The sequence below is a fragment of the Lactuca serriola genome, chromosome 5 (genome assembly GCF_051521515.1).
Source record: "Lactuca serriola cultivar US96UC23 chromosome 5, Lser_US96UC23_V15, whole genome shotgun sequence".
Lineage (NCBI taxonomy): Eukaryota > Viridiplantae > Streptophyta > Magnoliopsida > Asterales > Asteraceae > Lactuca > Lactuca serriola.
The window spans coordinates 245,346,638-245,418,726 of NC_136412.1; the positions used below are offsets into that span (position 1 = coordinate 245,346,638).

General features: G+C 35.6%; 1 protein-coding gene and 3 pseudogenes across 1 annotated transcript; all 4 read right to left on the reverse strand.

Moving 5' to 3' along the window:
- Positions 1 to 4,176: 4,176 nt before the first annotated feature.
- On the reverse strand, positions 4,177 to 5,124 carry LOC145051532 (vacuolar iron transporter homolog 4 pseudogene; annotated as a pseudogene).
- Positions 5,125 to 17,141: 12,017 nt separating this feature from the next.
- Positions 17,142 to 17,979, reverse strand: LOC145053901 (vacuolar iron transporter homolog 4 pseudogene; annotated as a pseudogene).
- An 11,740-nt stretch (positions 17,980 to 29,719) lies between these two features.
- On the reverse strand, positions 29,720 to 32,422 carry LOC145053903 (vacuolar iron transporter homolog 4 pseudogene; annotated as a pseudogene).
- Positions 32,423 to 34,874: 2,452 nt separating this feature from the next.
- On the reverse strand, positions 34,875 to 36,616 carry LOC145053902 (uncharacterized). Its single transcript, XM_079002022.1, has 2 exons — positions 35,809 to 36,616; positions 34,875 to 35,658 (listed from the first exon to the last, which is right to left on the reverse strand). The coding sequence occupies exons 1-2, from the start codon at positions 36,455 to 36,457 to the stop codon at positions 35,054 to 35,056; spliced, it is 1,254 nt and encodes a 417-aa protein (XP_078858148.1). The 5' UTR covers positions 36,458 to 36,616; the 3' UTR covers positions 34,875 to 35,053.
- Between the last annotated feature and the right edge of the window lie 35,473 nt (positions 36,617 to 72,089).

A 72,089-nucleotide genomic window follows, 5' to 3' on the forward strand; every position in this document is an offset into this window, starting at 1 on the left:
AGAATATTGTTGTTTGAAGTATATGGTATTTGGATTGTGATACGTTTCAACTTATATACACTATATTGTAGTAGTAATGTTAGTGATTAGGGTTTAGGCCCAACCTTTCATAAATCAACCAAATGGAGTAGAACAGGATAATCGTTGCTCTGGTTTCCTATGTTTTTATTAAAGATAAAGCAATTAATGAGTGTTATGTTGAAACTTCAAGCCTTACCAAATATGGTCCTGCTTTTGACTAGATCCCTTTTCCAAGAATTGAAACTTCCTGGAACTGATCCAATCAAGATAAATGTTTGAGCAAAAGCAATCTGATCCAATCAAGATAAATGTTTGAGCAAAAGCAAGAAAGCAATAAGCACTCAAATGATATAATTTTAATAAAACATTAATTTTATAAACCTGGTCCTTTTAAACAGCTAATTTACTATTTGGTACAGATACCGAAATAGACAAGGATTCAGGAGTGTTTCCTTCTCACTACCCTCGTTTCCCAAAATGCCCTTAACTCTCTTCATATCTTCATCTGAACCACCTCCACACCTCATAATTAAATACAAATATAACATTTGCATCAGATATTTCGGTATGTTTATTTTATAAAAATAGAAAGAGCCAATACTACTACATACAAAACACGGGAAGCTTAATTATTAATTAAAAGATTTAAGGCTTGTGGAATCCACACGATTGCCACCATGCACTAGGCATCTAAATGAGAAAATATCAAAAGCCCTTCATAATATAAGCAAAAAGGTAATGAAATCCCAAGTGGTGGAAGACAAGTAAAATATATATAAAAAGAGAGTAGGGTCCTGTCCACACAAAAGTATATTGAAGAACCTAATAAAATGAGTAGGCTAGAGAGCATGTATATACAAGTAGAATGTTTAGGATATAATCAAAATTCAATGGTCCATGAAATCCAAATATAATAACTAGTGCTAGTTCCTCTTTGCTATTTTAAACATTCATTTTTTTATTAATTTTTATGATGCCAACATCCCCTAGACAGAATTACAGAAGCATTATATATAGGGCTATGACAATCAGGGGCGAAGCTAGAATTTTAGGATAAAGAGGGCTTACATCTTAATAAGATATTAAAAAAAAAATTTATCCAAAATATCAATAATAGAGACCGTAAAACTAAAAAAGAAATTCATAAAGAAAAAAATTGTCTATATAGGAACTACATTAATCTTTAGTCTTATCACTAACTAGATGCAATTTTAGGTCACACACATCTTCTATTTGTTTGAAAAAGGAATGGATGGTTCTTTTCCTATTCTTGGTTTACCTTGTGATTATAATAAACCAAAGTATCAACGATATTAAATTATTAATTACAAGTTACATAAAATGAAAATGCAAAAAGAATTAAAGTTTACCTTCTTTTGATTAGAGAATTGAAATCTTGTAGATATAGCTAGTAGTATAGTTAAAAACAATTTCTTAACTGAAATAGTAGAGGAATAAAATAGCTATCAGCAATATTGGCTAATCATCAATTACAACTATTTATAAATAAATGAGGATACAATCAAAATAGCCAGTGAATAATTGATAAAAAAAAATAGGGGTATAATCAATCGCCAATTAAAATAAAATAAATAGGAGTGAAGGCAGTGGGAGTTAAATCAAAAGTGGGCCTTAAATTGGTTACAATTCTCGTATTGTCATTGTTTTTATATATAATAATTACCTTTTTATTAAAAAAAAAAAAAAAAAAAAAAAAAAAAAAAAAAAAAAAGATTGGGAGGGGCTCAATATGAGTAATTCATCGATATGAGCTATAAATTTATTTGTAGGCTCATTTTATGTATAATTGTTGTGGTTTTAAACCCAATCTCACATTGGTAAAATAAGAAACTAGATGTTAGCATATAAGGCAATGGGTAATCTTTTGGTGATACCAACTGGTTTTGGAAAACAAAAACTCATTGTTCTTCTATGTTGGCATAGTTGGGCTTGTAGTGATCCTAACAAGTGGTTGTAGCCCGGAAGATGTGGTCGGTGCAGGTGGCGCAATCCCCGGTAATTCCCAGTCAAACGAAGTTGATCCTGAAGTCTTGTATCAAAAGTCTTCCTGATGGGCCAGGGCAGGTGAGCGTGTCCCCTATTATCTCCGCCTCTGAGAACCCCGGTCGAACGACGTTGATCCAGAAGTCTTGTATCGAAAGTCTTCCTGATGGCCAGGGCAGGTGAGCGTGTCCCGAGAGTATCGGCGGTATGAAAAAGTATTGGATTTGATGGCCACGGCAGGTGAGCGTGTCCCCTATTGTCTCTGCCTCTGAGAACATTTTGGTGAGCAGACTATTCATAATACAATGCATATTGTCTAATTCAAATTGCAGTAGTCCACTATCGTTTTTAGATTTTTGAGTGCTAACCACTAAAGCTTAAAGGCATCATCATATATAAAAGCATGTATAAAAAAAAAAAAAAAAAAAAAAAAAAAAAACTAAAGAAGATAACATCACGATGGCTAGGATAGATATATATATATATATATATATATATATATATATATATATATATATATATATATATATATATATATATATATATATATCATGGTTGCGGAAATCAGGATTAATCGTTTGGTGTTCTCCAAGCGTCGAGGATTAGGGTATTAATCGGAAATTTAAGATTAATCGGATTTGGCGGGATTAATCGGTCAACAAAAGTCAAAAAATTCGAAAAAAATCAAAAAAGGTAAAGAAAAAAAATTAATTTTAAAAAGAAATTCAAAAAATCAACTTTTTTTTACTTCAAAATCTTCAAATTTTCAAAATTTCAAATATTATACTAAACTGTTCATATTTTCATATTTACAAATTTCAAATTACAATTTTTCCTATTTTCTAATTTTTTATGTACTTGTTTTTCTTAAGATATATTATATTTGATTAATTTTAATATTTTATTAATAATCTATGGTCTCCGATTAATCTCCGCCAAGACCGATTAATCCCTTAACATCAGTCGTCGACCGTCGAGCTATTGTCGAGCGATTTTTACAACCTTGATATATATATATATATATATATATATATATATATATATATATATATATATATATATATATATATATATATATTATTTCTAAATAAGCAATTGCGGTAAATAGCAACATAGTTTGTTTCTTTTACCATTATGGATATATACAAATTAGATCAAACGTTTATTATAAATTGATCTCATTGTAACCCTAATGCAGAAAGTGTATTCAAGATTATCAAAAAAAATCTCTCTAGTTCATTTGTGGATGTGGCTTTATTACTCTGATCAATTAGTGACCCATGTTATATATTGTTCTTCGCATCTTTATTAATATGTTTGTGTTTGTCGAAGTCCTTGATCCTAATATCAGATGCCATGGATTAAAAAAATGACAGAGTGTGCGATCCACATAGTGGGAAAATAAATAAAATATACGGAAAAAATACTGGAATACATATAAAGGCACGCAAACCATATCATATAAACGGGCCTTGAGGAAAAAAAAAAACAAAAGCTCCTCATATAGAATAACTCGACTAACTTATCCATAAGAAAGGGTATTAATATTTAATACTACATATAGGTTGAATAAAAGCATCATACCTTTTGGCTTTTAGAAGGTATTTTTAGTCCTCAGCTTTCACCGTGTACCTCATCCGGGAGGGCACATATACAAGCAAATATATAGCACTTGCATCATCGAATTAAGTAATTCCTACTTTAAAATTTGGAAGGAGTGTGCCCTCCACACTAAAGATGGAAACCTATTAGTTTATTAAAATGATGTGGAATCCACACAACATTTGGCCTCCAATCATACTCCCCATCACAACAACACTTTTAACAAACAAAAGTTCAATTTTGCTAGTACTCCTGTTTCTATTATCTTCCCAACATCATCGGATGGATTTAATCTTAATCAATTATGACAATTGACTAAATATGTCAAAACATGTATTAAGATCTTAGAGACCACATACACAAATCCAATCTAGCATTATTCAAGTTTTGTGCCTCCAACTCTAACTTGCCATCTCTTTGGATTATCCTAGGACTAATTTTGTGAAAGCTAGACATATAGAGTCAAAATATAGTTTAAAGAGAGTGAAGATCGAAAAAAATTACAAGATATTAATCATCACATACCCTAAATCATTGCATGGTGTAAAAGATCACATCAAAACACCTTATGGATTGTCAATCACAACTCGGTAGGATTGGAACCAGCGACCTTACGGCTAACCTTATGGCTAGCTGGAATACACACAAAGTTCAAGTTTCAAACCATACTAAGCAGGAATGAAGTTATTAAAAAACACAACCTTTTGATCTTGAACGACAACATAAACAAGACAGATATCAGCAATTGTTGATGAACTTAGAAAGTGAAAATACAATGTAGTGCAAATTACAAGCCAGTAGAGCCTATCCATTTGGTAAGTCCAAAAGTAATAGCCATAGCCATCCAACCTCCAACCAGAATTCTAAAACAAGACTTCACCACCGGACTCCCCCCTAGAACACCTCCAATCCACCCAAAAATCACAAGCCCCAAGCTCACTGTGGCTACCACCACCCCCAACCTAACTTTATGGTCCACTATAAAAGCAGCAGCCAGCAAGGGCATGATAGCCCCCAACATAAATGCAAGAGCAGATGCTGCAGCTGCCTGAATGGGATTTGGCAGTGCTTCCTTCTCTATTTCCTCCTCATTTCCTGAAATTATCTTATCTCTCTTCATCTGAGCCACCTCTATATCTCGTTGGGAGTAGACTGAAACAAACTCGCCTATTGCCATACTACATGCACCTGCAACTAAGCCAGCAAAGCCTGTAAGAATCATGGCTCTCACATCTTGTTTGACAGCTCCAACACCCATCATCAGAGATGCAACAGAGACTAAACCATCAGTGGCTCCAAGAACAGCAGCACGCAGCCACTGTCCCCTTTGTGAGTAGTCAAATTCTTCGTCTTGTATATGGATTTGGCCATGTTCTTGTTCAGATTTGTCCTCAGAAACCCGAATGCATAGATCAATATTTCCAGCCATGATGTTGAAAGAAAGAATGAGAAAATTATGTCACAAAGAATGATGGATGATGTGTTACTTGTGGAAGATAGAATCTCCCCTATGTGTTATATATAGTACTATGTATTTCTGTATAATGATCAATGGTTAGGAAGTGAATAAAGTTAAAGATAGTGGGAAATCCACAATCCCTCAGATTTTGGTATGTTTATTATAATAAAGAAATAGAAAGAGCCAATAATACATACAAAACAAGGGAAGATTTGATGGTTAAAAAATTCAAGGCTTGTGGAATCCACACGATTGCCACCATGCACTTCACATCTGAATGAGAAAAGCATTAACAGTCTTTCCTACGTAAAAAGAAGGGAGGAGTAACCTCAAGTGGTGGAATTAAAGATAGTAAAATATATGAAAAGAGAATGGAAACCACACATACACTTACTGAAGAACCTAAGAGAATGAGTAGGCTCATTTTCGGATCTGTTAGTTGACTACTTTTACGATAACAAATAGCACCATGCATGCAACTTACATGTTAAATATAAGAGTGTGATCCTCCTGACAAAATTATGGGAGCAACAGGAGTAGGACAATATAATCGTTTCTCTGTTTTCCTCCATTATTATTAAGGATATTATCCACTTGAAATGATAAGAAAATTACTACCTATAAGGTTTTGTGTAAAACACCTTGATCGATTCATATTATTGATATGAGTATATATACATGAGATTACAATCAGATCCTATATAATAGGAATACAACAATATATTATAAAAGTATACAAGATATTATGATATCTTGTCTCTAATACACCCCCCCACCCCTCCCCCTCAAGCGAAGCGGTGGTGGAGCGACCCGAAGCTTGATACGAAACTCTTCAAAAAGCGGACGCGGAAGACTTTTAGTAAAGATGTCTGCAAGCTGCAAGGAAGGTGGGACAAATCGAGTACGTAATTTTCCAGAAGCAACCAACTCACGAACAAAGCGATAGTCAATGTCAATATGCTTGGCACATTTATGTGAAATCAGATTTTGACCGAGGAATAGGGCACTACGATTGTCACAGAGCAAAGTTGGCCGGTCTGGAGGAAGAGCATGTAATTCATGCAACAAATGGGTAATCCAAATAATTTCAGCAGCGGTGTTGGCCATAGCTCGATATTCAGATTCAGCGGGAGACAGTGGATTGTTTCTTTGCACTCCATGAAACTAGATTGTCACCAAGAAAAATAGAATAACCATAAGTAGAACGACATGTCTCAATACATCTAGCCCAATCAGCATCAGAGTACCCGATCAACGAGGATGCCGATGGAGTAGTAAAATGAAGCCCATAATTAAGAGTGCCTTTAACATAACGAAGGATCCTTTTGACAGCTTGGTAGTGAGCGATAGTAGGAGCATGCAGAAATCGACTCACTTGGTTGACAGCATAAGAAAGATCCGGGCGAGTGATGGTTAAGTACCGTAAAGCTCCAACAAGTGAAAGATACAAAGTGGGATCAGAATATGGAGATCCGTGAGACACAAGGTAATCATTGGTGGATAATGGAGTGGAAACAGGTTTAGCATCAAGCATTTTAGCACGATCAAGTATGTCATGAGCATATTTTGCTTGAGTAAGAAACAAGCCTTTGTCATCTTCCATGTAAGAAACTTCAAGACCCAAAAAATAACTCTGTTGCCCAAGATCTTTAATTGCAAATTCCGTATGTAATTTAGCAATGAAGTGACGAATAATAGAGGAATCACTGCCAGTAAGAATGATGTCATCAACATAAACTAGAAGATACAAGACTTGGGAGTTTTGTTTAAAAATAAACATATTATTGATATGAGTATATATACATGAGATTACAATTAGATCCTATATAATAGGAATACAACAATATATTATAAAAGTATACAAGATATTATGATATCTTGTCTCTAATACTACCTTAATTAAGGAATTTGGCACATTGATATCAAAGTTAAGAACCAAAAGCCAATAGATCACTATCAACATTTTCTTGAGTGGCTGATTATTTCTATGCCAGTTACTAATTACTGGTTTTGCACCTCTGCAAATTTGTTTATTTAATGTGATATGCAAATTATCACCATTCACCTGGTTTCTGACAAAGGATGGGATGGCCAGTTTATGTTATGTTATAATATATGTATAACACGTACAACTTAATTTGTTTTTATGTGTATGCTTATTATTAGTTTGTTTCTTTTATTTGTTTATCTTTACCAAACATTCCTGTCTCTAATGGATTCATGCTTGTTACCCTGGCATATATATATGTGCAAGATTTACTGTGTATCTATTTGGGTTAGACCTGAAAGATGAGCCTACCTTTGCGTTATGCCACTGAATATTCTTTTTTCTAGCAGAATAATTTTGTGTGCTGTGAAGTGTTCTACTTGAACAATATAATAAGGGAGAAGTTAAGTTTCTTATGATTAAAAAGGAAAGAGTGTGCACTCACAACTAAAGTTAGAGTAATCTTGTGGATTCCACACGACTGCAACAATCCACTCAATATAAAATGAAAGAGTATATCTCAAAACATATAAAACTGAACGAGTGAATGGTGTATGTGGTCCATAAGTGGTGGAAAGATAGATGAGTTTAAAAAATGGAAGGAGTGTGGAATCCATAAGACCCACAACATAAAGACAAATTGGAAAAGGAGAAGGCTCTTTCTTTGATGTATAATGTATTGACGTATTTTCCAGACAGTTGCTTTCAAGCAAAACAGTTAAGTAATGGCGTTACATATATAAAAGGGTATATTACTATATCACTTCATCGAAATTACAGAAATCGAAAGAAACAAGTAAATACAGAAGGTGAGATTGATGGAAAACCTTTCAGTGTATACATGGTAAAAAGAAATTGAAGATAACTAGCAACGCAGAATAAGTCCTTGACAATGATATTCAAATAAAGCATTCCAATAAATACTTTAAATAGTATCAGCACCCATGGCTACAAAATGCCCTTCACTCTCTTCATCTAGCCACCTCTACATCTAAAAATGAAATATAAATGTAAAACTTGTAGCAGAGATTCCGGTATTTGATCATACAAAATAGAAAAAGCCAATACTACTACATACAAAACACAGGAAGCTTAATGGTTAAAAAATTCAAGGCTCGTGGAATCCACACGATTGCCCCCATGCACTCGAGTGGACATCTAAATGAGAAAATATCAAAAGCCCTTCCTGAAATAAACAAAAAGGGAATGCAAGATGGAAGACAAGTAAAGAGAGTGGGATCCCGATCCACACAAAAGCATATTGATGAACCTAATAAAATGAGTAGTCCCCTAGAGAGCATGTATACACATGTTGAAAGTTTAGGATATAATTCAAATGTTACATGTGCTAATTCCTCTTTGCTATTTCTACTTTCACTTTGTATTGATTTTTATGATGCCATGCCACCATCCCCCTAAACAGAATTACAGAAGCATTATATATAGGACTATGACAATTATAAGTGTTTTCCTACTTTATGCCAATCTTATCATTCCTATAAGTAAAATATATATATGAAAGAAGACTGGAATACATATAGAATAACTTGACCAACTTATCCATAAAAAAGAGAATTAATTAATATTTAATACTACTTATTGGTTGAATAAAAGCATCATACCTTTGCCTTTCACTACTACAAAAAGAGCATTACCGACTGCCAAAACTGTCGGTATCCGTCGGTAATACTCTTTACCAACGGAATTGTAACAAACTAAAATCCGTCGAATATTCTTGTCGCTAATTGTTTTGTAACAGATTTCCGACGGCTACGACAAACTTTTAGCAACGGATTTTCCGTCGGTAATCAATAGCAGATAACCGACGGATTTGTGTTTGCAACGGAATACCAACGGAATGATTCAGTAACAGATTATCAACGGATTAGCTTAATAACGAATTACCGACTGTGATGAATTACCGACGGATTTTCTTGTAACAGATTATTACCGACGGATCCTAGCATTATAAAAAAAATTTCATGAAAAATCCAAAGTTTTTATATATTCAAAACAAAAGAATCTTAAAATATACATCAAATCTATACTTTAAAATCAATAAATATAAAAGTAAAAAGTTTCAATATTTGATCAACATTAAAACCATAAATTTCAAATACATATTGATAGTATAAAAATAATTTACATATTTATACAAAATAACAAAACTCATAAGGTGTTCCCAACATGATGTAGCCACCATCTTTCTCCATCACTACTAAATCCTTGATGACATCTTTTCCATTTCATGAGCTTCCATACACACACACCTGCAACCAAGTACACATTCAATCACATGTAACTTAGTGTGTGTGTGTGTGTGTGAGAGAGAGAGAGAGAGAGAGATAATTCTTACTGAAGGGGCCATTTTAAATGATTGATTTGATTTTCAATTTGATCTCGTTCATTCCTGAGAAATACAAGATGTTGCACAAGACAATACATGTCATTGATATGAAAATAAAAATAGACTTAATAAAATTATCTTTAAAAATTACCTTATGAGTGTCTTGTAAGAACCAAAGAAGTTTAACTTCCTTTTCAAGTTTAGGAACAACCAGTATTGTCATTACTAAAGGGTATTTATGTACTTCGGATATACTGACTACCTAAAACATTGTGTATACTTTATTTGGGATTTGTTGATCTGGTAGATCTACAAAAGAGACCTTGACCTAAAGAAAAAAATCAATTAAAACATATAAAAGACACATAGGGGTAAATTAGTAAAAACATTATATTATGTTAACATGACAAAAACAATTTGAACAATTTTGACCGCCAAGTGAGGGTAAGAATATATGAAGGCTCCCTCCTTTAATCCACCCATTAAGATGTATTGTATGTATTAAGTTAAAAAGAAACATGCATATTAAGTCTTGTTCTCATTAATTACATTAAGTCAAAAGAACAAGCATTTACTATGTAAAATACTAAATATGTGTCTGGTCACTGGTGTACCTATCTCTTGTATATCCATATTTTGGACTTTACTAGTTACATCAAGTTCATTAATAAAAACCAAATAACTATTTGTATTATGAACTCTGTCAAATGTATTGTAACATCCTAAAAATCCCGACCAAAAATTTCGTTTTAAATCATTAATAAAAACCATAATTATCAACTATTTCAATCATAAACAAAAATCGTTATATCAAATCAAAGTATCATCTCAAAACATATTCTTTTTATCAGAGTAAACATCTCAGGCTAAAAACTTCTTGGTATGTGTCATTCAGTCATTCCGAGCTCCTCCCTCCGCTACCGGAAGTACCTGAAACCAAAACTGAAAACTGTAAGCACGAAGCTTAGTGAGTTCCCCATATTACCATATACCATACACATAAACAAATATTGCAAACATTGGGACTAGCCCATTACATCGGGCCCTGCCCGGCATCGGACGAATCCGACATCGGGCCCCGCCTATCTCCGGGCCCCGCCCGCTACCCACATACAATTTATATAAACATGCTAATACATAACAAACAATCGTTATACTATAACTGCTAGTCTCAAGGCCCCGCCTATCTTGGGCACTTCCCCTACTCTGCTACTAATGAGATATGGAGCCCCATCCACACTCTGCTAGTGATGAGATACGGGCCCCCGCCCACACTTATCTCCCTACCAGGCACATACAAGTATCACAAAGACAAAAAAAGTATAACTGAACATACACTACTGCCTCGGGTACCACCCAGCATCGAACCGTAGCTCGGAAACATACCTATAATCCTTCCTTGGGCCTCAGATCTAAATCCGGTATACACTAACATACATAAACGGGCCGGCATTGGTGCCTTAGACCCGTTCCTATTGGAGAAAACTCACCTCATAAAATTGATTGTAGAATCCTGCGAATAACCCATCGCTGCTAGTTGGCAGATCCCCGAACTGCTGATCTCTCGACTCCCCGAACTATCAATGCCAAAATATCACTTAGTCCAAAACAATAATCCTTCTTAGGGTAAAATGACCATTTTACCCCCTAGTCCAACTTGGTCTATATCTTAGGCTCAAAGTCATAATATAAAAAGGCGTAACACTAGATGGGCTTCCCAAGCCCATTAGTGGCCCACTAATGGCCCAATTTTCTAAATTGGGCCCAATCCTCCTAATGGGCCTTACCTTATGCCCAAACATCTTCTTGGCCCACATTATCTGACTCCTGATGGCCCACTAAGGCCCAAAGGACCAAAATCCTCTGAATGGCCCAAACCAAGGCCCAAAGGACCAAAATCCCCTTAATGACTCCTGATGTACGCTAAGCGTACTAGCCAAATTGTGTGTACGTTGGGCATACCTGCATGTATGCTCAGCGTACTCCCCTGTTAAGTCACTTTCCCATTAAGTGCTTAATACTCTGATCCAGAAGCTAAAATCACAAATCCAAGTCCTTTTTAACGTCTTAATACATAATGTTACTGACTTGGTGACTTTGCATGCCCCAAACAAGTCCAAAATCCAAAAATGATATTCCATTCTCATAGAAATGCTCTTAACTCATGCATGAACCCAATAAGACATTCAAGATGACAACTTTCTGCCTTAGGGACTCATTTAGAACTGGGAGTAGCAACTCCAAGTCCTAGAAATTGGATTGAACCACAAAGCTTCAACCTTTGGACCAAAATGGTCCAAAAACTCAATCTAAGAGATATAAGAAGACAATCACCAAGTTTAGATCTTTATACCTTGAAAAGGTTAGAAATGAAGCAACAATCCTAGATTTGCAACCTCTCCTTTGAACCACCACATTTCCCATTTCCTTTCTTGTTTGGAAAATGGATCCACAACAACAAAATGCTTCTCTAGTGACCTTCTAAGCTCCAAGAGCACTCAAATATGGATTAGGGTTTTGTAGTAGCTCGTTTAGGGTGGAAATGGAGACTGGCCATCAAGACATAAGGTTCTTTATATAGGGCTCAACCCTAAAATTAGGGTTTGGGAACTCTAATCGTACGTTGGGCGTACGCCCCTCCGCACCCGCAATCACTTAACCCTTCTACTTTGGGTGTACCCCAGCTTACGTTGGGCGTACTCTTGCACTGGCCACCTTGCATGCATGGTCCTTTCTTGTCATCTTTCTCCATTAAGGACCAATATTTCCAATAACTTCAAAGTGTTATAATTCCTTCATTCTAAGTCTGTTCCCGACGAACTTTATACCCACGAAAAGGTGGCGAGAAGCCCTACGCTCCTAACTACACACTCAAGTCTTAAAACCTTTAGAATAAACCCTGGGACCCATAAAAGACCGAATCGCTTATACCCTGGGCCTCCGAAACCACAACCAAAGTACTTTTCAAAACGGGGTGTTACAACTCTCCCCCACTTAAACTAGACTTCGTCCTCGAAGTCTCTCCTCACTAACACCCAACTCCCAACAACTGATTTGAGGAACACAACCAATGATTCTACGCATGAAACAATATTCCCAAGACGACTGAAATCCAAATCGTTCTTCCATTCAGAAGGAAACGAATTTCAAACTCCGCAACCCACATCTGCCTTCCTAGAGTCTGAATCCCAAACTGGTATGTCTCCCTGACCGACTACTCATGCACAACCATCTGCCGGTCAATTATACTTGGCGGAAGGATCAGATAATCCTTCGAGTAGAAGATTCACCCCTGCAACGGTTTGACTCAGACGAGAGCTACACAACATGGTCAAATCCATTACTCTGAGATTATTTAATCTCGTTGCAAGTGGCTTATCACTTCCGATCCACAAGCTACTTCGCACACAAGAACCCTCATGATTGTCACTTCTGCCTGAACACCATGCTGCCTCTTGCCTTCCTTCCAAAAGAGCTGGGACCTCCCAGGTCCGAACCTATCTATCCACTATCTAGAATACCGGATTCCTTCCGGTTACTGAACCCAAGCTCAAACTCTCAGTCGCTCCCAACGACTTCCAAAGAAACTTCAGCTATCTAAAATTGCTCTATCTACCTTGCCACTCTGGCTCCCTAAGTCTTGGGATCCTCGATCCCCCTATCTTGACCTACGGTCCCTACCAGGTCCCACCTGTGCTGCTATAAGCACACGGGCCTTGCCCATGGGTCTCAGCCAAGCTATATCTCGGAGTGGCCTCCCTCACAGGTCCCAACTATCTAGGGCTATGCAGGACCCACTCCATCTTGAAACTTATTGAACTATCCTTTCTCAATATTAATCATGCTATTTATGATATACGGGCCTCACCCTCACTCCGCTAACTAGGAGATACGGGCCCTCGCCCACACTCCTCTAACTAGTTGCTAACGAAATGCTACGGTTATCTAGCAACCTTACTACTCTTCCCGCTCTGCCTAACTGCTGGGGAATGCTACGGAGATCCCATAGTCTTACATCTTGACTAACTTGCATCCTGCCGAGAAAATCTCCCACCTGGTTCCCAACCAGTTATCATCTACCATGAATACACGAACTCAATATTGGGAAGTTTCCCAAACTCCCAACCCGCGCGCTCCTATATCCAAAAAGCCACTTGGGCTACTTTCCTTCCCAACAAAGGTTCGAACTCATCCCAACTCTGCACTTACTTCTACTCCTAACCTCTGGGATAGTTCTCCCCCACTTCGATTCAACTAGATCCCTACAGCTCCCGTCTTGGAAAGGATTCCCAACCCTTCTCTCCATCTAAAGGGTCGATCTGCTGACAACCAACGCTTACCACTGCTAGAGCTCCAAAACTAACCAATACCAAATCTGAACCACTCTTGAAGACTAACAGAATACCTCCCGAGCCCCACTCACACTTGTTATAGTGACTGCATCCTGAGAACCTGCTCTTAAGGGAAACACCTTTGAACTACTACTCTAATATCCAAGGTATGCAGATGGCATATAATCTTAATCATAAGCAAGAACATAATTCCAAAGTTCATTAACTAACATCAATGCAGTACCATAACAAATAAATCACAAATAAAAGCTAATAGGAAAGTGAAAGATACGTACCTGCCACATCAGGGGCTGCTCGCGACTCCTCTGCAATCAACTGGAAAGCCCTGCTACCAGCCGCAGGCGCCCCTGCCCAACCCTTACGGCCATCGGTGATCCTCAAAGTCGTAGGGGCAGGTGCTATCACCTGTCCTGCTGAAAGCAAGCTCAGACACTGGGACTTCTTGTGGCCCCACTGACTGCAATGAAAGCATATCAGGTTTGATCCCTGGCTGGTGGTAGTTGTACAATCTTTGATAAAATGACCAGTCCGGCCGCACTTGAAGCAGCCAGAATCACCACCACTACTGCTCCTGCACACACCCTCTTGCGTCCTGCCACACTTTGCGCATCGGTTGCGGCTCTAATAGTCCCTCGACATCGAGTCCAACCCCTTGGGTCTCTTTCCTAAACATGTGGCTACATGAATCTCATCCGGCTTCCTCTTCCTGAGGTACTCTAGGTCGATCTCCTTCTCCCTGGCTCGAGCAACCATATCCTCCAACGTCTTGCAGCTGGACCTGCTCACAAACTCCTTGATGTCATCCCTCAACATCTTATGATATCGGGCCTTCTTCATCTCCTCGTCTGCGACATACTGCGGAACAAGAAGAGCCCTCTCCCTAAGCTTGGCGGTAATCTCCAAAAACATAAGTCAAAGAATCAAATCAGAGGATCTCATCAAAACTCATATCAACATATCAGAGTAAAAACATCTCATGCTAAACAAATGGTTTTTGGATTAATGTCTAAGCTCGTAACCATATTTGGTAAGTACTTGATCCGGTTGTGCATGGTCATTTTGGGTTGCCTTCACTTAAGCAACTTGACTGGAGAAATAATAGAGAAAAAGGTTATTATGATTTAATAATATATTATAAGAATAATATATTAAAAGAGAAATCATATTTGTTTATTTAACATTGGTCGAGAATTAATTAAGAATTAATTTTGTGATTAAAAGAAGTTAATTAAACTAGGGGGACTGAATTGTAATTATGTGATAGTTGCAAAGTAGGGCAAAGAATGCCCTATATGATAGGGTGGACGAATTCAAGGGGATAAGGCCTTAGAATTCATCCATGATAAGGTTTCTAGGGTTATCCTTTGGACTGCTTGGTGGGCAAGTAATCAGATAAGGATAAGGATTGAAACCCTAGTTCCTACACTTATATAAAAAAACCCCTTGGCATAAGAAAATAGGCCACTTGATCTTAGAGTTCCTAGAGCAAAATTTTACCTCTCCCCTCTCTCTCTCTCTCTCTCTCTCTTGCTTCTTCATTTGCTCTTGGTGTTTGTGAGCCATTAGAGGTACTACATTTGTGGTACTTGCTTTCAAAGACAAGAAGATTCAAGAAACAAGTTGTTATTACAACATAACAACAAGAGGTATGTATTCCATTCTTATTTATGATTTTAGAAATTATCTAGGAGCATGCTAGGTTTCTTTTGTGTTCATAGTGTTGTATAACTAATAGTGAAAACATAGATCTGTATCTAGGGTTGCATGCACACATAGGATTGTTTGTATAAAACCCATCAATGGTGTGTGCACTGCAATCATCCCGAGCTCTTCCCTTTGCTACCGGAAGTACCTGAAACCAAAACTGAAAACTGTAAGCACAAAGCTTAGTGAGTCTCCCCAAACTACCACATATCATACACATAATCATGCTACTAGGAGATATGGGCCCCGCCCATACTTGGCTAACTAGGAGATACGGGCCCTGCCCACACTCTTTTGACTATGAGATACGGGTACCGCCCACACTCGGCTAACTAGGAGATACTGGGCCCGCCCACACTCCGCTGACTACAAGATACGGGCGTTGCCCACACTCGGCTAACTATTAGATACGGGCCCCGCCCACACTCAGCTACTAAGCATACATACAAGTATCACACAGATAACAAGTATAATCAAATCTATCAATCAGTCCTATATCCATATCCAAATAATGCTATGAGATACAGGCCTCGCCCACACTCAGCTATCTATGAGATACGAGCCTCGCCCACACTCAACTACTAATCAATACACATAACATATACGGGCCAGCCTTGGTGCCTTCGACCCGTTCAAACCAGGAGGAAACTCACCTTACTTTCAGATAGTAGTTGAAACGTCTCTGCCCGGAATCAGCTCTACTCACTCCCTGAACCAAAACAACCCCTTAGATAACATTCCATACTCTTAACCCCTAAGGTCAACTATGGTCAAGTCAAAGTCAAAGTCAACGCTCCGAGTTAACTCAACTCGTCGAGTTCTCATGAATCACAGACTCGTGAAATTGCGATCTAACTTGTCAAGTTGTCCTCCAACTCGCCGAGTTCCTCCTTCTTAACAGAAACGGGACTTTCCTAGTACGACTCGTCGATCCCTTATGGACTCGCCGAGTTCCATTAACAGAATTGGGAAATTGCTATATATATAAGATAATACAAGAAATTTTCTTTCAAATATTGAGTGATTATAAAAACTTGATTACATTTATATATTTTAAAGATCCTATTTTTTTTTACCATGGGCCCAAAATATGTTTGGAACGGTCCTATAATTCCAACTTTAAAAGTTGGAAGGAGTGTGCTCTCCGCACTAAAAATAGAAAGTTGGAAACTTTAATATTAGTTTATTAAAAGGTTGTGGAATCCATACAACAGTTGACTTCCCAATTCCATCATAATAACACTTTAACAAGCAAAAGTTCATTTTTGCTTGTATTCATGTTTCTACTTTCTTCCCATCCATCATCATTGGATGGATTTATACTTGATTAATTATGACAACCGGCTGAAGATGCAAAAACATGTATTAGTTATGAGATAGAAAATTCTCTTCATTCCAACTTTCCGTATATTTATCCGGTCAATCCTAGAATCTCAAAAACATCCGGATAATTTCTCAATTAGATTAACTTTTAACGCTTTTAAGCTTATCCTAACAATCTTTAAATCTCATCATCCTTATCCATTGATAGTAAACATATTGGTATAACTAATACATACGGAATACCAGTTTTGGGGTTTCTTAAGATCCTACGGACCATATACATGAATCCAATCTCGCACTATTCATGATTAGGTTTTATGCCTAAAACTCGAAGTTACCATATTTCTACGAATTTTAGCTCCACTATTTTATATTAATCGTTGATTGGTGTTAAATATGACATGAAAACACCTGATGAATACAATATGAAAAAGAGAAAATACATTATTCTGATGCAACTACAAGCCAGTAGATCCTATCCACTTGGTAAGTCCAAAAGTAATAGCCATAGCCATCCACCCTCCAACCAGAATCCTAAAACAAGACTTCACCACCCGACTCCCCCCAAGAACAGCCCCAATCCACCCGAAAACCACAAGCCCCAAGCTCACTGTGGCTGCCACCACCCCCAGCCTAACTTTATGGTCCATTATGAAAGCAGCAGCAAGTAAAGGCATGATGGCCCCCAACATGAATGCTAAGGCTGATGCTGCAGCTGCTTGAATGGGATTCGGGAGTGCTTCCTTCTCACTTTCCTCCTCGTTTCCTGAAATTTTCTTATCTCTTTTCATCTGAGCAACCTCTATATCTCGTTGGGAATAGACTGAAACAAATTCACCTATTGCCATACTGCATGCACCTGCAACTAAGCCAGCAAAGCCTGTAAGAATCATGGCTCTCACATCTTCCTTCACAGCTCCAACTCCCATCATCAGAGATGCAACAGAGACTAGACCATCAGTGGCTCCCAAAACAGCAGCACGCAGCCACTGTCCCCTTTGTGAGTAGTCAAATTCTTTTTCTCTAGACACTTGGTCATGTTCTTGTTCAGATTTGTCTTCAGAAATCCGAATACAAAGATCAATATTTCCAGCCATGATGGTGAAAGTAAGAAAGAATGTGAAAATTATACCACAATTCTCAAAGAATGATAGATGAAATGTTACTTGTGGAAGATAGAATCCCGCCTATGTGTTATATATAGTATATGTATTTCTGTATAATGATCAATAGGTAGGTGGTTAATAAAGTTAAAGATAGTGGGAAATCCACAATCCCTCAGATTTTGGTATTTTTATTATAAGGAAATAGAAAGAGCCAATACTATACACAAAAGAAGGGAAGATTGATGGTTAAAAAATTCAAGGCTTGTGGAATCCACACGATTTCCACTCGGCATGTAAATGAGAAAAACATCAACAGCCTTTCCTAAGTAAAAAGAAAGGGTGGAGTAACCTCAAGTGGTGGAAAGATTGTAAAATATATGAAAAGGGAATGGAAACCACACATACACATATTGATAAACAAAAGAGTGTGATCCTCCTGACAGAATTATAGGAGCAACAGGAGTAGGACAATATAATCGTTTCTCTGTTTTCCTACTTTATTATTAAAGATATTATCCACTTGAAATGGTAAGAAAATTACTACCTTATAAATTAAGGAATTTGGCACATTGATATCAAAGTTACAATCCAAAAGCCAATAGATCACTATCAACATTTTCTTGAGTGGCTGATATATTGAAGTATTTTCAAAACAGTTGCTTTCTAGCAAAACAATTAATTACATAAAAGGGTATATCATCGAAAGGCATGAGTAAATACAGAAGGTGAGATTTATGGAAAACCTTTCAAATTTTCAATGTGTAGATGGTGAAAAGAAATTGAAAAATAACTAGCAACTCAGAAGCCCTTGACAATCATATTCAAATAAAGCATTTCAATAAATAGTTTAAATAGTGTCAGCATCCATGGCTACAAAATGCCCTTCACTCTCTTCATCTGAGCCACCTCTAGTCTACATCTCATAATCAAATATAAACATAACATTTATAGCAGAGGTATGGTTATTATACAAAAATAGAAAGAGCCAATACTACTACATACAAAACAAGGGAAGCTTAATGGTTAAAAAATTCAAGGCTTGTGGAATCAACATGATTGTCACCATGCACTCGACATCTAAATGAGAAAATATCAAAAGTCCATCAACAAATAAACAAAAAGGGAATGCAACCCGAAGTGGTGGAAGACAAGTAAAATATATAAAAAGACAGTGGGATCCACACAATAGCATATGCTGAGAATATAGATGAACCTCATAAAATGAGTAGGCCCCTAGAGAGCATGTATACACAAGTTGAAAGCTTAGGATATGATCAAAATTCAAAAGGTCGATGAAATCCAAAGATAATAACTAGTGCTACTTCCTCTTTGCTATTTCAAACTCACTTTGTATTGATTTTTATGATGCCAATCCCCTAAACAGAATTACATACAGAAGCATTATAGGACTACAACAAATATAAATCTTAACTATGTTTCCCTACTTTACACCAATATTATCATTCCTATCATAACATTCACAGGAGTTTTTAGGATTTCTATTTACAAATCGTTGCACAATAACAGAAATAAAAGAATGTTCATCAATACAGCTTGCCAAGAGCCATGTTATTATTCGGATTATTAGAGGCATAATCATCACTTGAAGCTCCATATTTGGACCTTCAAAGCATATCACAAAAATCTGAGAACATTTTGGTGAGCAGACTGTTCATACTACAGTGCATATTGTCATGATGGCTAGGAATGAAATAAGATATGATACAATGTCTAGAGATTATTTCTAAAGTGAGGTGATTGCAGTAAATAGCAACACAATTTGCTTCTTTTACCATTATGACAATATACTTGGATTTTTACCCTTAACATCAAGATACTTGCAATTTTTTTTAACCAATTATAACAATTTTTCGTGTTTTCTATTACCACTTCTTTATTTTGATTATGTGGCATCCAGCATCCTATATATTAATATATGATGTGACTATATAAATGCCAAATAATTACCCAACTAGCACCAAATAACAGATAAAATAAACAAAGCTAGAGGGATTCAAACCCAGGCTTCTACTAAAGTGAAAAGCTTTACCAGCTATGCTACATACCTTTTAGGATATTCTACTAAATCGATTTATATTTTGTTAAATTGTCTAGTTTTTATATTATTTTTCTTTTGTACTATTTATTTTTCAAACTTATCAAAACCTATTAAAAAAAATTCAGACCCATATCACAAGAAGTAAAACTTCAGATGGCTAATATATCAAAATACTACTATTGCAAAAGCTATACTTAGAATATGTATTAATAATGAAATTAAAATAAGTAAAACATAACCCAATTTGACCAACTTTTTTAATAAATGTGTCGAAATTGCCATATGTGCTCAATATTAAGACCCGAGGGTATGGGAGGGAAGTTTCCCTCACTTTTTGTGGGTCATACCCCTCTTTCCCTCACTTCTCTTTCCCTCACCTAAAACCCAAGGAATGGATAGGAAGCCCTTCCCTCAATTTTTTTTATTATTATTAAAAAAAATTATTTTTTTATATGATTTATAATTATTAAATTAATACTAAACATAAAATTTAATTAAAAATAAAAAGCATTTCATTAATTAAAATAAAATTTACATTAAACCTAATATTTAAATAAGTAGAAAAATAATAAAAAAAATAAAAAAGCGCAAAAAAAATAATAATAATAAAACAACCCACAAAATAGAAAACATAATTAATATCCTAATTTTATTTAAACCAAAATACGTCACTCGGAATCATCGTCTTCGTCGTCGCCCTCATCGTCCTTGTCATCGCCTTGATCGTCTTCATCATTCTCCCCAGCGTCACTCTCGTCGTCGAAATCTTCACTCTCGACGAACATATCAGAATCTTCATCTGATTCATCAAACAAATCATCATGAGAAAAATCTAATGGGGGTTGAATATGAGTCCTATAAATGTGCTCCACCAAATCAGCACGAAGGCGTGATGAATGTCGCGATTGTGTACTTCTCGTCGTGTACAATTGGTGGATATCCTTGATAGTTGGTTTGCGCAAATATCGTTGCTCATAAACCAAATAGATCGTTTTGCAGAACTTGTACACACACTCCCGCACGGTACGCTCTGACATCCTAAAATACTCGTCTTATTTGTCTGCGCCCATGTCGTATGCTAGCTGACGAATTGCAGCCATGCATTTTTGAATGGGAGAGAAACCTCTTTTCCGCCTTGCATCCATTTTCCATTGGAAATATGGAAAGCGGACTTCCAAATCGCCAACAATACATAAGAATAGTTCCTTCATCATCTGGAACTGACGTCGAAACTTTACAGCGTAGATGGCGTTATCTGCAAAATAATCTTTTATAAGGCGATCGTGTCTGGCTTCGTGATTTCTACGCAACGGCGGCTTTCTTGGGTTAGATCGTGCACGTGATGTTTCGCCTAGTCGGTTTTGATAGTATGTAACCATTTTCGCCATGACGGAACCGATAAACTTAGCCTCCTCTACAGCCGTCGAATCGGATAATGAAGATGATAACATTTTGAATAATATTTTTTGGAGAGAAATATAGGTTATGGGTTAAAAAAAAGATAGAATGTTGTAGTATTTATAGGTTAAGAAAAGGGAAAGAATATATATATATATATATATATATATATATATATATATATATATATATATATATATATATATATATATATATATATATATATATATATATATATAGCCGTTTGGATTCAAAAAAAGAAAAAAATAAATAAACAGCCAATCATGTGAAGAGAGAGAGAGTGCGGGACTCCCTCCCCCCACCTTTTTCCTGCGTTTCCTTTCCCGCACCCCTGGTGCGGTGTTTCTTCATGCGGGATCGTTTGCCCCGGCTTCCCCGCTCACCACTCTGTCCGGCCTAATAGCTTTAGATTGCTTATTGATAATGAAATTGAAAAAAATTAATGTTACTTTTTATATAATTATAATACATGAAAAAACATGCACTTGTAATTTTACTTAGTGTGTTACAAGTTTGATATGTTTTGTAGGTTTTAGTAAGTTACAAATGTAAATAGTACAAAAAATCAAATTAATAAAAAACTAGACGACTTAACAAAATATAAAACGATTAAGGTCAAATTAAAAATAACAAGAGGTATATAGTGAAGATGATAAAGCATTTCTTTATTTTAATTTGTTATTTGGTATTAATTGGATGCTTAGGTGGAATTTATATTTCCACGAACGAGGGATCAGTTTTAGGACCAACAAAACTGAGAGACTGTAAGGTTGTAGAGAGTCGTTCAAACCATGCTCTCGGTGCCTGTTTCAATTCATATAAGGATTTATGGAGTAAACAAACATGATCAGGTCTTGATTTATCAACAAAGCCCGGTGGTTGACGTAGATAAACCGTTTCCTTGAGATCACCATGGAGAAAGGCGTTTTTAACATCAAGTTGTCTGAGAGACCATTGATTTGTCATAGCAAGAGATAGAATAACACGGATTGTTGTTTCTTTGACACTGGGACTGAATGTCTCTTGGTAGTCAACACCCTGTTGTTGTTGGTTGAAGCCTTTCGCCACAAGGTGGGCTTTGTAGCGAGTAACATTCCCATTTGCATCCTTTTTTTATCCTGTAAACCCACTTTGAATCAATGATATTAGTGTTTTTAGCAAATGGAACTAGAGACCAAGTTCCGTTTTTTACAAGTGCATCAAACTCTTCAGTTATGGCTTGATGCCATATTAGGGATTTGTTAGCAATGGTAAAAGAGGATGGTTCAATAGAATCAGCAAAACAATTAGAAGAGAAATAGGTTGATGGGTCATATCTAGTGGTGGTTTTTGGGTTTTGGCAAAGGTTGGGAGGTCGGGTACGGGGTTGTGTGGGTAATGGTGAGGGTTAGGGCTGAAAATTGGGTGTAGGGGCAGCAGGTATAGGCTGAGTTTGTGGGTTGTTAGAAGGCTAAAAAGAGGCAGCAGCGGGTGTAACCGGGGCTGCAGCAGGCTGAAAAAGAGTTGCAGTAGTAGGTGGGTCCGGGGTTGCATTTTGAGTGTCGGGAATGGGTGGAGGTTGTGGAAAGGAGGAGAAATAAGGAGGTTCTTTTTCAGTAGGTAAAGGTGTAGGAGAAGGGGTAAAAGGGAAAATTTCTTCATTGAAACGAACATGATGCGCAATGTATACGCGATCAGTGGTTGGATCCAAACACCGATAGCCATGATGAAGAGTGCTATATCCCAAAAAGACACACAGGGTGGATCTAAAATCCATTTTATGTCGGTTATATGGGCGAAGATACGGGAAGCATTAACACCCGAAGATTTTAAGGAAAGAATAATCTGGGGTTTTATTGAAAAGATGCTCAAAAGGAGATTTGTTTGAGTAATTACGAGAGGGCAAACGGTTAATTAAGTAAACCGTTGTCTCGAAAGCAAAGTCCCAAAAACGTGGAGGAGCATGTGAGTGAGCAAGGAGAGCAAGGCCCGTTTCCACCACATGCCGGTGACGCCGCTCAACAAGGCCATTTTGGGCACTTGTGTGAGGGCACGAGCGGTGATGGATTATACCAAGAGAGGTAAAGAAAGATGCAAGATTGCGAAATTCACCCCCCCCCCCAAATTGGTTTGAACTTGTTTAAGTTTTGTTGTAAATTGTCTTTCAACCATGAGAACAAAGTTTTTAAAAGTGATATAAACATCCGATTTTTGATCTGATGGGTAAAACCACATGTATCGTGAATGATGATCAACGCATTATAAAAAAAATATCGATGACCACTAGAAGAAGTAGATGGGGCGGGACCTCAAACATCACAATAAACTAAATCCAAAACATGATTACTACGATAATTTGGAAGTGGCAATGACAATTTTGACAATTTCCCCATTTGACAACTAGAACATAAAGAAGAAATTACATGTGAAGAAATAGGTAAATGACTACGAGAAATAATTGATTGAAAAACACGAGCATGAGGGTGCCCAAGACGATGATGCCAAGTGGTTGATGATGCTTTAATGGTGGTGAAAGACATATGAGGAAGAGACTTCAATTTTGGGAGACACAACGAATATAGCCCTTGATTACTTGGTCCCGTGAGTAGGATGGAACGTGTAGACTCGTCCTTCACAACAAAAAAGGACGAATGAAATTCAAAAAACACGTTATTATCTAAGCAGAATTGTTGAACAGATAAAAGGTTCTTTTTGATTTTTGGGACATGAAGAACATTAGATAGATTAAAGGTTTTGTTGGGAGAGTATAGTTTAGATGAACCAATGTGAAAAATAGGGAGAGGATTACCGTCACCAACATGAAGAGAACTGTTGCCATTGTAAGCATCAGCATTGTCTAAAGTTGTGAAGTCGGGTGTAATGTAACTGTTTGACCCAGTGTCGGGAAACCATGTTGAACTGGCAGTCGAGCCATTTTCTGAGAATGTTGTATAATTAGCTTGTGACACATCACGAGCTGAAGCTAAAGTAGGCTGATTTGGGCATTGGTTTGGAATATGACATATGCCACATCGGTTACAGTGGCCATAAACCATATTATGAGTTGAAGCCCAAGCAAACTGACGTTGACGAGTGTTACCATGGAACCAGAAATGCTTGAATCATCATGATTTCGGTTGTAGTTGTCACGAGAGTTACCACGACGCTTGCCCCGATAATTGTTTGAAGATCGGTTGGTATAGAAGGCTTGAGGCTGATTGTTTATAGCCACAATGAGGCTGATTTGGTAGCCAAGTTTGTGTTGCCAGCTGATGTAAAGTAGTCAATTGTGCTGGTGGCAGCTGGGAGGCATGAAACAGGTGGGACAGCAGCCGTGAAAGCCTGGGGGACTGCTGGAAGTGATCGATTTATCATAAACTCATGATCACTTAATAACCCATGCAATTCATGGAAGGTTATTGTAGGGAAACGAGCCAACAGATTTGGCTTTAGGCCATTATATTCATCACATAGCCCGGAGATAGCTAGCATGGTTAGGTCTTTGTCTTTTACGGGTTCTCCAATATTGGCTAAAGCAGGTGCATATTCCTGTGCTCGGGTGAGATAGGCGGATGATGTTTCATCACCCTTCATCTCGATCTTCAAAAGTTGAGTCTTCAATGTGTATTCACGAGAAGAGTTGTTGGGGGCATAGGCTCTTTCAAGGGAGAGCCATAGATCCCGGGAAGTCGTACCTTGAACATGTTGATAGGAGGCTTCTGAAATAGTAGAGGCAAGAAGCATCCGCACGTGTGCATCATTGGTAATCCAATGAAGATAGCTAGGGTTATCAGTGGAGGTCGTGTCAGTAGTTGCAACAGTCTTCGGTGGAGGACATTGGATGGTACCATCTATATAACCGAATAGACAATTGGTGACCAAGAAGGGCTGAATCATTTGCTTCCAAAATCCGTAGTTGGTGGATGAGAGTTTAAAGGCGAATTTGTGAGTAGTTTTCTCAACATTGGTAAAGGATTGGATCATCGCCATTGAAGAATGATTGAAAGAATAAAGAAAATTTAAAAAAAAAAAAAGAAAAAAAAAATCGGTGATTTAGGGTTACAGAGGCTCTGGCGGCTCTGATACCATAATAAGCCACCGAATGATTTTGTATTATCTTAAGATTTGAAGATTACAATAAAGGTCCTATATATAAGACTAGATATTACACTTTAGTACCATCTATAATAAGATAAATAAAATAATGTTAAATATCTTAAATATATATTGTCTATTAAACAGGATGCCACATAATCAAATGCTAACTAAGGGTAAAAACTATTATAATGGATATAAAATTGTAGGCACATTGCTACTAAGGGTAAAAATAAAAGTATATTGCTCAAATTGGTAAAAGATACAGACTATGTCACTATTTCTAGCAATGTGCCTTTCCATGTATAAAAGTCCACTAGCTTCTGAATTAGAGTGCTAAAATGTTAAAAGGTAAAAGGCAACACAACATAACATTTAAGGCAACAACTAAAGTAGCTAACTTAGATTTGAAAAGTCGATATAGTTAGCTAATTTTATGCGATCTTGTTAGGCAAAATGGGAATTGAGATAAGTTTGTTGTGTGACCTGGAAAATGAAGGAATAGAGGCACAAGAAGAAGACAGGTGGCATGATCGATGGTAATCAAAAGCCATGGATAAAAAAATAAAAGGGAGTATGTGATCCACAAGTAGTGGGAAAGTAAATAAAATATATGAAAGAAGACTGGAAATCTGGAATACATATAGAATAACTTGACCAACTTATCCATAATAAAGGGAATTAATTAAAATTTAATACTGTACTACATATAGGTTGAATAAAAGCATTATACCTTTTACCTTTTGACTTCTTTTTACCAATATCTCTTTGGATGACTAGAAGCTTTTGTTCACCATGAGCGTACACAGCTTAGCTGTAACTTGTCAGAACACTGATCCATTGAAATAGTCTAGCAAGATGTTTAATAATACATTTTACAAACTTTGTGCTTCTTAAAAAAGCTAATTTATGATATTACACAATACGCTACAAGAAAACCACTAGAAAGGTGGAAAGGTGTGTAGGATAGCAATTGCATCACGGAATGAAGTGGTTCCAACTTTTTAAAATTTGGAAGGAGTGTGCTCTCCACACTACAAATGGAAAGTTGGAAACTTTAATATTAGTTTATTAAAAGGTTGTAGAATCCACACAACACTTGACCTCCCAATTCCTTTATAAATTATAATAACATTTTAACAAGCAAAAGCTCATTTTTGCTTGTATCATGTTTCTATTTTCTTCCCATCATCATTGAATATGCAAAACATGTATTAGAATTGAAAAAGAAATTTCTTTTCATTGGAACTTTTCTTGTTTGTATCCTGCCAATCCTTAAATCTCAAAAATATCCAGATAATTTCTCAATTAGATTAACTCTTAATGCTTTTAAGCTTATATATCCTAACAATCCTTGAATCTCATCATCCTTATCCATTGATAGTAAACATAATAGAATAATTACTTGACCAACGGAATACCATGTACATGAATCCAGTCTAGCACTGTTCATGATCAGGTTTTGTGCCCAAAACTCGAAGTTACCATGTTAATTTCTACCAATTTTATCTCCCCTGTTTTATATTAATCATTGATTGGTGTTAAATATGACAAGAAAACACTTGATGGATTGACAATAACATCTTTGTGAGTAGTCAAATTCTTTTTCTATAGACATTTGGCCATGTTCTTGTTCAGATTTGTTCTCAGAAACCGGAATGCATACATCATTATTTCCAGCCGTGAAAGCAAAAGAATGAAAGAGAAAATTATATAACAAAGGGCTAGGGGTGCAGCTTTTCCCAAGTAAAAGCCTTTCTGGATGGCAAAACACTTATGTATAAGTATAACACAACTTAATTTGTTTTTATGCGTATGCTTATTATTAGTTTGGTTCTTTTATGTCCATTTGTTTCATCTAAATACCAAACATTCATACACCCAAAATTCCAACAGAATCTCCTAATCCAGCAACATCTACTTCATGGGAGTTGAAAAGAAGCACCAGTGTAATTTAAATTTCTTTCACATGGGAGTGTACGACCCACTTAAGACGCATGCAATATTGATCCAATGAAATATTCTAGATGCTTAAGCAAAAAACAACAAAAACTATAATAAATCTAATTACATAATCTTAATAATATATTTATGAGCTCTGTGCTTCTTAAACAAGCTAATTTATTTATGATATTACACAACACAAGAAAACCACAAGAAAGGTGGAAAGGTGTGTGGGACAGCAATTGCATCAAGGAATGGAGTAATTCCAACTTTAGAAATTGGAAGGAGTGTGCTCTCCACACTAAAGATGGAAAGTTGGAGACGTTAATATTAGTTTATTATAAAGGTTATGGAATCCACACAACATGACTTAACCTCCCAATCCCATCATAATAACACTTTAACAAGCAAAAGTTCATTTTTGCATGTATTCTTTGTTTCTATTTTCTCTCCATCATCATTGGATGGATTTATACTTGATTAATTATGACAACTGGCTGAATATACAAAACATGTATTAGTTATGAGATAGAAAATTCTGTTCATTCGAACTTTTCCATATATTTATCCTGCCAATCCTTAAATTTCAAAGGGTAAATTACACGGATGGTCCCTGTGGTTTGGGGTAGTCTGCATGGTTAGTCTCTACAAAGAATTTTTAACTCGGACGGTCCCTATTATATATTTTTGCTGTGGGTTTGGTCCCTGCCATACGTGAAATGCCTATTATATCATTTTTATTTTTTATTTTTTATTTTATTATTAATTTTAATTTTTTTTAAAACTAATAATTTTGAAGCCCCACTCTATATCTCACCCATATCGTGATTTGTCTCTTTCCCCTAAACACTTCCCCTCTCTCTAACTCAAACCTTCCCTCTGCCGCCACCGGAGAAGAAAATCGGCCCCAAAATCTCTAGCAAAGTAGATACATCACGAAGATTAACAAAGAGTGAGAACATGTCTAATAATCTCCTTGGCGATTTGAAACCTTATAACCCACCCAATCCGGACGACCCTCACCATCCTCTTCCCTGGTTTTTAAGAAATCCATTTTATGGTGGTCTCGTGGCAGAGAAGAAGGCAATCGCCGGAAAACACACCTCTCGTCCTCCCCCTCTCTCGTACCAGAAAATGCACCTCTCATACTCCTCTCAAGCCACCATCAAACAACTATTGTTGGTGTACTCCACCTCTCTCGTCATCCCTGGTAGATTCAAATCTGTGGTAGAATCCCGTCTGCAACTCAGCTATATGTAAACCTTCACTAGAAGAAATTTGCTTCGATTGGCTTTGAATTATGTGATGGTGTCTTCTCCATTGTCAAAAACGAATTCACCAAGTATGCAATAGGGTGATTTGAAGTATATGTAATGAATTTCTAGGTGGGTTTTCTACAAATCATAATTCAGTGATGGTAGGTAGAGCAAATCCGATTGTATCACAAATTGGGTTCGAAATCGTCGAGGAGACGGTGACGTGAATAATGTCCTGGTTATAGATTGCTTATTGGGTACTAAAGAGAGGTTTGATTTTTTCTTTAGCTCGTCGGTGAAGGAGACTGTGAAGGGAGCTCAGTTGTTGTTAGTTGGATATGCCAGAAAGGGGGAAGGGGAGGGGATTATGTTTGTAGTACTTTAATTAACTATTATTAATTTTATTGTTTAAATAAGTAATAAATTAAAAAATAAATAACAAATTTATTTTAAAAAAAAAAAAAAGATAGTTGGGGGTAAAATTGTCTTTTTACATATGACATGACCAAACGTACAACAAAAATGTATAATAGAGACCGTCTGAGTTAAAAATTCTTTGTAAGGACTAACCATGCAGACTACCCCAAACCACAGGGACCATCCGTGTAATTTACCAAATTTCAAAATATTCAAATAATTTCTTAATTAAGTTATTTCTTAATAAGATTCTCTTAAGTTATGTTTCGCCGTACTAGCTAAAAACTAGCTGCTATAGCTTATAAGTTTCTCCTAACGATCCTTAAATCTTTTTATCCTTATCTACTGAGAGTAAATATTGGTATAAATATATATAGAAAGACCAGTTTTTTGGTGTTCTTGAGATCTTACAAACCACATACACGAATCCAATCTTAGCATTATTTTTAAAGTTTGTTGCCTAAAACTCGAAGTTGCCATCTCTTTGGATTATTCCGTGACTAATTTAATGAAAGCTAGACATAGTCAAAATATCCCAAAGCTTCAAATACCCTATTATATCCCCATATTTCTACCAATTTTATCTCTCCTGTTTTATATTAATCATTGCATGGTCTTAAATATGACATGAAAACACCTGATGGATTGACAATAACATCTTTGTAGGATTGGAACCAACAACCTTATGGCTATAGCAGGAGTATAATACATACAAAGTTGAAGTTTCAAACGATACAATATGAAAAAGAGAAAATACATTATTCTGATGCAACTACCAGCCAGTAGATCCTATCCACTTAGTAAGTCCAAAAGTAATAGCCATAGCCATCCACCCTCCAACCAGAATCCTAAAACAAGACTTCACCACCCGACTCCCCCCAAGAACAGCCCCAATCCACCCAAAAACCACAAGCCCCAAGCTCACTGTGGCTACCACCACCCCCAGCCTAACTTTATGGTCCATTATGAAAGCAGCAGCAAGTAAAGGCATGATGGCCCCCAACATGAATGCTAAGGCTGATGCTGCAGCTGCTTGAATGGGATTCGGGAGTGCTTCCTTCTCACTTTCCTCCTCGTTTCCTGAAATTTTCTTATCTCTTTTCATCTGAGCAACCTCTATATCTCGTTGGGAGCTCACTGAAACAAATTCACCTATTGCCATACTGCATGCACCTGCAACTAAGCCAGCAAAGCCTGTAAGAATCATGGCTCTCACATCTTCCTTCACAGCTCCAACACCCATCATCAGAGACGCAACAGAGACTAAACCATCAGTGGCTCCCAAAACAGCAGCACGCAGCCACTGTCCCCTTTGTGAGTAGTCAAATTCTTCGTCTTGTATACAGATGTGGCCATGTTCTTGTTCAGATTTGTCCTCAGAAACCCGAATGCATAGATCAATATTTCCAGCCATGATGGTGAAAGAATGTGAAAATTATATCACAAAGAATGATAAATGAAGTGTTGCTTGTGAAAGATGGAATCCCTCCTATGTGTTATATATAGTATGCATTTGTGTATAATGATATCAGTGGGTAGGTAGGTGGTTAATAAAGTTAAAGATAGGGGGAAATCCACAATCCCTCAGATTTTGGTATGTTTATTATTATAAAGAAATAAAAAGAGACAATACTACATACAAAACAAGGGAAGATTTGATGATTAAAAAATTCAAAGCTTGTGGAATCCACACAATTGCCACCATATGCACTCACCATCTAAATGAGAAAAACATACACAGACCTTCATAAGTAAAAAAAGAAAATAGCACTAATACAATTTACAGCTACAAGTTAAATAAATCCCCAACTTAAGTTGTGTTATAATATATGTATACCCCAACTTAATTTGTTTTTATAAGTATTATTAGTTTGTTTCTTTTATATTCATCTGTACCAAACATTCCTATCTCTACTGGATTCATGCTTGCTACCCTGGCATATGTTTAAGATTTACTGTATATCTTATTAGGTTTAGACCTGCAAGATGAGCCTACCTTTGCATTATGCCACCAAATATTCTTTTTCTAGCAGAATAAATTTGTATGCTGTGATGTGTTCTACTTGAACAATAATATAATAGGGAGAGCTTACCCTTCTTTTAAATTATAATGAAAAGGAAAGACTAGTGTGCACTCACAACTTAAGTTTTGAGTATTCAATCTCATATAAATATTAAAGATAGTGGAATCAACATTATGGCTGCCTCAACCCACTCAATATAAAAATGAAACAGTATCTCAAATTAAACATATAAAACTCAATGGTGTGTGGAGTCCATAAAGATGAGCTTATAAAATGGAAGGAGTGTGGAATCCACACCACCCACAGCTTAAAATATTGGATGGAAAAGGAAAATGCTCCTCTAAGGCTCTCTAATATATTGACCTACTTTCAAATAAAGAAATCAAAAGAAACTGAAGAAATAGTATCAGCAGCCATGGTGACAAACTTAAAAATGCATGCATGTCTTTTTTCTTGATTTCAATATGTTTGCAGACAGAATATTGTTATCTGAAGTATATGGTACTTGGATTGTAATACATTTCAAGTTTTTCAACTTATGTAAACTATATTGTGATTTTTCCCTACTTTACACAAATCTTATCATTCCTTTCATAACAATCACACGAGTTTTTAGGATTTCTATTTACAAATCATTGCACAATAATTCAGCTTCCCTAGAGCCATGTCATTATTCATATTATTAGAGGCATAATCCCAACTTGGACCTTCAAAATGTATCACAAAAGCTGTGAACATTTTGGTGAGCAAACTGTTCATAATACAGTGCATATTGTCTAATTTTAATTGCAGTGGTCCACTATTTGTTTTAGATTGTTTTAGTGCTAACCACTAAAGCTTAAGGGCACCATTATATATTAAAGCATTTATAACAAAAACTAAAGAAGCTAACATTATGATGTGTAGTAAAGAAATAAATATAACATGCAGATCCCCTATAATGATATTTGAAGTAAAGAATGTGTGCCACCCACAAGCACTTGTAATGATATTTAAATAAAAATTATGTCCTTAATACAATGTCCACAGATTTTTTCTAAGTGAGGTGAATTGCTATAAATAGCAACAAGTTTTGCTTCTTCAACTGTTATGGCAATATACTTGGACTTTTAGCTGTAATAACAAAATACTTACAATTTTTTTTTACCAATTATAGCAACATTTTACATGTACTCCATTACCATTTCTTTATTTTGATTATGTGCATCCAATTAATTACGGTGTGTCTATATAACAAGTAAAAACAAACAAAGCTAGCGTAAAACATAACCTAGGAAAGAAAGATCTTTCTATGCTAAATCGATTTATATTTTGTTAAAGTGTCTAGTTATTATATAAATTTACTTTTGTACTATATATTTTTCTAACTTATCAAAACCTATAAAAAAATCAAACCCATATCATAAGAAGTAAAAATTAAGATGGTTAATATATTATCTATTACAAGCACTATATTATATTTTTATCAATATAATGACATTGAAATTAGTAAAACATAACCCAATCGATGGAAAGATAAGTAGAATATATGGAAAGTGAGTGGAGCCAAAAGCCCCGAATAGAAAACTGGAAGGGAGTGTGGAATCCACAAGTAGTGGAAAAATAATATAAATATATGAAAGGAGAGTGGAAATCATCATGCATGTATGCAGATTTAATTGTAAAGGTAAACATTTTAGATGTTTAAGCAAAAGCAACAAAGCTGAAATAAGTCAAATGATATATCTTAACAAAACATTTATAAATAAATCAAATGCTTAAAGAACTAATTTACTATATTACACAATACCAAAAGAGACCACTCTCGAAGTTGGAAAGCTTTGTAGGATAGCACTCACATCAAGGAATGATGGATTTAGGTAATATTAATATATGCCCATTTTTAATTTAGAAGTGTGCACTCCACACTTCTTCTAAGTTTAATATTAGTATATCAAAAGGTCGTGGAATTCACACCACACTTGAACTCCCTACAGCTTAAGCAAGCAAAAACTAATTTCTTTTTTTTTTTTCATATTCCTGTTTCTTTTTTCTTCCCATCATAAGTGAAATTTTGTTTTTTTCAGTAATGTCATGTGACTCCTACAAATAAATTTATTCTCTAAACTAGCCATTATATTCTCGTTAGCAGCACTCACTCATATTCACATTTCAATTAATCCTTCTTCAAGGGAAAATAACACATTAAAGAAGCCTAACTTTTCTAATACTAATAGTCATAGATAAAGATCAGATCTTGAATAGACCCAACAAGACTTTATGTCACTAATCAGTCATATATATTAAACGTGAGTGTCACCATATGATCTTTTTAATACTTACATTGTACTTGCATCACATGCTTCTATAAATCCAAATTAAGATATAAAAGTTTTGGTAAAGTCAAAGTGTAGTCTTATCATGATTATTTGGTTCATGGATTCTGAAGGAATCCGAATAAATTGGAATGAAGAAATTAATTGATAACGTGCTTGGTTGAAAGATCAATGGGATTGATTTCCATCAAATTCCATAGCTAATTGATTTTATCATCCATTGACCCTTACCAAAGAATGTAAATTTCATTCCTCAGCTTCTATAAATAAATAAATAAATAAGACCAAATGGACCTTGGAAACTTTTTTATAAAAAACACATCCCTGCAAATGTATGTACACTAATTACATTTAATTTCTTATTATCTTATATTTATATAAAAATTTAAGTTATATGATTTTCAAGTTTTACGTTATACCATTGTCATTATAATAAATTAAATTATAGATATTTTTGACTTCCTTTTACTTTTTATTTTACCAAAACATTTAAACTGCATTTACCTGTGTTATGAGAGTAAATGTAACGTTTTTTACATCTCTGCTTTTTTGTAAATTACATAGCGTAAAAATTATCAAATTACAATAAATTTTATATCAAAACATACATTAAAAACTCCTTAATAGACATGAACTCATGATTTTCAATTCTTTTACATGCAAGTAAAATTGATTTATTTGTCAGTAAAAGGATTTAAGAATAAAGTTTCATAGATAAAAAGATCTGGTACATGGTAATTAATTCAGTATTTCAGTCATTTTGATAAAACGAGAAAGAATTAACAAATAATTCAATAAAGGATAGTTCTGTCATTTTATATACTTTACATTCCGATCCTTTGATAAATTTACAAACCAAACAGAAACCAACAAAGAATTTCATTCCATTACATGTCTCAACCAAATGCATTACAGATTCAAATTCCAATTTATCTTAAAGATTCAAACTCCTTAATAGACATTCTGTAAAGCAAGTGTGCCCTAAGAGAAGATGGGGTAGTTACTTTCATTATTTTATAAGGCAAGGGGTAGGATTGTGGAGGGCATCATTAGTCTTACAATGAATGATTCACAAAAAGGCATCATTGGTTTTAATCAAACTATTAGCTGATATGTCTTGCATTATCCCAGGTGTGGATATTATTTTGGTGTCAAGCTAATGAGATCCTAGTGTTTCTTTGGTGTGAAGCCTGGATGTTTATCATCTTTCTCAAACTTCTAATTAAATTCTGCTCTAAATAAAACAGTTTGTCCTTCATTTACTTGGTAACTGACAGATTGTGTATTTGTGCCTTTGTTGAGTTAGATCTATTTTCTCTTGAGTTAAAACTATAGGTCTCTTGTGTTAAAACTACAGGAGAGAGACTAAATGAAAGAGAGAGTAATTGGAGGCCAATTCATGTAACTTAAGCACATTGAATCATGCAAAATGAGGCAAACATCAAGAGTATATCCTCTTCCTTTTCACGAAACCAAAAGGAATTACATATATTAACAAAATTTTGTCAAGTACATTGGAAAGTTACAAAGGGTATCTGAATAATGAGAGGTTTAACTCCAAATCATTTGTGCATGATACAGGATTCATCACCAATCATTAACAACTAACTACAGAAAACATACCTGAAATTTCAGATTTCTCATTGAGCAAGACATGCAGGAGCTTTAGATCTCTTGTATTTCAACAAAAAGCGGTTAGCATTCTTGTCGCCTATTTCACAAATTTCACCATTTCTAAAATCCTTTGTATCACTCGTGTCCTCAGCATTCAAATCAGCAGAACCAATATAAGACCCAAAATCGGAATCCTTAACAAAAACTGAAGTTCTCGGATTGCATTTTCTCATTCTGTGGTATTTCAATAGAAATCGATGTGGATCCAAACTGAATCTTACCCTGTCATTTTCTTGACACTCATTGCCACTTGAACTATTCTCTGCATCGGAACCACAACTAGAAGTCTTCAATCCAATAGAAGAAGATACAGAAACATGTTTATCCATTCCTTCACTTAGCTCAACTATAAAAGATTCACATTCTCTAACATGTGAGCAAGCTTTACTACTGGAACGCCTTCTAGAATAGAATATAAGTGGTGCATTTGAAGTAACTGAATTCTTCAAGCCACTCTTCACACGCCTTCTGGAATAGAAAATTAAGGGTACACCCAAATTCCCTGAATTCATCAAGCTAGTCTTCTTGCTGGCTCGCCTTCTTGAATAGCATCTTATCTGTGCATTATCCCCTGTAAATGAACTCATCAAACACGCATATCTAGAAATCCTAGGAGAGCTATTAATCTCTCTGTGCAACATAAAAGCCAAATTCTTGTCATCTACAACCTTTGACTCACTACTCCCTGCAACATTTGTATTGGAAACAACATTTAACACACCTTTAACTAATTCAACAGCGCTTTTTGCAATCACAGATTTCTTTAAAGCATCATCACTAGCTTTTTCTGCAGCAGCAAACTTTTTTCCAACTTCTTCACCTACAGAAACCCTAGATTCAGGCAAAGTAGCAGCCCGCTCACAAGACTGCTTGTTGTGTTTCTTTCTCTTCCTCTTCCCCACTCCAATCGAGCTAGCAACCGCATCAGGAACCCAACAATCAACACAAACGGAAAATCCTGGCCCCGAACCAAACTTAGCTACACAGTCTTTATGAATACTATGCTGGCAATCAAGGCACTTAAAGCAATCCTTATCATCACCCACAACAGAAAAACAGTACGGACAGAGCTCGGAAGATTTCACTCGCTTAGTGCATTTTTTACACAACAAGACTACGCGCCACATGCTGTCCAGTGGTTGAAGTCTCTCCCTAGGGTTCGTGTAGTTGATCCGGACAGCGCAACTATGGCAATCGGATAAGTTGGGCAAGTCTCTAGTCTTTTTCGCGAGCCGATCGGAGGATGAGTCGGAGGAAACAGTCGATTCTGGCGATACAGTGACGAAACATTTTTTAGGGTTTGGATCTGTCAGCAGTCGCTTCCGAGGAGGACCTTCGTTTCGATCTTCTTCCATTTTATATTCCATCATACAAGATTTCTGGGGCTTTCTGAATGGACTGAAGGTGGGGTTGATTGTTGAGTAACTGAAATATGTTGAGAGAACCTGATACTGTTTCCGATTAGGGTTTTAGCAAAACCATTTTTTACGGGGATGTTTACTTTCAATTCCCCGTTGCGTCTGTGCTGGTATCTTTCTTTCCTTCTTCTGCAATTCTACCCCTTGAGTTTGTAAGTTTTGCTAATTTGAGTGACTTTTTTAAATACATTAACAGTTCATCATGCAAAAAGGGAAAAAGTAAGAGGTAAATGCATCAACTAATCTCACGGTCAGTATATGAGACACATGTCACAATTTTAGTATAGCAAGGAAAGTGATATACATGTGAAGATGATAGAATTCCCACAGGCTTTCACTAAATGAGTTCAATCTAGTCGCTTAAAAAAAATTGGATCATTCTGACCGGTTCATCCAGAAAAATAACAGTTTTAACATGTATAAAAGAATAGTTGCAAAAAGACTAAGGGCGTGTTTGGCACGGAGTTTTTGGAAGCGTTTGGGAGCTTCTAGCTTTTAGCTTTTGACAAAACACTCTAGTTTAAACAAAAAACTTCGTTTGGCAGTACGATCGTTTAGCTTTTAGTTTTAACAAAACGCTCCGATTCTAAAAGCTACTTCATGTAGCTTTTAACAAAACACTCCGGAGCTTTTGAAATCAATTTCCATAATTACCCTTAAAAATATATTTATATATTTTTTATTTTTAATCAATTGTCCTTTTATGTAATTTTATATATTTCAAAAGCTTCCAGCTATTTTTGCCAAACATTCATATAACAAATAAAAGCTACAGCTTCCCGCTACCAGCTACCAGCTACACGCTACCAGCTACCCGCTACCAGCTAACCGCTACACGCTTCCAGCTAACAGCTATTTTTGCCAAACACGCCCTAAGCCAAATCAGTCATTTCCTAATTTTTAACAAAACAACTTATATTTGTGTTAGTCGGTCTAAACAAGACATAAGCAAGCTTACTTTGTATAAATGTGAAAAAAGAAACATCTAAAAAAAAAAAAAAAAAAAAAAAAAAAAACTCATTAATCATTTTTTTTCTTAGAGTCAATGTGGGACTCCTTAATCCTACTTAGATATGCATTCTACGGTCTATAGTTTATATCTTTTTTTCCTTCATTTTTTTTTACCAAACACATTAAGATAGATCCTCCAAAATATATAAGGTGGGTCCTAAATGTTTTTTTGTATATAACTTATTATAAACTTTTTAATTTTAGGTGGGTCAAGTGACCTACTTTCTCATAGCATAGCCTTGCCACGGGTTCTAAAGAAAGTCATGCTAAAATGAGATCCTAACATGTTTTAGTATCAAACGTTGCAACAAATTTTGATAGTTTTGGTATTTCTATGATATTTAGTATCAACAGGAGTCTAAGTCGTTACTATGTAAGAAGATACCAATTGGAAGGAAATATGAATCGAATGTTTGAAAATATCAACATAAATGATAGATTATCAGGATAACCATCAAAATGATCACTTTTTATATATATAGATATCACAAAATATCATCTTTTTAATAAAAATATTGAACAGACTATGGAGTTCTAAAATGTTCATTCCAAATGTCATTATGATTTTTGTCGAACTTAATTTTTCTTTCAAAAAAACAAGTCCATAAATTTTTTGTGACAAAATCTAAATTTCGAACTACACCTGATTTTCTAAATAAATTAGTTCAAAATTTCAACTATATTAAAAAAAAATATAAAAAATAATAAATAAAAAAACATAAGTCTTTGGTTTTTTAGCCTATTTAATAATGTTGTTTCTGTGATTTTAAATGAAGACCTATTCACATTTCTAAATTTCCCCAAATATACAAATGGGTATAATATGTTATAACATCGTATTTCAACCTGCACATATAATTTTGGTATTAAATGTGTAGTTTGTAAAATCAAGTTTTTCTCGACCAAGTTGTTAAACCAAGAGTTATCATGTGGTCTAAATAATTGCCTTTTGAGTGAACGAAACTCGGTTTTAACAACTAAGAAGTCCTAAATATAGCCTCACCAATCGTTTATTAACTATGATTTGGACGGCAATTGAAATATGATATAAAGGCTAAAAAAGCAAGTTGTGAATTGTTTGGTATTTGAATTGCAATCAAATTATAGTTAGGCAAGATAATGCCAAGTGAGAATACATGTGGTTTACTAATTAAGATTAGGTGATGGTGGCGATCATTACATCCCGTCTAAACCTTCAAAACGATCTAAAACCATCAAAGCTACCAAAAAGTTAATAATCTCAAGTAAGGGTGAATGCACATAATCACTCCAACTTTATTATAATCGTGTATATGACATTCTCGTTTTCATGGTAAAAAAAGACCTTTTATTTATGTTTATTTTAAAACAGAGTATTCTTTGTATTGCAGATTTTTTTCCTACAAAAATTATTTTCGAATAAATGTTTTTCATTGATTATTAAAACTTGGGATGTCATAACTGATACAAGAAACATAAGAATAGACGTAGTCATTATATGCCTTTGTAACATCCTTAAATTCATGCCCAGAAAAGACGGATTTGTTTATACTTTATTTGAAAATCAGAGTATATTTTAAAAGAAATATATTGCGGATTTGTTCCAAAAAAAATATGATAAAGAGTTTATCAAAGCATTTCCAAAGAAATGTATTATATTAAAAACCTCGGGATATTATTGTTAATATAAATCAAAAGCATAAACATAAACAACATAGGCCTTATATTATCTATTTATTCTGGTGACCTATAATCCATTGATCTCTCATAAGATCATCACTTCTGTGCTCTCTTGCCACTACCTGTATACGAGAAAAATGAGTGGGTCGGGCTTAGGAGCCTGGTGAGCATATAGGGTTTTCAACCCACAATAATTAAGTTTATTAATTTCATCACATCAAACAGCCTGATTACCCGTTCCCTTTATCCTCACTTTCTGTCCCTAGAGCATCTAAAGTAAGGGACTTATCCTAAGGATTTTCATCGGGATGGACACAACTGCTAAGGGGGTTCCTCAGTCATATATGTTCGTAAGGCAACCATGAGGGGGATGGAGTACATCGGTGAGCACATCGTTCACAAACACCTACATGTTGCGAGCCTATCATCGTTCCATTAGATTGTCTTGAATAGTTTGTGGTCGTCATCTATACTCCGCTAAATGACTAGATCATCGTCAACATCGAGGTCTCTCGTCATTTTATTTCATCACTCACCAACTATTTCATCTACCCATGTTTTAACCCCAACATATTTGTAGATATAAATACATATACAGTTTAAATCATTTAAAACATGTATAAAACGTTCATCCAGCATAGATATCATGTAAACAGATAATATGCACACATAGTACGTAATTTATATAAAATACTTCATATATATATATATATATATATATATATATATATATATATGTGTGTGTGTGTATGTGTGTAAGATGAAAGTAACTATGCACTCACATTAGTAGCGTGATTAGATAGAATCTAACTAGAAACGGTCAGCGGTTCGTGATCGTCAAGCTCGGGACGCGGAATGCCTTCAACAAACGAGAGAGAGGTAAGAATTTTAGGTGTAAGAAGAGCAAGGGTCGAACTTCCTATTTATAGGGTGTTATGGGCAAGTTCACGTCGTGGACTTGATGTTCACATCGTGGCGCATGGCTGAATCACTTTGTAGACTTGTCATCTGCATTCTAGCTTTGAAAGGTGTCCAGATGACATTTCCACGTTGTGAAATTGATAGGTTCACGACGTAAAGTTCCATGAGTCATCTGGTAGCCTTAGCACGTGTTTTCTAGCCTCGATTAGTGTCTTTGACTAGTTTCATGTTGTGGACTTAATGTTCACGTCGTGGGCTTGAGGCGGCTAGGGTTTCAGAGACGTGTCATGCCCTTAGACTTTTACATCTTCAGAAGGTCATAACTTTTGCATACGAACTCTATTTTTGACGTTCTTTATATCCACACGTAGGTGGAGATGTACTCTACAACTTTCTTTTAGATCACTAAGCCTAAAAAGTAATTTTTCGTAAAATCACCTTGTACGATTCCCGGTGTCATGTCGGTTTTGTTGCGAAACTTTGACAGGTCATAACTTCTTCATTATAATTCGGATTTCAACATTCTTTATATCTTCGGAATCCTTGTCCCGACCACTACAACTTTCTTCATAGATCTTAGGTCTATCTATTATTTTATTTTTGACGCTTATTTTTTATTCTTAACTTATTATATCTTATAAATAAGTATAATGCACATAAAATCACATAATTCACATAATATTCAAATAATTCCTCTTTATTACTTCAAAGTAGGTTATAATTGTTGACCCTAAATATTATACCATTATACTAATGCTTAGCCTAGAAACACAAGTATTACAATTCTCTCATCCTTAGGATGATTCCGTCCCGGAATCATGCATCAGCAAACAAATGTGGATAGCGACTCATCATGTCATTCTCTGTTTCCCAGGTGAGGTTCGGCGCATTCGTATGTTTCCATTGCACAAGCACTAAGTCGACCATCTTGCGTCGCAACTTCTTAGTCTTACGGTCAACAATCACCTCAGACTCTTCGATTAGCCTCTTATTTTCATCCATCCTTAACTCCGAAAGTGGAATTATATCGGGAACTTCTCCTATGAATTTCCTTAAATAACACACATGGAAATTGTTATGAATACCATTTAGTTCTTCTGGTCGTTCTAGCCTGTAAGCTTGGTTCCCAATCCTCTGAAGAAATTTGAATGGTCCAATAAACCTTAGACTCAATTTTTTTCTCTTTCCAAATCTTATAAGTCCCTTCCACGGTGAAACTTTAAACAAAATCGGATCTCCAACTTCGAATGTCACCGATCGTCATTGTTTGTCAGCATAACTCTTTTGACGATCCTAAGCTGCTAACATCCTTTCTCTAGTCACTTTCAGTTTTTTAGCAATCTGATGGACTATCTTAGGGCCCATAAACTGCTTTTCTCCTGCCTTAATCCAACAAGACGGCGTATGACACTTTTGTCCATAAAAAGTTTGATAAGGTGTCATCTTGATGCTCGAATGGTAACCATTGTTGTAGGAAAACTCTACCAGGGGTAAATGCTCATCCCAGTTACTTTGGAATTCTATGGTACATGCTCTCAGCATATCTTCTAGTGTTTGAATCGTTCTTTCACTTTAACCATCAGTCTGTGGATGGTAAGTTGTACTTATACACAACTTTGTACCCAATTCCTACTGTAGACTCCTCCAAAACCTCGATATGAAACGATTGTCACGATCTGATACAATTGTCAACGGTACACCGTGAAGTCTTATTACCTCCTTTACGTAAGCATTTGCGAGCTTATCTATAGACCATCTCTTATTGGTTGCTATGAAGTGTGCACTCTTTGTGAAACGATCCACGACTACCCAAATCATGTCATGATCGTTCTTCGTCCTAGGCAGTTTAGTCACAAAATCCATGGTGATGTCTTCCCATTTACCCGTGGGTATAGGTAAAAGTTCTAAACTCTCATACGGTTTTTGATGTTGTGCTTTAACTCTCACACATGTTACACAATCGACCACATACTTCACAACATCGAGCTTCATCGTTGGCCATGTTGGATTAGGTGTCTAAGCCTATAACTATAATTGGTAGGTACTTGATTTGATTGTAGCATGGTCCTTTTGGGTTGCCTTCACCATAGCAACTTGATAGGATGACTTTTGGAGAAAGATGTTAATAAATGATTGATTAATATATTCTAAGAATAATATATTAATTAGAAATCATATTATTTAATTAGTATCATAAATTAATTTGGAATTAATTTTAGGATTAAAGGAACTGATTGGAAGTACGGGGTCTGGTATTGCAAATCAATGATTGTTGCAGAGTTGGGCTGATGGACTCCTTAAGAAGGGAGTGGATGAAATCTATAGGAGGCCTTATAGAATTCGTCGAAGGCCTTCTAGAAGGAGTGTATGTGGGCTACTTGGAGCCTAAGCAAGGAATTAGGGTTCCCACCTGAAAAAACCTAGTAGCCACAGCTATTTAAAGACCCCTAGACCTGCTGAAATCGGCCACTGCTTTCCCAAGAGAAACCCTAGCTGATTTTCTGCCTCTCTCTCACTCATCCTTTGCTATTGGTGTTTGTGACTCCATTAGAGGTGCAACACTTGAGGCACTAAAGCTTTCAAGAGCCAAGATAACATTCTAACCCTAGTTTTCATATTGATTTCGAAAATTATATGCTAGTATTAGGGTTATTGCTTTGGAATTTCTATTTGCATGTATAACAATAGAAAAACTTAGATCCAAAGCAATTAGGGTTGCATGAACACATAGGAATGTTGTTATCCTCAAAACCCAACAGTGGTATCAGAGCTTAGGGTGTTTTTCTATTATATTTGATGCAATAATGATCTGTCCAAATCGATTGCAAAACATAAATCTTTTTCTGTTCAGCAAACTCGACGAGTTCTATGATGAACTCGACGAGTTCTATGATGAGCTCGACGAATTGGATGAACTCGAAGAGTCTATGCCCTGACTCGGTGAGTTGGCTCATTTGTTAGCTGATTTCTCGAAATTTTGGTCTATTTTGGATTAGGATAATTGCCATAATTCGTTTTTATCACCATAAATTAAATTTACTTAATGGTAATCTGATTTTCTTATCAAAATAGATGGATTTGGTCAAATTTTAAGATAATGACAATATTATGTGATTAATTTAATTATTTAAAATTTGATCTAGTAATTTCTAAAAACTTTTAAATTATATCCTTTAAGTTTTGGAATTTAAAATTTAATTACAAGATTAATTTTGAAATTAAATTCTAAAACCCTAGTATTTAAAATTCTAAAATACACCTTTATACCATTATAATATTAAAAGTTTAATATATATATATATATATATATATATATATATATATATATATATATATATATATATATAAGATGAGTCAGTCTTACCGTTAGTAGACCTCATTCACGAAGCCGATCTATAAGGGGGTATAAGGAAACTGTCTATAAAATGACGGTTGAATGGGTGTCCACTCTCACCCATTGCTTCCTTGATTTGTGGAGGGTCGTTAGCCGAACGGGTAGGATAGGACATTAATTCTCTCATTAAAAAGTATAATGATAAATATAAAGTAACTAAATGTTTTTATAAATTCCCAATCTTATTTACTTTAGGAAAATGTGAATTTGATGTTAATCCATGAAATTGCACATTGCTAATGTTAGCCCCTGTGTGAAGATCGAAAATACATAAAGACCAAAAAAGAGCAAAGGTGAGCTCAGTCAAACCTTCTTTTGGAGCTTTTGTGGAGATGTATTGTAGGAAATCATCCCATAATATTTGCCCATAATTAACTGCATTGCCAGTGTATATACTCCAGATGATCTCCAAGAGCTTGATTCCCATATTTTTGGTCCCTTCAGTCCTTCCTGAGAGACTCTTAAGCACGAAATGGCACACGAACTGCTTGACATCTGGTAACTAGTTCTTCTTGAATTCACCAACACCCTTGAACTTCTTTTGGTACCTAATTTGATAAAGGGTAGTGAACACATCATTTGGGCTTGGGGAGTAAAACTTCATTGATGGAAGAACCCTGAGATTGATTGCATTGAGAAAATTTTCTTTTGTTAACATCACCAGAGAATCATCTACAAGATTAAGATTAATTTCTTGTAGATTGGGGCTGGGTCGGAACGCCGAAAACGCACACTTGAACAACACAGACAAAGGAACAACCTCTATGAATGAATCGAAAGCGCCAAATAGTGGGTGAGAAGGGAGAAACTTGATCATGAGTTTGTCAGCTTCGTTGTAGGACGGATGATCTTCAAAGATTGCTTTGTAATTGCTTGAAGCGATTGATGGTGTTTGATCCTAGATGGTGGATTTTGAACCGGTAGGACAGGCTGATCCGGATGCTTTTGATTGTTTCTTCGAGATACCAGACTTCACCATTGTTACAGAAAATATTTGAGAACTTGCAGAAAAGGGTTTTAGCAAGAGGATGAAGAAGATGAAGATCGTCGAGAGAGTTCAGATAGCGTGAAAGCTATCTTGGGAAGAACTTGGGGTTTTTATACCTCAAGATTTCAAAAGTTATTTAAATCACTTTAATTACAGTTGTTAAAGTTAAAAACCCTTTGGTTTTTACCATTATTAGTTGGAATTAAAATAAATCAAAAATAAATTATTTCCAGGAAAAGAGGAACATTTAATGCTTTGTAGGACCATCATGACACGTCGGATAAATGTGGGGTGGGATGTGTAATTAACCATTGTAAAATGGGGAAGTGGAACGTATTAGACACCCACATGTCGTGTGACATGACTGGTTGAGAAAAAGATTTCTTCTAAAGATTTTGTTTATGGAAAAATGATTTATTTGAATTTTATCCTAAAATTGACCTGACTGAGGAAAGTCATTTGAAAAAGACTGAAATGTCATGTGCGACCCCTAGAGACCTAAAGCAGTATGCGATACTTACTACTTAGTATTTCAAAAAGAACTACGGGTCTGGGTTCACATTCCTAGCATTTCCAAAAATCCATTTAATTTTGTAGCATCGAGTGGCTTAGTAAAAACATTAGCTATTTCTTCGTGAGTGGACACAAAAATGAGTTTGATGTTACCTTTGAGGATGTGGTCTTTGATGAAGTGGTATCGTAGTTCAATGTGCTTCGTCTTCGAGTGATGAATAGGATTATGAGAAATCACTATTGCACTCTCTGAATAACAGTAGATGGGCACCCGCAACATCCTGTAAGCGTAGTCCATTAATTGAGTCTTCATCCAAAGGACTTGTGAACAACAGTTGGCTGCGGCCACATTTTTCGTTTCTGCGGTAGACAAAGAAACACAGTTTTGTTTCCTTGAACACCAACTAACTAATCTTCCTCCTAAGAACTGACATTCAATCGAAGTACTTTTACGATCTAATTTTCACCCAACATGATATGCATTTGTGAACGCTTGAAGATTGAAGTCATTTCCCGCAGGGTACCAGAGGCCCATTGTTTTACTCCCCTTTAGATATCTGAAGATTTGCTTAACTGCGGTCAAGTGAGATACTTTAGGGTAAGCTTGGTACCGAGCACATAAACCCATTGCAAATACAATATCTGATCGACTAGCAGTGAGGTACATCAATGACCTAATCATTCCTCAGTAGGTTTGTGGTCAACTAACTCTGCAGTAAGGTCAGCTGAGATCTTATATCCAAAGGCCATAGGAACCTTTACCGAAGAACAATTATCCATCGAGAACTTTTTCAACAACTCAGCGATATACTTCTCTTGATGAATGAATATCCCTTGAGGGACTTCTTTAACTTGAAGTCCTAGAAAGAAATTGATCTCTCTATGCATGCTCATTTTTACTTGCTTGTCATGAGCCTTGCAAAATCATCTACCATACTCTAGTCTGTTGATCCAAAAATGATATCATCCATATATATATCTGAACAGGCATCAAGTGATTATCATTTGCCCTTCTAAATAATGTGGGATCAATCACTCCTATTTTGTATCCTGAGGTGACATGAAACTCAGAGAGAGTCTCATACCACGCTTTGGGTGCCTGCTTAAGACCGTATACTGCTTTCTCCAGCTTGTAGCAGTGATTTGGAAATTATAGACTTTCAAATTAATTCTTGACCAATAATAATTGAATATTATGATTTCTTAATTAATATATTATTCCTATACTATATTAATAAACCATTAAATAACCTCTTTCTCTAAAAAATCATTCTGTCCAGTTGCTATGGTAAAGGCAACCCAAAAGGACCATGCTACTATCGGGTCAAGTACATACCAATTATAGTTATGGGCTTAGACACCTAATCCAACAGTCTCCCACTTGGATAAGTCTAATAACTATAACTGCAAGTATTAGCTCAAAATCCGATTAGCAAGTTGTTGAACTCTGACCTAGTCAATGACGTGTCCTTTAGATAAGGGATCATATAATCCTCTGTTCTGCAAGATATCGTGTGGACAAAGACATGGAACATAATCATTCTCAATGTCCAACAGTTTGTTTCCCGGATTTTTATTTGTTTGACATAGAACTTAATTGAACACATCAATTTAGTCCTGACCGGGCCTGACATATAAGTCAACACAAAATCATCGAGCAACCCAAGATATCACTTTTACCCTCTTAGGATAAAAGGAACTGATAAACTTTGACTTATATGTTTGTACTATTTACTCATCAGATCGTACACAACAACACGTTTTATAACATCAAGTTACTGATGTGTTTACGTATTATCAATGCACAACCAACTTGTAAACAACAACTCGTATATCTTGGTTTAAAGATTATATGATATTATAATCTCACAATCACTCGTGATAAATTTCATGAAGAGATTCACATGAGAGTGGGTTTAATCCAATACTCAAATCTTATTTTAAGAGTACTCATGAAAGTTGCAGTAAACATTTGCTATGTCCAAACACTTAGACAATCTACAAACCAATTCACGAAAATTTAACCTCATAACTTACTTCCAAAGTCGATTTGTGGATAATTTGAACAATCTAATTATTTTGGAAGTAAAACATGCAAAAGTGAAACGATAGTAAACAATCAACACAAGATAGTAAGCTTTACTCATAAATAAATCTCCATTACTTAATCATCAAATGTCAAATACATTTATCTATTACAAGTTTCTAAACATCTATATAATCACTAAAACTAACATTGTCCTTCATACCGTTTGTGAGGGGATATGCTGGGTTTTCCTCTGACGATACCCTCTTAACCACAAGGAGTCCTTTTACCCGATGTCTAATGAAATTTTATTTTCTGTCGATATGTCTAGATCTGCCATGATCCCTTGGTTCCTTGGTCAAGGCAACCGCTCCTTCGTTATCACAGAAAATCTCCATAGTCTCCTTTATGGTTGGTACAACTCCAAGGTCTCCAATGAAGTTCTTCAACCATATCTCCCCCTTCGACGCTTTGCTCGCTGCTATGTACTCTGATTCACACGTTGAATCAGCCACGGTCTCCTACTTGGAACTTTTCCAAGTAATTGGCCCTCCGTTTAGGGTAAACACCCAGCCCGACTGAGAGTGGAAGTTATCTTTGTTGGTCTGAAAATTGGCGTCACTATACCCTGCCACTCTCAAGTCATCACTCCTACCAAGTAAAAGGACCCAATCCTTAGTCCTTTGCAGGTACTTAAGAATGTTCTTAATTGCTATCCAGTGAGCTCTACCCGGGTTCCCTTGATACCATGCTCAACGCAAAATCCACATCAGCGCGAGTACATATCATAGCGTGCGTACATGATCGAGCCAACGGCGGAAGCATATGGCACTCGACTCATTTCCGCTATCTCGGCATCGATACTCGAACTCTGAGTCTTACTCATCTTGGTATTGCTTTGAATTGGCAGTTCCCCTTTCTTGGAATTCTCCATGCTAAAACGTTTCAGCACCTTATCCAAGTAAGTACTTTGACTAAGTCCTATAAGTCTTCTACTCCTATTTCTCAAAATCATTATCCCTAGAATATAAGCAGCTTCCCCTAAATCTTTCATAGTGAAACACTTCCCAAGCCAGGACTTGACCTCCTGCAAGGTTGGGATGTCGTTTCCTATGAGCAGTATGTCATCAACATACAAAACTAGAAAGCTAACTATACTCCCACTAGGCTTGACATACACACATGACTCATCCTGGCTTCTCGAAAATCCAAACTCTTTGACTTTCTCATAGAAACAAAGCTTCCATCTGCGAGACGCTTGCTTTAATCCATAAATGGATTTCTCAAGCTTGAACACTCTATTGGGATATTTAGCATCTACAAAACCTTCTAGCTGACACATGTAAACATCTTTATCCAGCTTCCCATTAAGGAAAACAGTTTTGACATCCATCTGCGAAATTTCATAATCATGAAACGCATCGATTGCCAACATAACCCTAATAAACTTGATCTTGGCCATTGGTGAGAAGGTCTCATCATAGTCAACCCTTAGGGTCTGAGTAATTCCCTTTGCAACCAGTCATGTCTTGAACGTATGCACTTTCCCATCTATGTCGGTCTTCTTCTTGAAGATCCACTTGCACCCGACCGTCTTACGACCCGGTACATTGTCAACCAAGTTCCAAACTTGATTGTCATACATGGACTGAATCTCGCTGTTAATTGCCTCCATCCATTTCGCAGACTCCGGTTCTGCCATGGCTTCCTTATAATTGTTAGGTTCATCCAAATATATCAATGTGCTATCACGTTCGGCTGTTATATGGAAACTATACAACACAGGTGGAACACTAACTCTATTGGAAAATCTCATAGGTAAGGACTCGTCAACTGGTTCAAAAGGAATCTCTTCCTCAGGTTGAACACTAGTGTTAGAGGTTCCTTCATCACTTGACTCTTGAAGCTCTTCAAGATCAATCTGCATCCCAATGTCCTCTTGGCATATGAGCTCTCTCTTGCAGAAAATCCATCTCCTTGCTACGAATACCACGTTGTCACTAGGTCTATAGAAAAAATATCCAAAAGATTTATGTGGGTAGCCGATGAAAATACACCACTCACTGCGAGGTTCAAGCTTGTCGTGAGTCTTTCGTCATACGAAAGCCTCACAAGCCCAAACCTTGATATGTGCCAAATAGGGAACCTTCCCTGTCCACATATCATGAGGTGTTTTGGCAACCTTCTTAGTTGGGACTAGATTAAGGATATGGGCGACAATCTCTAAGGCATACCCCTAAAATAAGATAAGTAACGAAGCTCAACTCATCATGGAATGAACCATGTCCAACAAGGTTCCATTGCACCTGTCAGCTACACCATTGAGTTGTGGTGTCCTAGTTGGTGTCAATTGTGAACCAATTCCACATTCCTTGAGATAGTCGTGGAACTCGATACTAAGATACTCACCACCCCTATCGGATCTGAGCATCTTTATCTTCCTGCCTAATTGATTCTCCACTTCTTGCTTAAACTCTTTGAACTTTTCAAAGGTTTCCGACTTATGCTTGATTAAGTAGATATACACATATCTGCTATAATTGTCGGTAAAAGTCACATAGAAGCGATTAGCATCCCTTATGGCAGATCTGAAGGGCCCACACACATCTGTGTGTATGAGATCCAATAAGCCCTCACTCTTTCACAAGTACCAGTGAAAGGTGACTTAGTCATCTTTCCAAGCAAACAAGATTTGCATATGTCATCTGTCTTTAGGTCAAATGACTCCAAGACTCCATCCTTTTGGAGTTGGGCTATGCACTTCATGTTGACATGTCCAAAACGACAATGCCACAAGCATGCCTTGTCTAAACCGTTAGACGAATTGATATGCAACACATTATTTCCTAAGTTATTTACAACCATTACAGTTTTATATATACGACAAATGCTTCAAAATAAAAAGTACCATTGTAGAAAGCATTAATAGAACCAATATCATTATTAAAAGGAAATCTAGACCTTGTCTGTACAAATCATGAAAATAAATAATGTTTCTCATCATTTCTGACGAGTAGCAACAATCATTCAAATCTAATCCTAACCCACTACTGAGCACTAAAGAGTAAATCCCGATCTTGGTGACAAGCAACGATTTCTTATTTCCCATTATCAGGTTCATATTCCCATGTTCCACATTCCTACTTCTTCTTAGCCCCTGCGAATCAAAACAAATTTGAAAACCACATCCTATATCAAGGACCCAAGAACGAGCATGTGATGAGTTATTAGATTGAGTAGTATAAATACCTGCGAAGGTAGGCTTTATCTTCCCATCCTTGATGTCCTGCAAGTATTTAGGGTAGCTTCGTACAATAGAAGCACATTGCTTCTTTGGGATCGGATGAGGGAGTGGTAGAGCCGACTTTACCTTTGGATCCATTTGAAGTAGATCCATCACGGGAATTTCCCTTGTGGTTCTTGGAGGGATCTTTCCACTTCTTCCCTTTTCCATGTCCTATAGCAAGGACCAGGGCGGCAGCAGCAAGGTGGACTCAACAACTTTGCCTTTTACTCCACTTTCAGCAGTTCTTAATAAACCTTGAAGTTTTCTCAAGGTGACTTCCTCCTTATTTATACGATAAGTCATCTTGAAGTGATCATAACAAGGAGGTAAAGAGTGGAGAATGATATCAATCGCCAACTCTTCATCAAAGTTGACATTCAACTTGAGCAACCAATCCACATACCTTTGCATCCTTTGCAAGTAGGTCGTGATGGACTCTCCATCTTTCATCTTGGTTGTTATCAACGAGGCAACAATCTGGTACCTTTTTTGACGCACACTTTGATGGTACTTTTCCATCAAATCTTGGCACATCTCGTAAGGCTAGTAGTCCTCGTAGAATCGATGTAGCTCAAGAGTTATAGTGGCTACCATTATACACAACACCTTTGTCGCATCCTTCTCGTAAGACCTATACTCAACTATCTGTTCAAAATAGATTTAGATTCATCGATCTTGTTGAGTTGCTTTTCGAAAACATATTCCTTCTCTTCATAACGCAAGGCCATTTGAATGTTATGAATCCAATCATTGAAGTTGGACCCAATGAAGGTGATCCTCACACAAATGTTCATGAGAGAGAAGGAGCTTGAGGAGTTGGATTTTGAGCCAGAAGCGTTGTTTGGGCCAGACATCTGAAAAGGAAAAAGAACAAAGTTTAGATTAGATAAAGAATCCATAATATAACACCCAAATGAAATATTAAGGGTAGGACCCAACACAAAAATTCACAATTCGGAAGAGGAATGTCGTAATCCAATTGCAAATTATTTGAAGGTAGGTAAATGACGATTTACCAATCCACCACGAAAAACGAAATGAAGAATTAGGTTTTAAATGAAATGAAATGAAATTCCTATATTCTTTTGAGATTCATCGAACTTTTCAATGGCATGTTTAATCTCGATTATGCCCTTCAAGTTTGTGACTGGGATACCGAGGATCACAAACAAGGTGTGAATAATCATGCAAATTAGTTTGGCACTCTCGAGTCATTTACACCTAATCAATGTGTCGGTTAACCACACACGCTCCATTGATCTATGATAATTCTTGAGCTACTATTTGCCACCCTTGTTAGTCTAAGTTAGTGTACCGGTTAACCACACACGCTCCACTAATGACTTGGCAAGGTGCAAAGTGCAATTTCATGGAATAACATCATTTTCACATTTTCCTAAAGTAACTAAGATTGGTAATTTATAAAAGCGTTTAGTTACTTTATAATATTCATTATACTTATTAATGAGGAATTAATGTCCTATCCTACCCGTTCAACTAACGACCCTCCACTAGTCAAGAGTGCAGTGGGTAAGAGTGGATACCTAATGGAGGTCATTTTATAGGCTGCTTCCTTAAACACCTCTTATAGACCAACGTCGTGAATGAGGCCTACTAACGGTAAGACTGACTCATCTTATACATATATATATATATATATATATATATATATATATATATATACACACACACATACAATTAATCCTTTAATATTAAAGTAGTATAAGGGTTGTATTTTAAACTTTTAAAACACTAGGAATTTTAGAATTTAATATTTCAAAATTAAAAACTTTTTAATAAAATTTTAAATTCCAAAACTTGAGGGCAAATTTTAAAACCTTTCAAAACATATGGATTAAATTTTAAACAATTAAACTAATCACATAATTTGAACATTATCTTAAAATTTAACCATTATCTTTCAATTAGATGAAGATAATCATTACCATAACAAAAAATTCGAATTTTAACAGTTAAAATAGTTTATGGTAATTATCCTTACCTAATTTAGGCTTGAAATCCGAAAATTCACCAACAGACGAATCAACTCGTCGAGTTAGGGATTGGACTCGTTGAGTTCTGCAGTCAAAGAGCAAAAATCAATTTGTTCCAGCTTTGGCAAAACACAATAGCATCAAATATAACAGAAAACACCCTAAGCTCTGATACCACTGATGGGTTTTGAGCATTACAACATTCCTATGGTGCACATGCAACCCTATTTGCTTTGAATCTAGGTTTTTCTCAAGTTATACATGCAAATCAATTTTCCAAAGCAAGAACCCTAAACTACCATACAATTTTCGGATTTAACAATTAAACAAGAGTTAGAAGAATACATTTCTTGTTAACTAGTAGTAACAAGCAATCCTTTCCTTGATCTTGACCTTCAAGAGCTTAATGCCTCAAGCATTACACCTCTAATGGAGTCACAAACACCACAAGCAAAGAATGAGGAGGAGAAGAGGCAGAAATCCGCTAGGGTTTCTTCTAGGGAATCCAGTGGCCGATTTTAGGAGCCTTGGGGTTCCTTTTATAGTTGAGGCTACTATGGTTTTCCACTAGAAACCCTAATTCCCTTGCTTAGGCCCTAAGGAACACATGGACCCCCACATGGTAAGCCTTGGACGAAAAATCTATGGGCTTCCCATAGATTTTTTTTCCACCCTATACTAATAGGATCCATTAGCCCAAACTATAACTATTACTGATTTACATAATCAGTCCCCATTCTTTTAATCAGTCTCATTTGATCACTAAATTAACTCCAAATTAATTCTTGACCAACACTAATTAAATAATATGATTTCTCTATTAATATATTATTCCTATAATATATTAATAAACCATTAAATAACCTCTTTCTCCAAAACTCATTCTGTCCAGTTGCTATGGTAAAGGCAACCCAAAAGGACCATGCTATTATCGGGTCAAGTACATACCAATTATAATTATGGGCTTAGACACCTAATCCAACATGAGTAACCTAGGAATATGCATTCATCAGACTTCGGTGCAAATTTGTAAAGATGATCAATGTTGTTGATCACAAAACATCTGCAGCCAAAAATATGAAAATAAATGAACATTGGGTTTATGGTTGTTGATACCTTCATAGGGAGTCTTGTTGAGGCGTTTGCAAATGATGCTTCTATTTTGAACAAATCATGCAGTTGCCACTGCTTCCGCTGAGAAGTAGAGAGGAAGGTTGGCAAAGTTCAACATCGATCTAGCTGCTTCAACCAATGTGCGATTTCTTCGCTCTACTGCTCCATTTTGTTGTGGGGTGTATGGTGTCGAGAAGTTGTGACTGATTCCCTTTAATACCAAGAAGCTATTTAATAGCTGATTAGTGAATTTAGTCCCATTGTCACTTCTTATCCTTCTGACCGGCAGCTTGATCTAGAGTTCTATTTCCTTGATGAAGTTGAATATGATCTGCGGTGTGTCTGATTTGAGCCTCTAGAAGAAGACCCAAGTGAAGCGAGTAAAGTCATCAAATATAACCAGAATGTATTTCTTGTGGTGAAGAATGGCTACGGTAGATGGACCATAAATATCAATATGCAAAAGCTCCAAAGGTTTAGCAATTCAAGAGTCGATGATTAGAGGATGGCTACCCTTAGTCTGCTTGCCACATTCGCAGGTTGGGCACAGAGTATCATTGTTGTACTTAAGAATTGGTAGTCCACGAACCAATTCTTCAGTGACCAGGTTATTGATGTATCTGAAGTTAAGTTGAGCTACTTTGCGGTGCCACAACCAACTCATGTCAGACACTGCTTTTGAGAGAAAGCACAGTTTCGGTTTCCTGATGATTAAAGAAACATCCAATGGGTACATTGTCCCTTCGACCTTGGATTTGATGAGGCATGTGCTCCGGCACTCGTCATTATGTAACAATACTCATTGTCGAATTCGACCCGATGACCTGCTTTACATAACTGCCCAACACTTATCACATTATGATTGAGCCCCTCTATGTAAGTAACTCGTTGAATTGAGAAGTTTCCCATAGTTAATACTCCATATCCCCTTATATTCCCATTTGCATTGTTCCCAAAGGTGATGTGTCCGTCACCGCTGATTGTCCTGTAGTCTCGAAGGTATTCTAACCTTCCTGTCATGTGCCTACACGTTGCCTACATAAATTAGCTGGTTAGTTTGGGTACCCAGACAAGTTTGGAGCCTTGGGTAACATGGGACGCTTTCTTGATAAATGCATGCACATAGGTCTTAGGAACAGGTTTCTTTTCAGATTTTAAACCTAGTCCAGGGTTTTCACAACTTTTGGAGTGCTAATAGATTTGACGAGACGTGACTTTCTAGTGGGTAAAATCCAAAAGCAAGATTTTTCTCATTTATCCAGACCCCGTATTTGGTCATTGGTTTGAAGGATGCGACATTTTCTTTGTGAAAGGTCCTTGAGGTATGTTTTATTGGATTGGTCTTGGGACTTGAAAAAGTTTGTTTTGTTGGAGTGGTCTTGGGACTCGAGAAAGTTTTGTCACGAGGTCCAGTGCTACGATTTGACTTTCTGACCGACAAAAGTGATTTAGATAGTTTTGGTGTTGGCAAAATACCCTTCCAATTCGGATTTGTTAAGGTCTTTTGTGAAAGTGACCTGACTTGTTTTTGACTCTTTGCAAAGTTATTTCAAAAAGATTTTGTCACATTGGTTTCCCTTTCGTTTGATCCATCGATCGTAATGTGATTTTGAAAGTTTTTCGCAGTCGTGGGTTTTCCAAAATTCTTTTTGTTTGGCATTTCAACTTGTTTTTTTGAAATTCTTGTTTTTTACCATAGTTTCCCACTTTTCACATCAGGATCTGATTTCTTTTTTATGAGCCAACTTTGCTTGGGATTTTGGTGATACCACATCAGAAACATTTAATTGTGGTTTTTTGAGATTCTTTGATTGAGATGAAAATCGAGGACTTGCGTCATCAGAACTAGAGGACTCATGATTTTGAGAACATTGGCTAGATTCAAAATTGTTAATTGGCCATTCATGGAAGATTGGTTGGAGAGTAATTGTGGACTTGACTTGAGTATGCGGTAGGGAAGATTGGAGTACCACATAATAGGTCAAAGGTGACTTTTGAACAAGACAAGTCTTGGAGGACAATGGTGGACAGTATGTAGTTAGTTCAGGTCCTTCTAAGACTATTTCTTCATCCACAATGGAACTTGATCGAGAACCCGGACTAACTATGCTAATGATGGGTATGGATTCATCTAAATTACCCGAGGATTCAGAAAGAATTTCCTCAATGACACAGTTGTTGCTAAGTTCACGAAGTCTACCGGAGTGACACTAGATGTCTTCGGGATATGTCTTAGAATTCACTAGAAATTGAAAATGTCTATCCGGTGGGACATAGGGATGTTCGGTATTGAATCGGGGAGAGGAAGTCTCATCGGTTGAGAATCCAGTGGACCATCCTTAATTATAAGTGTTATCTACGGTAGCATTGTTAACAAGATTCTCAATAGCTTCACTTTCATTAAAGAGTTTTTCAATTAAAAGATTTAATCGTACAATCTCCTTGCGGGCAAGATCTCGTTGATTTAAAGAAATATCTAATTGAGTTTCATTTAACATCCTAGCATCTTTTTCTAACAATAAATCCTTTTCTAACATGGTAACCTTAAGCCTTTTGTCTTCTTGTCTTCCTCTCACATGATACAACTCTTAGGATGCTATGTTCTTTTTGTCTAGGGATTTTTTGTAGTCTGAAAGGACGACAGCACAAGTGAAATTAAGTCTTTCAATGTAAGGCTCACAATCATGCATGCTATAATTATTTGACTGAATCATAATTTTTACCTGTTCAACAATTCTGAGAGTTCATTCTTTTACCATGTAGTAATAGTTCTTATTCAGGCTTGTTGATTCATCTCCTTCATTAATTGCCACCATGAAAATTTTCCCTTTGTTGCAGTAGTTGTTAGCTTCTTCTTCTTCATCACCTAAGGACCAGACTTGGTGATCCCATTTCACTTGAGCAACATAAGCTCTTGCTTTTTCATTTTCCTCCATTTCTTGAGCCATTCAGAGACAAAATGCCTTGTCTTTTACCGCATTTGCTTTGCAGTCTTTGGCAAAGTAGTTTTCCTTGTGACACTTATGACAAATAACGACTCCATCTTTGTCTTCAGTAGTGGTGCCGGAGTCTGAAGGTTTGTTTTTCTACGGTGGTTCCTTTGGAGAAGTGTTCTATGGTTGTGAAGGATGATGAGTTTCTGGGATCTTGTAGATGGTTATTTTGTGGGTTGAAGTTGCGATTGAAAGGCAGTTTAGTGAATTATTGGTTTTTGTGAAAGGATGGTGGTTGGAGTCTATTAAATTGTTGACTGGCCAAAGCAATGGCATTTTTAAACTCTTCTTCTTCATCTAGTTCTACATTGGCTTCATATGACTGCGGTGGATTGTCATATGTGTGTTGGTATGATGATTCTGTGGTATATGGATACAGAGGAGGTTTGAACTACAGGGTTTGAGCCATCAAAGCAAGTGCCCCTACCAAGTCTACACAATCTTTTAACACCGTAGATTCTTGTGCTTGCAATTCACCGTAGAGTTTGAATAGTGAAAGAATGTGAATCTTTATATCTCCTTGGACTATCATCTTTGTTGTGGTCCAATGTCTACCCACACCATTTAGGAATTGTAGCTTTGTCTCGTTATTGCTTCGAACCATACCAACATTTTATAGCTTTTTGATGATGAGGTTGAACGTTTTGAACGAATCTTCAATACTTTCACCGGGAAGAGCTTTAAAGTTGTTGAACTCATTAAGTGCAGTGGTGAGTTTCTTGTCTTGAGCTTGTTCAGACCATTGATAAAGATTTTTTAGCACACCCCAGATCTCCTTGGCATATTTGCAGTTGATGATGATGTCGAAGTTGTCTGGAGAAACACCACATGATATTTCGTAGAAGGCTATGGCATCTTTCTCTATTTTGTCAATATCATCATATGTTAGTCGATTCATGTCTGCCTGACCTCCTCCTAGTCGTGCTTGAGCACCATCTTCTTGATCAGGAGCGAGAACCGGGACATGAGGTCCTTCTTCCACAGACATCCATACATCTCTACCGAGCCTCTTAAGATACATTTCCATTCTTTGAGACCAATGGTGGTATTCACTTCCAACAAGTATTGGAGTTCTCTTAAAAGCCTCTAACATTGTTAGAAACATTCAATGATAAAACATGTGCCATATTTCCCTTTTTTTTGTTTTTTTAAGAATGAGCTTTAGTGGTATAGAAGGCTTTCTAAAATCATAGTTTTGTTTAAAAAGCAACCATTTTGGCTCTGATACCAATTGTTGAGAGAAAAACTTTGAAGAACACTTGAACAAATGTTAATACAAGATATAAATTGCAGAATAAGTTATTCTCAAGGATCTTGTTAGCTCAACAATAATAAGTTAGAAATGTTAGATTGTTAGATGCGGAAATGTAAAGGAAATATAAATGACAACAAGTTATATCAAGTCGACACCAAGTTGATTCGTAACAAGGTTTGCATTCAAACACAAGTTAGTAAATGTGAACTACTTAAGGTGAAGAGGGACTCGGTTTATCGAAAGATAATAGATAGAGATGAATGATCTTTATATTGCAATAATATTTTACAAATATCGTGAAGGTGTGTTTGATACAGGAAGAGGGAGTCTTTATTTATAGAGTCCCAAAAAGTTACATTGGAAATAAACAAATACCATTCTACTGACTTCAATGACCATGCAAGGTTTGTTGGACAAAACAAAGTAAACACACTAAGTCAGTAAAGTAACAAGAAAGTCTTCATCATTCATCTCTGCGGTAGTTGTTGCAGTTGCGGTTGTAGTTCACAAAAGATCTTCTCCAACTTCGGTAGTCAACTTCGGTAGCACCAAAAACTCAGATTTCAGTTCCTTAGCTAAAAGAGGGGTCAATTTTTGTAACAACATTTGTGATGCACTTGTAACCCCTAGTTTGAACTAGTTTCAACTTATATTGTATACATGCCCGACCCAATACCTGGGCGAGTCGGGCTTTGGCACAGGGCAACAAAAATAGAGGGGCATAAAGCTGGTCCAATAAGTAATAGTATATATGTGACTATGGCCCAAAGTATAATAGAATAAGTGGTCTAGTTCACTGGTGCTTGTGTCCCTCGTGCGTCTAGGAGGAAATAGCTAAGGCCTAAGAGCGTGGGCACCGGCCAAATAATCAAAGCATTTTGAGAATAGCAATCGCCAAACCTATCGATTGTCTAGAAAAATGCAATTTGTAGAAATCGACGAGCCTCTAATGGAATATGTACATTTTTATCCATCTAATCTGATTGATTTCTATTTCACTCTCATTCTAGTTTCTCCCCTTCCTTCTTAAAACCTACTACACATATTCTCTATATCATCCAATAATCCAAATGTCGATTTGTATTACTTAAGTGTTTGTGCATTTGTTGTATTCACTTGTACTCGATTGCTGATAACCTTATTGTAAAATGGGTTTGTTATTTTTTTTATTATTAAGCAAATATAGAAAAAATGAAAGAATTTTGAGGCTTTCGATTTTTGGATCGGGTGAGTTGGATTTATTTTCTTATTTTGATTTCTTTTTTCTCATTCCAATTTCCAATTTATGTTCACTGTATGCTAAATTTGATTTTTTTTCCGAAGCAAACACTGAAAACCTGAAGATTTGTGAAGTTTTTGATAAATATGATGTTAATTTCCTACAAAAAAGAGCGATTATGTAGGAAATTTAATGAGCTATTATAAAGAAGTGGTTTGAATTGTTGTCAAGATGTTAAGTTTTGTTAGTGACCTTATTATTTTTTTGGCAATAGTCTTCTAATAGGTCTTACATTTCTAGTTTCAGTTTAGTTTTTTTTATTAGTTTCCGTTTGTAGGGTTTTGCTCATATGTTTGTTGTTCCACACCATATATGGTCAAAGTTGCAATTGCTATAAGGGCAATTCAATGGGAAATCAAGGTATTGTTTTAATCTTGGTTGGTTCATTAATATGTTATTATTTTATGAAAGTATAGGTAAAATTCATTAATTTGCTACATTTTTCACTATTTCTATTAATATTTTTTTCTATTAAATAGGGTTCAGCAGGTCATGAAATTTATGGTGTTGTACATAAAAGTATCATTGAAGTGCCAAGAAATTGTTCATAGTGAACTCTTGTTGTGCTTAAAATGTAGGGTTATTGTCATTGTAGCCCAACCAATTTATCAGTTTCGTTTTAAAAGGTCCCTTGTCATTTTATTTGCATTCTAAGGGTATAAAATTCATATTAACCTATTTATTTAGTCCCTTTGACCCATTGTAGCCGGTTTTTGTTCCAGACTAGCAAAGAAAGTCATTTTCATTAAATGGCATGGCTGCCACAAAGGATTAGGGCACTATACTGTCAGCTTGGGGAATGCAAATGATGAGTTCCAGCTTACATCTTCCAGCATAGATCATCTGATCATGAAGGCAGGATGCAAAGAAAATACACAACTGAAGGTCAAGGTATTAATTATTACTAGAAACTGTTATTCCTGTCTTTACTAGATCTTCATTATCGGAAGATTATTTGATTAATAGTTTGAACTTTCAGGTGCACAAGGAGGCATATAACCGCCATTAGAATGGTATAATGTTCCTGATGGGTTGCCGGAGGGATTTTCTGGTAAAGAGGGGGAGGAGAAGGGTGGCAGTGACCGTACCCCATCGGAGATGATAACAAGGAGATGTCTTTTTTCTTTTTTAGAAAATTGATCGCATGCCATTGCCAAGCAATGTTGAGATGTGTTTTTTTAGAAGATTGATCCCAAAGCAACGTCGACCATAACCCAGTTGACTCGTTCAAGCTATAGATTTTGAAGTTACCATGGTAGTTTATTGTTAACCTCCTTCTGATCCCAAAGCTTAGATCTGTAGCATTAAACTGCCACCTATCGCTGAGCTAAATGCACCAAAATCATTGAATACTCCGATTCTGCTACTGTTGTAGGAGGTTCTTCCATAAGCCCACACATTTTATCCAGGATTAGGATTGGGAAAGTACACACTTGATATTTCTGGGCCATCAAAAATGTGTTAAAACGTTAATGTTGTTATAGCTCAAACCAAAATACCCAGATTCAAAACTTCCTCTTCTTACAGCAGATACCAAGCGTTTGAGAAGGCAAAAGAATATCTGTTGGGTAATCAAAACTTTGCCAAAGAATCTGACCTCTTTTTTTCTTCAATACAAGATTACTTGCATTCAGCAAGACTATTCTATTGACACCTGTTGATGTTGTGTTTGTTTCCCACACGAGCTTTCCATCCATATTGGTCAAAATCATGGCTCTGGTTCTCATAAATGTCATATTTGATCCATGGTTATTGATAGGTGTGTTAGTTGGCTATCTAGACCATGGCGCTTTCCTTGGAGTTTGTGAACCAAATTGCAAACCAACATGCATTGATTTAGAAACTATAGAAGCTACAAGTGTAAGAGTTGTATGGAGATCTTAAGACGTGTGAATTATCATCAACGGATAGATATGAACCTCTTTGAAGATGATCATGAATTGAATGTTATGGTGTAATCAGATTAGTAATAACAAATTTGATTTCATGGGACGTCATTGGATGGATCAAACGATACAGTTGAACGTTATGGTGCATGTCGAGAGTCGCCGATTTTGCATTTGACGAGTCAGGTGGCGTCGAGTGATAGAAAAGGAACAGGAGACGAAGAACAACCAGCAGATGTGATCGGATGTTGAAAGCTTAGATTCGAAGAGAGATGATATCATAGGTGGGTAATGAGAATTGAAAATTGTATTGTTGAAAAAACTAGGGTTGGTATTGTGAAGAAGATGACTAGAGCGAACTGCACAATACATAAATTGATTTTTTAATTTAAAGTAAAACTAAAGAAAAGCCATGTAGACTTAAATTGATTTTTAATTTAAATTAAAACAAAAGAAAAGCCACCTAGATAGTGTAACCGTTTGTAATGGGTCAAAATCACTAAATAAATAGGTTAATATAAATTTTATGCCCTTATAATGCAAAATAAGATGACGAGGGACCTATTAAAACAAAACTGATAAGTTGGTTGGACTCAAGTGACAATAATCCTAAAATGTAAAAAGAATTTAGTTGGACTAACGGTGATGAAAAGAAGTAAATCTTGGATTGAAATGTAGTTGTGGATACTTTCATAAATGATAACATGATTCGACCTCAATTTGTGATGACTTGATATGTGGATAATCTGATTAATTAAGAAGGAAATCATCAGTGTCCTGGGAATTAAATAAAAGAAAGGGACATTGTATATGGAGTATGCTTGTTGTTGATGTTTTTGTAATTGAGAAGTACATGATATTTTTATTTTTTTGTGTTTTGATAGTACATGAGTTAAGGATTTAAAGGTTTGTAGTTAGTTTCATTAGTTTCTGTTGATTTTTATGTAGGTAGATATAGACAATAAAACTAATTATTTTTGGACATAAGGGCATTAATTTATTATTTTGCCTCGAACATAAAAAACCAATAGACCAGCCTTGATTGTATATTGAACCGGACTTTCGCATTGTCCATTGATATGATTGCAAGTAATGTCAGGATATGTGTGTTAATCCCTCTCACAAAATACCACGTGTTACATGTAGGGTAGGGTGTCAATCAACGACACAACATGACAAAATCATACAAAATAAAATTGGGATGAAACTGAAATTTAAGTTCGTGTTTGTATCTAGCGTAAAAAACGCGATGTCATGTTTTATTGTGGTTGTGTTCAAAATTTGAGACAAAATTGACATGATATTCACCCATGTTTGTCGTATTTTGTATACTTAAGTATGAATTAAATAAACTAATGATTATTTTATGTTATTTTTGTTGTGTAGTATCGTGTTTTAACTAGATCGTTTTCGTGTTAGTAAAGAATACACGTCATAGTGTCATGTTGTGTTCGTGTTAGGTAAGACATCATTGTGCCCGTGTTACCCAATAAATTGTCGTTTCGTGCCAAATAAAAAAAACATCACACGATTGTTCAATTTATCATTCATGATGTAGCGTAAATATCTTGGTCACTATCGGTATTGATATTCTTTTTGCACAAAAAAATGTCATTTTTTGCCCTCATGTGTAACATATTTTATAGGTTAGCAAACCAAAATGCGACAGTTGTAAAATTTCTTAAATACATACTTTTTTCGAAGCAACAAAGTAATGCTTGAAAATCGCGCATATTGTTTGTGGTTTTGATTCTATGATGTCTTAATCAACTATTCCTTCAAATGAGACTTCCGCGTGTATTTTAAAACCCAAAAAGAACCTATGAACTTCAACATAATTGACATTGGTGATAATCTCGTTTATTCCATGTTAGCTACGTCAACGTAAGTTATCCAAAACAAAAAAGATCCATGTCATTTTGTTTTTCCAAATGCGGGCTACGAAGCTCATGATACAGGAAAATTGCCTTGATTTAACTAGTTCACAAATATTAAATGACTTCTATGCAGAAAAAAATAATTCAATAATGTTTTTTCTCCGAAATGAAAGCAAAATATAAATACTTTCTTAGAATTTCTCTTTAATATTTTAAATCTAATTCCTGCATGATATTGTTGGTCTAGCCGTTGTGATATAAATTAACTACCATGTGTGATATAAATTTTGTCATATATAAAGGGTATCTACTCTAATTAGCATTTTTAAGATCCAAGAGTTGGGTTTGGACACAAAACTTCATACGTTATATTTTTGGTAGATGTTTGTAGACTTAGAAGATAATGACTTCTTATTTACAATAGCTTATATATTAAATTATTAACTAGACAAATTCACACACGTTGCGCAGTGTGCAATTATATTGTTTAAAATCTTGATTTTTATAACGGGTGTTTAATTGTTAGAAGTTACTATAACCAAGTTAATAAAATTTATCAACGTCCGGATTAAAACACAAAACATTCAATCTAAAAGAAAAATCTCTATTAAGTGAGCTAGTCTCACATTGACGTGTGTGTGTATATATATATATATATATATATATATATATATATATATATATATATATATATATATATATATCAGCTTAGGTTTTATATTTAAAAATATATATAATTTTTAACTATTAGAAAAATAGTCTTATGATATTTTGATTTATGGTTGTAATTTAAAACCATATTTATTTTAACCAATAAGTTATATATATATATATATATATATATATATATATATATATATATATATATATATATATATATATATATAGAGAGAGAGAGAGAGAGAGAGAGAGAGCTAGGTTCAAATGTTTTTTTGTAAGTATTATGTGCCTAAATGCACCAATGAGAATTCAAGAAATAATAAATCATTAAAGGGTATTTTGGACATTTTGTACTTTTAATTAAGGAAATCATTTAATTTAAATCTTGCAATTAAGGAAATAAAGTAATATATTTGACATAGTCATTTGTGTTCTTGTTTATAGGCGTGCATATTGTTCCGTTCCAACCTTAGCACATCTCTTTCTTTTTTGCAGCCTTCTTTAGCAACCAGCGAGAATGTTTGATTAGAGATAGCTTCAACATGAATCTTCCAAATTTTCGTTTCAGTCAGCCTTCATCTTCCAGATTTTCGTTTCAGTTTGAACATCGATGGATGTTTGATTAGAGATAACTTCAACATGAATCTTGAAGAGGAAGGGGTTTGCTTGTGTGCTCTCGTTAGGGCTTCTTTCGGCCGTGTTTCATGAGACGACATCACATTCGCCGCCTGTTAGCGCGGTGGAGTCCTCCCACTTCGGTAACATCACCTGCCCGACTTTCACTTCCGCCAGACCTTTTGCTACTTGGAGCTGTATGAGATGCTTAAAGGGTTCTGATTGTAGATTTTGTGCTTCACAAACTGATAAGGTAAAAACCATACTTGTTATTGACTTTTTTTAGTCAAACTAACTAATCTTTAACTCCATAACTCGTACCAATCATTCAATCTTTTCAAAATCTACAAAAAACCCTTTTGAGGAACAAAACTATAATCAATTCCGAGATATACCCATTAAGATTTCGAGGTGTTTGTGGTGGAATCGCTGCTACATCAAACTAGATTTCAAATCTTATCGTTGCTCAATCATTCTTATCGTTAATTGAAGCCATAGGAACTTCCTGGACTTTTCTAGGGTTTGGGGTTATATCAGTCATAGGAACTTAATGGACTTTTCTCAGGTGCCTAAACATTTTTCTCGCTTTTCAAGTTTCTATTAATTCTCAGGTTCAATTTTTCTTGCATCTTTAGCTTGTACTCAATAATTAACTTGAACATGTTAGGCTTGATGTAATTTCCCAAATAAAGTTAACCCGATTCCAAATCTTTTATAATAAAATGTTTGTCAACTTATTTCTGTTGCTGATCTTGTATATTCTAGGTATACCTTCAGAATTTGGTCTTCAAAATTCTGCCTTTAAAGTTTTTGTGAAAAGTCCTCAACGAATGAGAGTGAAAATGAGTGCACTCTATAAGGGGTTACATTCTTGGAACATTATTCAAAGCATGTGAATATGAGGCCTTTACAAAGCAACATTATCGCGAGCTTTGAGGCATGAGTAAATCTGAAACAAAAAGAAAGTTGACTCAGTAAAAGCCTGAATTGGAGAAATATGCAGACTTTTATACCTTTTTGTGAGAGGAGCAGAGAAAACTTGAAGTAAACCCACGATTGCATCTGACAATGGGAAGATGTTGACATATCTTTTACTGATGCACATGTAAGTCTTTGTTATTATTCATTGATTCTTTTTCTACATAGAATGTTGTGAATGGAGTAGCATATGATTGATTTATATGATATTTGTGAATAGTCTTTTAATAAACACGTGTTGTAATATGTTTTTGAAATATGTAAATATAGCTTGCTCAAGGCTTGTTTTCATGTTAGTATGAATGTCATTAAGTTTGGATTTAGAATGTAAAAAACAATAAACAGGTGTAAAATAGCGATTCTAATAGAATATTCAAAACCATTATGCAAGAATAGTTTATTATGTAAGAATATTTATTGTTGTATTCTGATAGAATTGTAGTTAATTGTTTATATGTTTAATATGCAGTTGTTACAAGTGTATCACTACAAAATATTTTGCAATAAATTTGAGATAGAAATGGCTTGAAGACCTCATGGTAAAGGCTTGAAGAATGCATTAAAGAATGATCACACTCATACAATGTAATTAAGATTGTTGTTATTTTTTAGGAATTACACTTGTTATTTTTTCAGAATGTGGTTATTATTCAATGAATCACAATCATACAATGTAATTATTTGGTATATTATTAGTTTAAGAATCGATTTTGTGTATTTTTTTTTTCAGAATGTATTTAGTAGTTTATGATTGACATTATGTCATTCTGACAGAATTAAATCGAAAATATATTTACTAGTTCATGGTTAACATTCTATCATTCTGACAGAATAAAATCGAAAAATATATTTACTAGTTTATGGTTGGCATTCTATCATTCTGACATAATAAAATCAGATTTTTAAATTTGAATTAATTTAAAATATTCAGATTTTTTAAAATAAAAGAATTAATTATCCCTAAAAATCTGAAAATTTCCTTTTTTAATATAGGTTAATTGACTAAAATGCCATTATTTTGAAATTAGTGTGATTATATGGTACATGTTATCCTATTTTAATATCATAGACCCTCAGATCTTGACCTTTGATTCTATTCCATCCGGTGGTCCAGATCTGTGCATTCTGGCATACAATAGTTACTAGAAACAATATAACCTAACCATATATATATATATATATATATATATATATATATATATATATATATATATATATATATATATATATTAGGTTGAAAATTAAAGAGTTGGTTTGAACTTAGACTAATAATTGATTTTAATGTATTAAATAAATATAATTAAGGAAGTTAAAGTGAATGATTTAATTAAGTTAAAAATAACCGAGTATATGTGGTTAATTACTCGAAAGATCAAGAGTTTCTGTAACTTTCAAATTAATATTTTGCATTAATATGACATTGTTTATAAAATAAAAACCAAGATTAGTGAATAACTAAAAAAATATACATTTTAACAATTTTGGCATTGATATTTCTTATTAGGTGTTTGTTTTATAGTTTCAACATTTATTATCATTTCTATTATTACTTATTAATAATTTTTTTGTAGGTTTAAGCTGTGGATGTAGGTTGTTCGAGCTATGTGTTTCTTCATAAAAGTCCAATTATTGTTTTATTACAACTAATGTGTTTGATTCATTATTCTGCTAATGTTGATTTAAGAAAATCATTGCATTGATCATTTTCAAGAATATGAAACATGTGAATGGAAAACAACAATAGAATTAAAAACCAAGAGATACAACTTGTACAACAAACCTATAACAATTAACAACAGTAAAGGGTAAAGTCTCTGACATCATCTTTAAAAACATCAACACATCAGCTCATTAAAAACAACAATTTTCCTCATAAGGCGATAAACTCATCAACTCATTAAAGTGAATTTCTACATCTCAATATGAACTTCAACACAAAAACTTGCATATTGTTCAAAATGTGAAGTAATCTTCAACTTAAATATTCATTAAATCTTAGAGTGTTTATAAATAAGTTCAACAAATTATGCATATCACATTTCAAGCCAAGTTAGAATCATAAACCTTGAAGTTAAATCCTCACCCTTGATTGCTCAATTCACTATTCAATTTTACCCTAATAATATAAACTTATAAGAAATGGATGGTGTAGAGCCTTGCCTTTCATAAAATAATTGCTCATACCTGTATGCTCAATAAAATATTGCATGTGGCAATTTTTAAAATAGATGTTAGAAAGTTCTCAAACCTAAGAGATATTTTTATTCACGATTAAAAATATAACATGTGAACAAACCAACAAAAAAAACAATTGTTTCGATTAAAAACACAATGTGCATACCTTGCTTATTATAGATTATTGAACTTGAATATTATATTGACAATATAAGACTTGGATTTACACCAAAATAGAGAACAAATGAGCACTAATTAGACAAAAGAAGTATTTTCTTTTGGTTTAGGATATTTGTTGCTATAGAAGTAAATATTTATAGGCTAACAACATTTGTGTGAAGGGAATTTCAAAAGTCAAATTAAATCCTATAAGTTGAATAGTCTTGAAAGTTTCAAATGAATGAGATTCAAGAAAAAATGCTTGTTTTATAAGATACTAGTCGAATCCCCGCGCGTTGCGCATGAATATAATTCTTTATGTAAAACAAAAACATTTAACAAATTGTAATTTAATATTTATACATGTAAAACCAATGTCAATAGCAAAACAAACTCTATAGTTTACATATTAGTTTTATTAATTATAATAAATTTATATCTTCAGTTACTTTCACTATTGATTCATGATTTTATAGACCGTTTTATATTGTGTAAATTATATATAAAACATATATTGATTTTTATCCATAAAAAACTACAACTTTTAATGATTTTATAGAACGTTTTAAGTAGTAGATATTATATATAAAATATATGCCGATTTGTATATAAAGCAAATAACAAATAGTATGAAAAAATTATAGCTATTACTAAAATAAAACACTATAACATTATAACATTTACATAAAAACTTATTAAACACTTATAAATAATTCAAAATGAATAATCATAAATCAACATACATTTGATATATAAAAACATTGTTATAAAAAAATTGTATTGAAATAACCACTGATGTGACAAAACATTTTTTTTCGACTCTTTCATTTTGAATCACTAATCTTTTCAAACATATTTTTTAATAAAAACTTACTTATATACTATTAATATAGCTATAATGTCTATAATAAATAAATGAAAAATAAAAAAGCACTTAACATTAATAACTATAAGTTTAAAAAAACTTTTGAATGTAGTGGAAAATATAAAGACAAATTACAATAAATTTAAATAAAAAAAAAACTATTGAGTTGTAGTGGGAGTTTTAAACTCTTGATTTCTGCCCAATAATGTAACATAAATATTAACAATTATATGTTATAAAAGCAATATTATATGTGTTTATCATTGAAATAATTATTTTTATACTAAGTTGTAACTAATATTATAATAATTTTAAGTATACGATAAGAAAGATATAAAAAGTTGTGTTTTGATTTGATTTAAAATTATTTTAAACTATATGTATTTTTATCTAATTTATAAATAATTTATTTGAATATTATTTATTTCCTATATTATTATTACTATTATTATTATTATTATTATTATTATTATTATTATTTCAAATAATAATAATTTTTTAATATAATATAATCTATTATTTAGTTTTATGTTATTTAAAACAATTATTATTTTTTACTAATTAAAAACTACTTATTTGAAAATTTTCATTATTATATTTTAAAAATACTATCATACTTTTTTTATTCTACTTTCATTTTTTTTTCTTAAAGCTATGAAATATTCGAAGAGAATGAACGATCCAAATAAAATGGTGATTTGAATTTCAAAATTATAGTAATTGTTATGTACTACGACTAATCTTAAAAAAAATGTTAAGAGTGGGTTGGGGGAGGGGGGGAGGGGGAGGAGTGTTACACTATAGGTATATTTTTATCACTTATATTTTCTTATGAAAATATTAATATTTTATTTATTTACTTTTAATTTACGATAAAAAACAAATAGGGAAAAAAAGAAATTGGCAAATGTAATGAGATAATTTATTTTTATTACTATAAAACATTTAAAATTGGGTACATCCATATAAGTTGAAACGACCCAATAATACGACCCAAAAATTTCATTTTTCAATATAACCAAAAACCACAATCTGAGTGTTATATCATAAAACCATACGTGATGTATCCCAAACATAATAAAAACACTGTGCGGAAAACTGTATCATATCTATGTCATATCAAAATCAAAACTAAATCAACTCCCAGGATAAAAGTTGAAGCTGTGGTGTGTGCGATGCCATCATCCCGAGCTCTTCCCTCTGCTTGCGGAAGTACCTGAAACCAAAACTGAAACTGTAAGCACGAAGCTTAGTGAGCTCCCCCAAACTACCACATACCATACAATACATAAATAAGCACATATTGGGCCTTGCCCACTGCATCAGACCGAAGTCTGGAACTAGCTGCATCGGACCGAAGTCCGGAACTGACTGGGACCTTGTCCCCTGCATCGGACCGAAGTCCGGAACTGACTGCATCGGACCGAAGTCCGGAACTGACTGATCATGGCATAGCATAAAACATAACAACTATTATAATCACATATACTGCATACTGCATCGGAACAGAGTCCGGAACACATAACACAAACATGCTTGTATCACAAAGACATCAAGCACTCTAACTACTGCATCAGACCAAAGTCCGGAACTACTGATAATTAAACGGGTCGGCATTGTGGCCGTAGACCCGTTCCTACTGAAGGGAAACTCACCTCGTGAACTGGTTGCTGAGTGTATGGCTCTGGAAGCTAACTGCTGCTGCTCCGGTATCTCCCCGGCTACAAGTCCATAAACACACTCAATCAAATACTAAACACTGTACTGGGTAAAATGACTCTTTTACCCCTGGTCAAAGTCAACTCTCGGTCAAGGTCAACTCTCGGTTGACCTGACTCGCCGAGTTGGGCCGCCAACTCGCCGAGTCCCTATTCTCACTCCTCGACCCTACTCGCTGCTACTCGTCGAGTATGGCATCGACTCGACGAGTACCTTCTCGATCCAAGAACTCAGACAATCTTCATCCGACTCGCCGAGTCATATGAGCAACTCGACGAGTTGTTCTTGAGCTTAAGAAGATTGCCTTGGACTCGCCGAGTTGTATGAATAACTCGCCGAGTCTCTCCATTACTGAGTCTACCCTCAAACTCGCTGAGTCCACTCCACTACTCACTGGTCCCACTCGACACCGCTCAAAAGGAATAAATCGGGGACTCGCGACTCGACTCGCCGAGTCGTTCTTCCGACTCGCCGAGTCACTGCCATGCAACTATTCTACACTCAATTCTGCTCGAATCCAAAACATACAAATGATAGATCTGAGTCCAATAAGCTGATTTACCACGTAAAGTTTCCAACTTTACGTGTACAAACACATGAACAAGGGAATAAAGGCTAAAAAAGGCACTTAAAAGGGTAGATCTAGGGTTATGATGCAAAATAGTTCCATAAAGGCAATAGATCTGGGCTCTACAACTCCTAAATGAACAGATCTAAAGATATCTTGACATAAAAGGGCTTCCATATCAACATAAGGCTTGAGAAAAGCATCAACTAGATCTAGAGGGGGTTTTAAAGCATAAAAGGGAAGGAAATCCGAAGAATACCTCAAAGAACTCTTGTTTTCCCTTGAATCTCTGCTCTACAATCCTTCTCCTTGCTCCTTTCTTCTTCTCCTTCTTCAAGCCTTCACAATTGCACACAAAAACACTTAGAATCACTCAAGAACGAATTAGGGTTTTCTCACAGTTTTTGAGGGTGAAGGAGGCGAGAATGGAGGCCATAAGGTGGCTTAAATAGTGGGCAACCCGGGGATTTAGGGTTTCTCCCAGACGGACAGACTCGCCGAGTCCAGAATATGGACTCGCCGAGTCGCCAGCTAACACGTGCTAGAAATCCCGTCCCTACTCGGCGAGTCAGGCTATGAACTCGCCGAGTCCCTCTTGCAAAACTTCAAAATAAATACCAAGGAATCATCATACCGGAGACGGGTCGTTACAATTATCCCCCACTTATCTCAGACTTCGTCCTCGAAGTCTGCTACGGCTGAATCTGCAAATACCTCTGGGTAGTGCTCTCTCATCTCCTCCTCAGCCTCCCACGTCCATTCCGATCCCTTCCGGTGCTGCCACTGCACCTTCACTAACTGAATTTCCTTGTTCCTCAAGGTCTTGGTCTTCCGGTCCAGAATCGCGACCGGCCTCTCAATATAATTCAGGCTGCTATCAACCTGAATATCCTCTAGGGGAACGACTGCCGACTCATCTACCAAACACTTCCTCAACTGAGACACATGGAAAGTGTTGTGGATCTGACTAAGCTCCTCAAGAAGATCTAACCGATAAGCAACCCGATCCACCCGGGCCAAAACCCTGAAAGGACCAATAAATCTGGGGCCCAACTTGCCCCTCTTCCGGAATCTGATGACACCTTTCCAAGGTGAGACCTTCAGAAGGACCATATCCCCCACCTGGAACTCCAAGTCCGAACGCCTCCTGTCGGCGTAGCTCTTCTGCCGACTCTACGCAGTCTGCAGTCTACTACGGACTTGCTGGATCAACTCGGTCGTCTTGAGCACCACCTCTGTGCTCCCGATGACTCGCTGACCGACCTCGCCCCAACAAATCGGGGTCCTACACTTCCTCCCATAAAGCATCTCAAAGGGAGGTCGATCAATGCTCGCATGATAACTGTTGTTATACGAAAATTCCGCTAACGGAAGATACGTATCCCAACTGCCACCGAAATCTAGAACACATGCCCTAAGTATGTCCTCGAGAGTCTGAATCGTCCTCTCGCTCTGCCCGTCCGTCTGAGGGTGGAAAGCGGTGCTGAAATGGAGACGAGTACCCATCTCGTCGTGGAGCCGCTTCCAGAATCTGGATGTGAAACGGACATCTCGGTCTGACACCACCGATACCGGCACTCCATGACGTGCCACAATCTCTCGCACTTAAATATCGGCTAACTTCTCCGTCGATATACTCTCCTGGATCGG

Bases quoted from the DNA above. Each gene is read 5' to 3' on its own strand.
- LOC145053902 (XM_079002022.1), bottom strand. From the start codon at position 36,457: ATGATGGAATATAAAATGGAAGAAGATCGAAACGAAGGTCCTCCTCGG. The intron at 35,659-35,808 runs GTGTGTTAAATG...GTTCATTTACAG, and splicing joins CGCTGTTGAATTAGTTAAAG to GGGATAATGCACAGATAAGA.